The sequence below is a fragment of the Triticum urartu genome, chromosome 7 (genome assembly GCF_003073215.2).
Source record: "Triticum urartu cultivar G1812 chromosome 7, Tu2.1, whole genome shotgun sequence".
Taxonomy (NCBI): Eukaryota; Viridiplantae; Streptophyta; class Magnoliopsida; order Poales; family Poaceae; genus Triticum; species Triticum urartu.
In genome coordinates, this window is record NC_053028.1 from 301,978,908 (window position 1) to 302,050,996 (window position 72,089).

The 72,089-nt window shown below is 48.1% G+C and overlaps 2 long non-coding RNA genes across 4 annotated transcripts; one reads left to right on the forward strand and one right to left on the reverse strand.

The window, feature by feature from the left end:
* Positions 1-18,431: 18,431 nt before the first annotated feature.
* Positions 18,432-27,798, forward strand: LOC125525720. 3 transcript variants are annotated; one of them, XR_007291408.1, is made up of 6 exons: positions 18,432-18,843; positions 18,938-19,370; positions 19,810-19,958; positions 20,037-20,110; positions 20,198-20,285; positions 27,730-27,798. It is a non-coding gene; the product is annotated as an uncharacterized LOC125525720 (long non-coding RNA). The 3 variants fall into 3 exon arrangements; XR_007291407.1 differs by lacking the exon at positions 27,730-27,798 and adding an exon at positions 26,420-26,488; XR_007291406.1 differs by lacking the exon at positions 27,730-27,798 and having other exon boundaries at positions 18,582-18,843; positions 20,198-20,338.
* LOC125525719 lies at positions 20,325-23,797 on the reverse strand. Its single transcript, XR_007291405.1, has 6 exons — positions 23,656-23,797; positions 23,513-23,563; positions 22,335-22,488; positions 21,994-22,095; positions 20,707-20,839; positions 20,325-20,620 (listed from the first exon to the last, which is right to left on the reverse strand). It is a non-coding gene; the product is annotated as an uncharacterized LOC125525719 (long non-coding RNA).
* Positions 27,799-72,089: the final 44,291 nt, after the last annotated feature.

The following is a 72,089-nucleotide window of genomic DNA, read 5'->3' on the forward strand; positions in this document are numbered from 1 at the left end:
AGATGTACTATGAGAGTGTCCTGAAGGGTTCCCGCCATGTGGCATATGAGTGTGCCAAGGATGTAATTTTTGAATGAACATGCTCATGTGATCCTATAATACGAAACGAGTTCATTTGCACCATGCGACGCTTTTTTAATTTAAAATATTACCTTCTGTGCGGCCGTTTATAAAATATGAGAGTTGGCCAGTCGTCGGCTTCTGCCCCCATGTATCTACTACTGGGGTGTTCGGGATAAACCTGAGCACTCTTTACCCCAATTTGGGTCCTTCAAGGGAGGTGTTCAGCGCAACGAACCAGGCAATCGGACTATAATGCTTTATCACTCTCACTTAGCCATAGAAGTCTACAATTTTAAATTTTGGCGAAGCCCCTGGTATTCGGAAGGCCGAATTTGGGGCGCTATACACGCCTAAGCCGGACAAGGCCGACTCCTCGCCCGAAGCGGAAAAAGTCTTTAGGGACTTGAGACCTCTCGAACAGTGACCAGTCTCTTGCCTTATCATGACAGTCAGTTTTCGGCTTTCTCTACTGAGGTGCTGGTCCGGAAGAACCAGGACACAATCGCAGTAGTTCTCCCACAGCTACCTTAGCCGATATAGCGGAACGTAAGGTACCAAAGCATGGGAGCCGGGCAAACCCAACTATTGACCCAAGACATGATTCGGAGCTGATGCATATAATGCTATAAGTTTGGGGTGTCGCACTGTCAAAAGTGTTCGGACTTCTCACGTCGTATTATGGGGTAAACGAAAGCCCCTAGCGTACTGACCGTACCCGAATTGCCGAGTGCGGATTGTCGTAAATGGACACAAAGGAAGAAAAAAGAATGAATAATGCAATAATAGACTTATGCTATGCATTGTTACTTAAATAATACGTCGAAGCGTACTGGTACAGGTAGTGCAATAAGCAGAAAGTAGGACTATTCGAAATGTCCTATCCAAGGGCAAGTTGTGTATAGAAAGCGGGTATTATTATTAGAGACCACCTGCGGGTTCCCGTGTACATCTTAGCTTCTTGCCGCCTTGGTTGTTCCTTCCCGTCATGTGTCCGGCAATCATACTGCCGGAAAGGGCTTCTAGAGAGTTAGGCCTTGAAAGAGAAAAGAAATGATAAAGATATACAGCCCCGAGGGCAGTTAAGCCGCATTGCGGGACGTGCCCTGATCGTGCCCCCGCCTATGTCCATGGTATTTTCAATGCGTAATTATGTACGCGCGGCACGGATTTCATCGCTTGACTGGGACTGGGACGGGGGCCGAATTGCTAGGCGAGCTCTGAACGTGCCAGGCAATCCTGTTGCACTTTACTCCGGACACGCTTGAAGGTGTTCGGGGGCTGTATCGCCGAATTAGTGGTTTGGCTTGAAAGGATGCTTTCTGCTTCTGCTGCGAGGGCCACAGTGTGCTCTTCCGTGCGGAGCGAGCGTTCTGTATTTCCATTCACTGTTATGACCCCCCGAGGTCCTGGCATCTTGAGCTTGAGGTATGCGTAATGCGGTACTGCATTGAATTTTGCAAATGCAGTTCGTCCGAGCAGTGCATGATAGCCACTGCGAAATGGGACGATGTCGAAGATTAACTCCTCGCTTCGGAAGTTGTCCTGTGATCAGAAGACTACTTCTAGTGTGATTGAGCCCGTGCAATTGGCCTCTACACCTGGGATGACGCCCTTAAAGGTGGTTTTGGTGGGTTTGATCCTCAAGGGATCGATACCCATTTTTTGCATTGTATCCTGATAGAGCAGGTTCAGGCTGCTGCCGCCGTCCATAAGGACTCGAGTGAGATGAAATCCGTCGATGATGGGGTCTAGGACCAGTGCGGCAGATCCGCCATGACGGATACTAGTGGGGTGATCCCTACGATCAAAGGTGATCGGGCAAGCAGACCATGGGTTGAACTTTGGGGCGACGGGCTCCATCGCATAGACGTCCCTTAGTGCACGCTTCCGCTCCCTCTTGGGAATGTGGGTTGCATATATCATGTTCACCGTCTTCACTTGTGGGGGGAACCCCTTTTGTCCTCCCATGTTCGGCGGCCGGGGCTCCTCCTCGTCATCACTATGCAGCCCCTTGTCCTTGTTTTCGGCATTTAACTTGTCGGCCTGCTTGAACACCCAGCATTCTCTGTTGGTGTGATTGGCTGGCTTGTCGGGGGTGCCGTGGATTTGACACGACTGATCCAGTATGCGATCCAAACTGGACGGAGCCGGAGTACTTCTTTTAAATGGCTTTTTGCGCTGACCGGATCTAGAGCCTCTGAATCCTGCATTGACTGTCGTATCCTCGGTGTTATCGCCGTTATTGCGGCGCTTTGGTCTATTACGACGTTGTTTGTCGTTGGCATCTTTGGTATCCGAAGCGCATGGATTCCTCGATGTGTTATTGCTGCGATCTAGCCAGCTATCCTCGCCCACGGAAAAACGGGTCATGAGTGTCGTGAGGGCTGCCATAGACTTCGGCTTCTCCTGGCCAAGGTGGCGGGCAAGCCACTCATCACGGATGTTGTGCTTGAATGCCGCGAGGGCCTCTGCGTCCGGACAGTCGACAATTTGGTTTTTCTTAGTCAGGAACCGAGTCCAGAATTGTCTGGCCGATTCCCCTGGCTGCTGAGTTATATGGCTCAAGTCATCGGCATCCGGTGGTCGCACATAAGTGCCCTGGAAGTTGTCAAGGAATTCATCTTCCAAATCCTCCCAACTGCCGACGGAGTCGGCTGGCAAGCTATTTAGCCAATGCCGAGGTGGTCCTTTGAGTTTTAGTGGGAGGTACTTGATGGCGTGTAGATCATCACCGCAAGCCATGTGGATGTGAAGGAGGAAATCCTCAATCCATATGGCGAGATCTGTTGTACCATCATATGATTCGATATTTACGGGTTTGAAACCCTCCGGGAATTCGTGATCCATAACTTCATTAGTGAAGCATAGGGGGTGAGCGGCGCCTCTGTGCCAGGCTATATCCCGACGCAGTTCATATGAGTCTTGTCTACTGTATTCGGCCCGGCCGGATTTTCTTTTGGTGTATCCGGCATGACGATCATCGTCCCGTGTTGGTGCGTGTGCCCGTGACCCGTATATTGACCTTGCAAGTTTTGCCTTACTGTCCAACACATCTCGCAGGTCCCGTGTGTTGCCCTGAGCCTTGGTATTTTGGATTGAGTGGCGGCGGGGTGCAGGCTGAACTTCAGGCTGAAACACCTCTTTGGCTCGGCCATGTAGTGGCCGGTCAGCCGCATCGTACACTGGTGCATGGGATTTCAATGCTTCCTCCTAAAGGTGAGGTAGCAACCTACGTTTTGGGTAACTCTTGGAGGGGTGCTCGAGTTCGTATTCCTCGGCCGCAAGGACTTCGGTCCATCTGTCTGCTAGCAAGTCTTGATCAGCTTGAAGCTGTTGTTGCTTTTTCTTCAGGCTATTTGCTGTGGCCATAAGTCGGCGCTTGAAGCGCTCCTGTTCGACGGGGTCCTCAGGCACGATAAATTCTTCGTCGCTGAGGCTCGCCTCGTCTTCGGAAAGAGGCATGTAATTGTCCTCCTCCGGTTCTCCATGTAACACCCCGGATATAATTTACCCAATATGTACTCCAACTCTTGCCGTTTCCGGCCTTAAGTTATTTTATTTTCTCGGGTTCGGGTTTTTGTCTCCGTGTGTTGTTTTCGTCGTCATGCATCTCATATCATGTCATCATGTGCATTGCATTTGCATACGTGTTCATCTCATGCATTCGAGCTTTTTCCCCGTTGTACGTTTTGCATTCCAGCGCTTCGTTCTCCTCCGGTGGTCAATTCTACCTTTCTTTCGTGTGTGGGGATTAAACATTTCCGGATTGGACCGAGACTTGCCAAGCGGCCTTGGTTTACTACCGGTAGACCGCCTGTCAAGTTTCGTACCATTTGGACTTCGTTTGATGCTCCAACGGTTAACCGAGGGACCGAAAAGGCCTCATGTGTGTTGCAGCCCAACACCTCTCCAATTTGGCCCAAAACCCACCAAAACCTTCTCCATCATCTAGAGCGTTCGATCACGATCACGTGGCCGAAAACCGCACCTCATTTGGACTCTCCTAGCTCCCTCTATGCCTATATATACCTCCCCCATTCCAAATCTTGGATCCCCTCCTCGAAACCCTAAAAAAATGCATCTCCGCCGCCGGACAACGTTCGTCCCCGGCCGGACAGCGTCCGCCGCCGCCTTCGACCAACCGGGGCGCGCCACGTGGGCATCCAGCCCCACTTTGCCGCTTCCTCCCGCCGCCGGCCCGCTCGGCCCACGAGGGGCCCTCCCGGGCCCGGGCGCCGCCTCCCCGCGCCTTCTCCACCCCGCCGCCCGACGCCGCTGCCCCGCCGCCTTCGCCTCGCCGGACGGCGCCGCCACGCCGCCGCGCCAGGGCGCCGCACTCGCCTCCTCCGGCGGATCTGGGCCGCCGCGTCCGCGCCGCCGCCGCCAACCGCCGCCGTCGCCGTCCGCCGCTTCGGATCCGGCCACCTCGCCGGCGAGCCCCCTCCTCCGCGCCAAGTCCAACGACTCCGGCGACCTCGAAGCTCCGGCCAGCAAACCTCGTTCCGCGTGCAAACCAGATCTGGATCTCGTCTGGGTTGACTTTTCTGCCCGAAACCCTAATTTTATTGCTATGTTCATCGTGCCATAACTTTGCATCCGTAGCTCTGTTTTGGGCATATAGCATATCAAAATGTTCGACTCAGAGAGCACATCATTTCATCTCATTGCATCATTTTCATTTGAGTTCATCTTGATGCCCGAAATGCTGTTAGAAGAATGCTATTTGAGTTAATTGTCAGATCTGCTCCTTCAATTAGATATTTGTCATTTTTGCCATGATTATTGTGTGCATGATATGCCCCTGAGCTCTTCATGAGTTTTGTTATATGTTTTGCCATCTATCCAGAGGTGCAACCCATGTATTTTTGTGATGTTTGTGGTGACTAGCACAAGCTTGCAAAGTGGAGCATTCGTTAATGCTGATTTCAGGGACTTGGCTTTTCCATTAAGTCCTTGATCTGTTTATCTCAATATGCCATATGTTCATGTTGTTTCCTAGTGATCCGTGCCTCTTTTGAGGATGATCAGTAAGGATGTTTTGTTAATCTTGTAGTGCTCTATCCATCTATGTCCTTGTTTGCAATTATGGAGCACCCTAGCTTGAGTCAATCGAGCTCTACTTTTGTCATTTCGTGAATCTGGGCAGATTGTCTACTTGTTAGCGATTTTGCCGATGTTGTTGTAGTTGATCCGTGCATGCTATATTATTGTTCTTGCCATGTCTAGTTAGTTTTTTGTGTATTCTTGATGGGTGTATGCTTAGGTTGTCATGACTTGCTCTGTAGTGAGTGCATCGAGCTCGTAAACATGCCTACTTGATATCTATTTCAGCATGCTCCAGTTTTCACTAAGTCTAAGAACTGATTATGTTTTTGCCATGTTCACATACTTGCAAATGTATTTTCTGATCTCTTTTGGCTCAAGGTCACTAAGGGACTTTTGTTAAGCTCTTTGAGTAGCTCCATGCCATGCTTTACTTTGCCATGTTCAGGTCCTGTAGCATATAGTTTTGATGCTCCGAAGTGTGCTATCTGATCTGAAATTCCAAACAAGTGTTAATTTCACTAAGTCTGAGATCTGTTTGTCTAATGCATTTTTGCCATGCTTGTTTGAACCCGTTAATGGATGATTTGGCCGTAGCTCAGTGCTAGACTTTTGTTAAGCATCATGAATGGATTCCTGCCATGTATTTTGATGCCATGTTTGAGTGTTGTAGCATGTTCATCATGTTGCATTTAGATGGCTACTTGCTGTAAATCGCAGAACGTGGTCATATTTGAATTGCTTGCCATTTCCAAACCGTAGCTCCGATTCCGGTGTTCTTTATATTGTTTTCAAGCGATTTCATCTCATATTTCCAGTGGCATACTTGGATTTCCAAGTTGAGGCCAGGTTCATTCATTCCTTGTCAAATCTTGCATATGCATCCCGCATCGCAACCCGCATAGCATAGCATCTTTGCATCATATTGTTTGAGTTTGCGCGTGATTGATTATGTCCTTGTTGCTTGTTTGTCTTGTTTGGGTAGAGCTGGGAGACGAGTTCGCTAACGAGGAGCCCGTTGAGTTTGCTTTCTAGGATTCAGTCAACTCTGACAACTTTGCAGGCAAGATGATCATACCCTCGAAATCACTACTATCTTTGCTTGCTAGATGCTCGCTCTTTTGCTATGCCTATGTTACGATGCCTACCACTTGCTTATCATGCCTCCCAAATTTCCATGTTCAGCCTCTAACCCACCATGTCCTAGCAAACCGTTGATTGGCTATGTTACCGCTTTGCTCAGCCCCTCTTATAGCGTTGCTAGTTGCAGGTGAAGATTGGAGACCGTTCCTTGTTGGAACATTATTTACTTGTTGGGATATCATTATATTGCCATGTTATCTTAATGCATCTATATACTTGGTAAAGGGTGGAAGGCTCGGCCTCTCGCCTGGTGTTTTGTTCCACTCTTGCCGCCCTAGTTTCCGTCATATCGGTGTTATGTTCCCGGATTTTGCGTTCCTTGCGCGGTTGGGTTATAATGGGAATCCTTGAACAAAACTCCTCCAGCAATACCCAACCTTGGTTTTACCATTTTCCACCTAGCCTTTTCCCTCGGGTTTCGCGGTCTCAAGGGTCATCTTATTTTAAACCCCCGAGCCAGTGCTCCTCTGAGCGTTGGTCCAACCTAGAGCACCGTGCGGGGCCGTCCCTTGGCAACTTGGGTTACATTGGCTCCCGTACGCTTAGCTTATCCGGTGTGCCCTGAGAACGAGATATGTGCAGCTCCTATCGGGATTTGTCGGCACATCGGGTGGTGTTGCTGTTCTTGTTTTACCATTGTCAGAGTTGTCTTGTAGAACCGGGATGCCGAGTCTAATCAGAATGTCTCAGGAGAAGGTCTATTCCTTCGTTGACCGTGAGAGCTTGTCATGGGCTAAGTTGGGACTCCCCTACAGGGATTTGAACTTTCGAAAGCCGTGTCCGCGGTTATGGGCAGATGGGAATTTGTTAATGTCTGGTTGTAGATAACTTGAACCTTAACTTAATTAAAATGAATCAACCGTGTGAGTTGCCGTGATGGTCTCTTCTCGGCGGAGTCCAGGAAGTGAACACGGTGTTGGAGTAATGCTTGCCGCAGGATGTCCTCTAGTTACTCGATCGCTCTTTGCCTTCTCTTCTCGCTCTCTTTTGCGAACAGGATAGCCACCATACATGCTAGTCGCTTGCTGCAGCTCCACATATTTACCCTGCCTTACCTATAAGCTTAAATAGTCTTGATCGCGAGGGTACGAGATTGTTGAGTCCCCGTGGCTCACAGATTACTTCCAAACCAGATGCAGGGCCTGATGATTCCGCTCCAGATGATGCGCTTGAGCTCAAGTGGGAGTTCGACGAGGACTCACGCCGATACTACGTGTCTTTCCCTGATGATCAGTAGTGATGCCCAGTTGGGGTGATCGGGACCGTGTCGCTTGTTGGGTTATCTTTTATTTTGGCGCCGTAGTCGGGCCATGAGTGTTTGAATGTTGTAATGCTATTTATGTACTTTGTGTGACATGGCGGGTGTAAGCCAACTATGTATCTCCCCTTTTTTATCTATATTACATAGGATGTTGTGATGATTGCCTAACTTGCGACATTGCTTTCAATGCGGTTATGCCTCTAAGTCGTGCCTCGACACGTGGGAGATATAGCCGCATCGAGGGCGTTACAAGTTGGTAATCAGAGCCTTCCCCGACCTTAGGAGCCCCATTGCTTGATCGTTTTTAGCGGCCGAGTTGTGTCTAGAAAAATGTTTTGAGTCATTTAGGAATTATATATCGGAGAGTTTAGGAATTCTTTTTACTTCCCAGTCTCCTCATCATTCTGGTAAGGCATCCTGACGTAGAGTTTTGACTCTTCTCTTCTCAAATTTCACTAAAAAAATTTTTAGGATCATGCGGGTATCTTGGAATCGTTCCGATGGTTTTGTGACGAGAACATTGTCTTGGTGCCTCCTGTCTAGGGGTTGTGGCAGTGTCCCGGGGAGTTGAGCTCCGAGGTGTTGTCGTCACAATTTTATCGTTGCAGTTCTGGAATACCTGAGTTTAGTACGCCGACATCGAAAATCTCTTTTATGCAGTTCGTTGGTGAGATAAACTCGACGCCACCCAGTACTGGGGCGGGAGTTCGGGAGTATCGTCATAACTTGTATAACGGATGCTTTTCGAAGGTTGAGGTAGATGGTTTCCAAAGTTTTTCTCGGTTATGTGTTGAAGGATGGATAGATCTGGATGTAGGATTTGCTAGATTTGGGTGAGATATTATGCTTCCCCTGTATCCCCAACACCTGATTGCATAACCGGAAAGGTTCGGGAGTTTCATAGGTGGGAATTCTTGTAGCTCTAGTTCTTCCATGGATATTTGGTTTGAGATTGGGTTTTCTTACCGAGTATTCTTTCTTGATCTGTATCTTGCTGATTTATTCCTCTACCTAAATTCTAAGTGGCTTCTCAATTTATGGATATGTGATCATTTCAAGTGGAATGCATTCGTTCATTTTGTTCGGATGTGAAGACTTTATGTTGCAATTTCAACCCGTTTGATTCAGCTTCATTTTATCTATCAATGTGCTAACGGTGGTCAACCTCTTCAGGATGGCTCCCGTTAAGAGCACCAATCAGAATCAGAATCAAGATCTGCCACCACCTCCACCTCCTCCGGAGGCATGGCAAGCTGTGATGGCCGCAACCAATGCAAACACACAGTTGATCATGCAAATTCTTTAAGAGCGCAATCAAGCGAACCAAGGCAACCAAGGCAACAATCAGAATCACTTTGCTACACTCAACCAGTTCCTTGCTAACGGACCAAAGACTTTCAGCAATTGTGTTGAGGCAACTGATGCTGACGATTGGCTCGTGGATCTGTGCAAGCATTTCGAGTGCAGTAACGTCAGACCTGAGGACTTCGTCAAGTTCGCTTCCTTTCAACTCAAAGACCAATCTGCAGAATGGTTCCAGCAGTACAAGGATTCCAGAGGTGGACGTGTGATTACCTAGGATGAATTCCGTCAAGATTTCAAAGCTCATCATATTCCTCAGAGCGTGGTTGAAAGCAAGCGTGAGGAATTCCGCAACCTGAAGCAAGGCTCTTTGTCTGTCTATGACTACAACAAATTGTTTCAGAAGCTCGCCCGCTTTGCTAAGCAGGACGTCCCTGATGAGAAGAGCATGATATACCAGTTATACCAGTTCAGGGGTGGTCTCAGAGAAGAAATTCAGCTAGCTCTTGTTCTCTTTGAGCCCTTGAGGTACGATGAGTTCTACAACATGGCATTGAAGCAAGAGGCCGCTCAACTGAGGTGTGATGCTTCCAAGAAGCGAGTCAGAGATGTTACTCCTTCTTCCTCTACTCAAGTGGCCAAGCAACAAAAGTATTGGCTTCCTCCTCCTCTATTCCGTCAGCCGTATCAGCAGAAGAGCAAAGGTGGCAGTGGATCTTCCCACCCACCCAACCCTGGCTTTCAGAACAAGACTTCGTCTCAAGCTCCAAGATCGAGTGCTCCGTATCATCGTCCGCTTTCAGAGGTCACGTGCAACAAGTGCCAACAGAAGGGTTACTATGCCAACAAGTGCTTCAACCAGAGGCGCCTCCCTCCTCCTCCTCCTGTGAGATCGGCAAGTACAGCTATGGTCAAGCATAACCCCAAGCACGCCAAGGTCAACTTGCTGAATGCAGCTCAGGCAGAGGACTCATCAGATGTCATCATGGGTAACTTTCCAGTTAACTCTTGTCCCGCAAAAATTCTTTTTGACACTGGTGCATCGCATTGTTTCATGTCAAGATCATTTGTTTCCAAGCATGACTTCGTTTCGCAAATGTTGGGTAAACCTATGGGAGTGGTTTCTCCGACTAAGTCTATGAGGGCTATTTCAATAGTCCCGGATGTTTCTATCATGATGGGTGATTTCAAGTTTCTGGCTTCTCCAATGGTTCTTGGTAACTCGGATATTGATCTTATTCTCGGGATGGATTGGCTTTCTAAGAACAAGGCTCAGCTTGATTGTGCAGTCAGGCAGATTCAATTGACTCATTCGTCTGAGGATGTAATTGTCTTTGCCGCTAATGACGATACCATCTATCTATTCTCTCTCAGTGAGAAGGGTGAACTGGATGCTATCTCGCAAATTCCAGTCGTTTGTGAATACCAAGACGTCTTTCCAGAAGAGCTTCCAGGAATGCCTCCGCACCGGCCAGTTGAATTCGTCATCGATCTTGAGCCTGGCACGGAACCTGTATGCAAGCGTCCTTACAAGCTCGAACCTGAAGAGTTGAAGGAGCTGAAGAAGCAACTCATGCTCAAGAGAGAATGGGTCTCATCCGGCCTAGTTCTTCTCCATGGGGCTGTGGTGTTCTTTTCGGGGAGAAGAAGGATGGAACAGACCGACTTTGTGTTGATTACCGTCCATTGAACAAGAAGACTACAAAGAACAAATACCCACTTCCCAACATCAACGAGCTGTTCGAACAACTCAAAGGTGCCCAAGTATTCTCCAAGCTTGATCTCCGTATGGGTTATCATCAGATCGAATCCGTGAGCAAGATATTCCCAAGACGGCTTTCAGGACAAGCTATGGTTCATATGAATACACTGTCATGTCTTTTGGCCTCGTCAACGCTCCTCCGACTTTCTCTCGCATGATGAACTTCATCTTCAACGCCTACACCAATGACTTTGTTTTGGTCTATCTCGACGACATTCTGGTTTTCTCGAAGAACAAGGAAGATCATGCCAAGCACTTGCGTTTGGTGCTTGATAAGCTCAGGGAACACCAGTTCTACGCCAAGTTCTCCAAGTGCGAATTTTGGCTTGATGAGGTTCTTTATCTTGGTCATTTTATCTCTGCCAAGGGCATTGCGGTGAATCCTGAGAAGGTGTCTGCAATTGTGAATTGGGAACCTCCTCAGAATGTGAAGCAACTCTGTAGCTTCCTCGGTCTCGCAAGCTACTGTCCAAGATTCGTTGAAAACTTTTCTAAGATCGCGAAGCCTCTCTCTAATCTTCTCCAGAAGCACGTCAAGTACGTTTGGTCTCCGGAGTGTGACATTGCTTTCAACACTTTGAAAGAGAAATTGATCACTGCTCCAGTTCTGACTTCGCCTGATGAATCCAAGCCGTACGAGGTCTTTTGTGATGCCTCTCTCCAAGGTCTTGGCGCAGTGTTGATGCAAGAGAAGAAAGTTGTGGCTTATACCTCTCGCCAGTTGAAGCCCAACGAGAAGAACTACCCCACTCATGATCTTGAGTTGGCGGCAGTTGTGCATGCTCTTTTGACTTGGAGACATCTCTTATTGGGAAGAAAAGTGGACATTTTCACTGATCACAAGAGTCTCAAGTACATCTTCACTCAACCTCAGGCAAACTCGATGGGTCGAAATGATTCAAGAGTATAATCCAAGTATCGAGTATACTCCAGGCAAGGCTAATGTGATTGCTGACGCATTGAGCAGGAAGGCTTACTGCAACAGTCTGATTCTCAAGTCTTATCAACCCGAGCTTTGTGAAGCTTTCCGCAAACTTAATCTGCAAGTTGTTCCTCAAGGTTTCCTCGCCAACCTTCAAGTCTCTCCTACCTTGGAAGACCAGATTCGCCAAGCTCAACTTCTTGATGCTATGGTGAAGAAGGTGAAGATTGGGATTGCCAAGAGTCAACCCAAGTACAAGTGCTACCGCCTTGATGACAAGGATACTCTCTTCTTCGAGGATCGTCTTGTTGTGCCCAAGGGTGACCTTTGTAAAGTGATCATGAACGAGGCTCACAATTCTCTCCTCTCCATCCACCCTGGGAGCACGAAGATGTATCAGGACCTCAAGCAGGCCTATTGGTGGACTCAAATGAAGCGCGAGATCACTCAGTTCGTGAATGAGTGTGATGTCTGCAGAAGAGTGAAGGCAGAACACCAAAGTCCAGCTGGTCTCCTCCAACCTCTTGCCATTCCAGAATGGAAGTTTGACCACATTGAGATGGACTTCGTGACTAGGTTTCCAAAGTCCAAACGTGGCAATGATGCTATATTCGTTGTTATTGACAAACTCACTAAAGTGGCTCATTTTCTGCCTATCAAAGAGTCGATCACTGCAGCTCAATTGGCGGAACTCTATACCTCTCGAATTGTCTCTCTGCACGGTATTCCACAAGTGATCTCTTCAGACCGTGGCAGCATCTTTACCTCAAAGTTTTGGGATTCTTTTCAGAAGACCATGGGCACCAACATCCGCTTCAGCACAGCTTTCCATCCTCAAACTAGCGGTCAAGTCGAGCGTGTCAACCAGATTATTGAAGATATGCTCAGGGCTTGTGTGATATCCTTCAGCATGAAGTGGGAGGATTGTCTTCCTTATGCGGAATTCTCCTACAACAACAGTTTTCAAGCAAGTTCGGGCAAGGCCCTATTTGAAATTCTGTATGGCAGGAAGTGTCGTACCCCTCTCAACTGGCCCAAAACCGGTGAACGTCAGCTTCTCGGAAATGACTTAATCACAGAGGCAGAGGAAATGTGCAAAGTCATTCGAGATAACCTCAAAGCAGCCCAATCCCGCCAGAGGAGCTACTATGATAGTAAGCATCGTGATTTGGCTTTCGAGATCGGAGATCATGTTTACCTCTGCGTCTCTCCTATGAAAGGTACTCGTCACTTCGGTATCAAAGGGAAGCTTGCCCCTAGATACGTGGGACCTTTCAAGATTGTCAGCAAGAGAGGCGATCTCGCCTATCAACTCGAGCTCCCTTCAAACTTTGCAAATGTTCATGACGTGTTCCATGTCTCTCAGCTCCGAAAGTGCTTCAAGACTCCTGACCGCACCGTCAACTTCGAGGACATTGAGCTCCAAGAAGATCTCTCTTAGCGTGAGCACCCCATGGCTATTCTTGAAGAGACTGAACGCAAGACTCGCAACAAGTCAATCAAATTCCTCAAAGTCAAGTGGTCACACCATTCCGACCGTGAAGCTACCTGGGAATGCGAGGATCACCTCCGTTCTGAATACCCAGCATTCTTTCAGTCCTAGATCTCGGGACGAGATCCTTTCGTAGTGGTGGAGTGTTGTAACACCCCGGATATAATTTACCCAATATGTACTCCAACTCTTGCCGTTTCCGGCCTTAAGTTATTTTATTTTCTCGGGTTCGGGTTTTTGTCTCCGTGTGTTGTTGTTGTTGTCATGCATCTCATATCATGTCATCATGTGCATTGCATTTGCATACGTGTTCATCTCATGCATTCGAGCTTTTTCCCCGTTGTCCGTTTTGCATTCCGGCGCTTCGTTCTTCTCCGGTGGTCAATTCTACCTTTCTTTCGTGTGTGGGGATTAAACATTTCCGGATTGGACCGAGACTTGCCAAGCGGCCTTGGTTTACTACCGGTAGACCGCCTGTCAAGTTTCGTACCATTTGGACTTCGTTTGATGCTCCAACGGTTAACCGAGGGACCGAAAAGGCCTCATGTGTGTTGCAGCCCAACACCTCTCCAATTTGGCCCAAAACCCACCAAAACCTTCTCCATCATCTAGAGCGTTCGATCATGATCGCGTGGCCGAAAACCGCACCTCATTTGGACTCTCCTAGCTCCCTCTATGCCTATATATACCTCCCCCATTCCAAATCTCGGATCCCCTCCTCGAAACCCTAAAAAAAATCCATCTCCGCCGCCGGACAGCGTCCGCCGCCGCCTTCGACCAACCGGGGCGCGCCACGTGGGCATCCAGCCCCACTTCGCCGCCTCCTCCCGCCGCCGGCCCGCTCGGCCCGCGAGGGGCCCTCCCGGGCCCGGGCGCCGCCTCCTCGTGCCTTCTCCACCCCGCCGCCCGACGCCGCTGCCCCGCCGCCTTCGCCTCGCCGGCCGGCGCCGCCACGCCACCGCGGCAGGGCGCCGCACTCGCCTCCTCCGGCGGATCCGGGCCGCCGCGTCCGCGCCGCCGCCGCCAACCGCCGCCGCCGCCGTTCGCCGCTTCGGATCCGGCCACCTCGCCGGCGAGCCCCCTCCTCCGCGCCAAGTCCGACGACTCCGACGACCTCGAAGCTCCGGCCGGCGAACCTTGTTCCGCGTGCAAACCGGATCTGGATCTGGATCTCGTCTGGGTTGACTTTTCTGCCCGAAACCCTAATTTTATTGTTATATTCATCGTGTCGTAACTTTGCATCCGTAGCTCTGTTTTGGGCATATAGCATATCAAAATGTTCGACTCAGAGAGCACATCATTTCATCTCATTGCATCATTTTCATTTGTGTTCATCTTGATGCCCGAAATGCTGTTAGAAGAATGCTATTTGAGTTAATTGTGAGATCTGCTGCTTCAATTAGATATTTGTCATTTTTGCCATGATTATTGTGTGCATAATATGCCCCTGAGCTCTTCATGAGTTTTGTTATATGTTTTTCCATCTATCCAGAGGTGCAACCCATGTATTTTTATGATGTGTGTGGTGACTAGCACAAGCTTGCAAAGTGGAGCATTCCTTAATGCTGACTAGATGACCCGTTGCGCCAATGGCGCAAAGGCCGAGTGCAAGCCAAGTATTGAAAGAGTGTGCATTAACATATTGCTGCTCCAAAAGCACAGCTCATGATATTGTATGCAACAAGCAAGCGACAGGCACACTATATGCAGCAAGCAAGCGACAGGCATACGCACAGGATTATCATAGTTTGTTTTACCTAAGATTCAAAATGATGCACTAAGTTATGTAGCAAAGAACTCTTGTGATCTGCTTAGATTGGATAGACAATCATGCAGAGGCCTTTGGACATGCACTTGAAGGCAAAAGCATATATTTCTTTCATCATGGCTGTTTCAAAAACATACCACACAGTAGTCTAAGCAGCAAAGAACCGACAATTAAATGCACAGGATGGCCTTAGGGGATTACGTAAGATCCAAAAGGATGATAAACGCAGAAGTCTTGGTTGGCATCTATAGTAATGCTAAATTATATAACAAGGGGCTTTTGCAACTTGCTTATATTGAGTAGACGATCAGGTGCAGTCCCTTGGAAGTGCATCTGAAGGCGAAAGCATATGCTTGCCCTTTGTTCATGCTAGATGACCCGTTGCGCCCATGGCTCAAAGGGCGAGAGCAAACCAAGCTTTCAGACCATGCAAATTGGAATATTTTAGAGACCGGTCTTAAAATCCCTGAAGCATAAGGAAATAGATATTTAGGTATGATGTTCATAGATAGCATTATATATTACATTGGTGGTATATCGGTTCATGGTAAGCAAAGCTACATAGACAGAGATGTGGCATATAAATAGCTTCCCAGCTTATGGTAATTGACATATGCAATCATTTAGATCAGGTGGTCGTCGCTTCTTGCGCCATTGGCATACAAAATGACCTCATCATCTAAGCAACTCTTTATGGTGGCCATGTTTGGTGGTTGTCATTGGGCAAAGCAGAAATGTCTTCCATATCATCGTCAAATCCCCAATAATACTTGTTTGTTTTTTGTAGAATGTCCTTTGATTGTAAAGTTCTATCATTAAGGCGATCCACAACATACATTATCTGTGAGAGAATATGGTTGAGATTGTTGTCTTGAAGCATTGATGATGTTATGGAGTTGGTATTTATGATGCAATAAAGTTCCTTTACTTCCGTGTGATTTCTCTTTAGACCATTGCACCTGTTATTGCTCAGATAGTCTATTATTCCTTCTTTTTCTTTTAGCTCGTGTTACAGAACTTCTTTTTTAACCAATTGTAGTTTATCATAGTTGAACTCTTGTATCACTTTGTTGTAAGAGGTTTCCGTGTATTTAAGAGGTTTGTTTGTCAGGCGATCTTTACCCTCTTCCAGTTTTTCCTAGACATAAATGAATTATTGATTTCTTTGCAAGTCCATTGTATACCTAGTACCTCAGATGGATAAAACTGAACAGTTGCCTCGAGACTAATGGTCCTTGCCTTGTGTGTTGAGTAAATTGCGTTTTGGAAGGCCAAGCTATAGTATCATAGCATCCAGAAGCACTTTTGATGGAATCTAATTTTTTTCCATCACAAGTTCACAACGGACTAATGATAGAGAGGAAGATATTATGAGCAAGTGTTTGAAGCTTTACAACGCATGATTTTATATGTGCCTATATATCTATTATTTTTTTGTGACAAGAACATTGTTGATAAACAGTTGTAATGGTAACTGAATGTGGTGTTCACACGTACAATCTCAAACTATTGTGGTTTACCGTTGAGTCCCATGTAAAAAACATGTGCGCGTTGAAAATATTTGCATTTTTCAGTAAGTTTGTGTCCGAGCGACCATCTCAAACCTGAAGCGTTATGAGAATATTTGACTTTGTTAGTAGAAAAGTAGATTTTATCAACCACTTAGGCTACTAATTCAAACCCTTCAAGATGAAAAATGATGTATAATTCAAACTTGCTGCGCTAAATGGCACAGAGTCCCATATAAAACTATTAATGCTTTGAAATTATTTGCATTTGCTAGTAAATTTAGATTTTAGCAAACACTTAGTGTATCAATTGAAACCCTTGTACATGAGAAGTTAAGAGGATTTCTCTTAAAAAAATGTATACTTGAGCGTGCACAATTTGGATCGATCACATTTGCAAACATGGGATTGAAACAATGGTTTACATAACTAATACCTTGCATTTAGGATAACATATAATAAGATAGAATCAAAGATATTGTTCTTCAAAATGGATTCTATAACCTTCATTACATGGAAACATAGAGCCTGTTATTGAGCAAGTTGATGATTTAGTTAATAAATGAATGCAAATCACAAAAGTTATTAAACTTTAGCGACTGCATAACCTTATCGATGATGGGATAAGGATATGACGATAATGAAAGTACTCCTAGAGCAAGTATTGTAATAACCCATTTTATCATGTCAAATAAATGCAAATGCCTCTCATGGTATCACTTAATCACATAGTTGCCTGGTTATAATGGAATGAGCAGAGTGAATAGCAAAAAAACTACCACATTACGGATCATCGTTCCAAAAGACTACCGCTTTTTTAATCTTTTCAAAAAGCTACCACAAAATTGTTCTGTTGTTACAAAAAACTATCATGTCGCACTGATGACTACTTTGATTAACTTCAAACATTATTATGATAGCTCGGGTCCACTCGTCAGGTTGACCGTTAGTTTGACCATCGACAGGTTATGACAGGTGGGGCCTAAGTATTTTTTTTAGCAAACAGGTCCCTGAAACAAAATATAAAAGCAATCGTGTCCTTGGATTTTTTTTTAGAAAGCAATCCCGTCCTCCCAGGGAGCTCGCGCCGGAGCCAGCCAGCACCACGCCGGCGAGCTCGTCAAGGCCGTCCAGCTCTGGCCGTGGCCGGCGGGCAGCAACAGCCGCGGCGGGCTGGAACCGCCCGAGCTCCCTGGCTGCTCCCCGCCCGTGCTTGAGCTCGCGGCCAGCGGTGGGGCGGACCTAAGCAGGCGGCGGCGCGTCCATGGCGTGGTGGTGGTCGGCCCTGGCGGTAGAGGTCGTGGCTGCGCCGGTCGTGGTGGCGGCTAGCCCGGAGGTGCTCCCCATGGCATGGTGGTGGTTGGCCCTGGCGGCGGCGGCCGTGGCTGCGTCGGCCGTGGTGGTGGCCGGCCCGGAGGCGCTCCCCATGGCGTGGTGGTGGCCGGACCAGGCGGCGACGGCGGCCGTGGCGCTCGGGATTTTGAGAGATAAGGGTGAGAGAGAGGGGGAGAAGAGAGATAAGGGAGAGAGAGAGCACTTACATGTGGGACCCAGCTGTAAGTTAACGGTCAAACAAACAGTCAACAAATGGTCTGTTTAGTAGCGGGCCCGACCTATCATAAACAGGATTAATTCTAAGTCAGATGGTCATTTTGGTTTTTTGGAACAACAGAACAATTTTGTGATAGCTTTTTGAAAAGATTAAAAAAACGATAGTTTTTTGGAACGATGACCCGTAATGTGGTAGTTTTTTGCTATTCACTCTAAATGAGCGCATGCCTAGTCATCAAAATTTTGTTCTATGCTCAAATCTTATCCTAATTGAATGAGCGCATGCCTAGTCATAAAAATTCTTATCATGACTGTATGATTAGCTCATGCTTTTCATACCTCCCCCACAGCTTCAATCCCAAAAATTCTGAAAATAATTTTGTTACCTTAAATCAAGTGCATTTCTTTAAATTTGAGAGAATGACAAAATTGTGATATATGTGTTTGGTGATGATTCAACTACTGGAATTTCATGAATATTTATATATGGCAGTTACATGTTATCTACAAACTCCAGTAAAAATTTCATGCATTTCAGAATTTATCACTTACCTACAGTTCAACCCAAAGTTGGGGCAGATTTTATTTCGAATTTGAACAGTAGCATATGTGAAATTTTCCAAGATATTTTTGTAAAATTCTGAGCACGGAAACATTTAGATCATGCTAATCTTGAGAAGCTTATGAAGGAATAGAGGAGGAAGAGATGTTCCAGTCAATCTCATTTGCATTTATTTTCATTCAGCCCCTGCCTTTGACACTGGCCAGTGGGTGAGTCCAGCAGCGCCATCTAGCAGGGACAACGGACACGCGGCCGCAAACCAGCTACCCCTTCCCTCCTCACTTCATATCCTCTTCTCTTGGATCCCCTCTCTCGTCTAGCTCGCCGGGGGCACCGCCGCTCGCCGTTGCAACGCCGGTCACAGGAACCAGCGGGATTCGCCAGCCCTCAGTCCGGATCGACGTCCATGCCTCCAGCTCCGACATGCACGCCAGCTGGACGGCGCCGTGAATCGCCTCGTTTTCTGGTGTGTTCTTGCTCCTATGTAGTTCCCCACTTCCCCTAGCTCCATTTTTGTTCCTGCTGTCCCTTTAATGGTCATTCCGTGCCCCGGCGTGCAGGAACCTCTTGGACCGAGGCCGCCTTCCTCGGTTTCGTCGGCCGTCGCGGTCGTCATCCTCACCGAACAGCTACAGGGACTGTGACGGGCTCCGCTTTGTCCACATCTTCTCTGGACCACTGATTCGAAGCCGTGGATCCCTCCTACTTCTTCCTGACGCTGACCGCCATTACCGCTGTCCAGAACTCGTTGCTCTGCTCTGTCCGACCTCGCCACTAACAGCAGGGTGAGAAATCGCCGCCGCTGTTGGTGTTGTTTGCTACTTGCCGCTGTCGCTGCATGCTGCTGGCCACTTGTTGCTTGCCGTTGATGCTCGATGATGTTAGCCGTGACTTGCCTGTAGATGAGAGAAAGAGAGATTGATTTGCTAGTGCAAGTATCTAATGAGCCAGATGCCAGCTGGTTTGATCTTTTCAGCAAACGCTATTGGGAAGGTAAAATGTTCTCTGATTATTTTTTCTATACCCTATCAAGCCAATGACGTGGTACAAAGGAATTAGTGAGAAAAAGTTTTGTGTGTTACCTTATCATATAGATGCAAATAGTTTGGGCAAAGCAACTTCCGCCTATCATCTATGACAAAGAAAATGCATAGGAATAATAAAAAGAATTACTATGGCTTTTATGCTATCACATTTGCTTGATCGAAACTATCATCTTGGGGTTAGCCTAGAACTCCTCCTCGCAAACTGCTGCTACCAAGCCATGTTCTTTACAGTCCGCAATGCTACGACTAATAATTTACTCAGGCTACATAACTCGGGTTGCAATTTCTAAGTATTCTTTTCATACTCATTTGTGTCTATGTCATAATTGATTATTATGATGAAATTTCTTCTACATGTGTCCTGATATGTTTCTCATATACTGCAGTTGTGAGTGTGGGGAGCGACACTGTTTTTGTTTCAGTAACTTGCTGGCATAAATGCTGTCGTGTACTACTCTACGTCCATGTTCCACAGTACAGGCATTGCATCTAATGTTGCAGCGAGTGCTCTTGTTCGGTGATGCCAATGTTTTTGGTTAGTAAAGTGTTTGAAAAGCGTATTTTGGCAGTAATTTCCAATGCCTTTTTTGAGATGTATATATACTTCTCATAGGCACCATGATTGCATCTCCACTGATGGTCAAGCAAGGAAGGAAGAGCCTTCTCATAACAAGATTATCTGGAATGGTACTGCCTTTTCTACAGTAAACTGTGTGCTTGTGTTTCTTGATGTGGCATGACTTAGGAATTAATGTTCTTTTTTCTGTTTTGAAGGTGCGTCGATGTTACTCTTGTCATTGTCCTTCACCTGGAAGGCTTTAGCACCTTATTATGGCACTCTTGTTGTTGTTGGCACTGTCCTGTAAGTGGTTTAAATTCACCTAATATGGTGTTCTCCTGGTTTTTCATTATTACTAATTTTAGCTCATAACTAACTTCAAATCTTGATAGTAATTTTATGAGTGCGGTGTGAGCACACAACACCCACAAACCAATTTCAGTAATCTCCGTAAGCCACCTAAGTGTTGTGTGAGCACCCCACTTTAATATCTGACCCGCCTAAAATATATAACCAATGTTTACTCCATCACACAATCCTTGTGCTCCAGCTTCTAATCTTCAAATCATACATCAGATGTAGCATCATCTATGACTTGGGTGTTCCTTTAGTAGTTGTAAACATCTAGATGCCAATACCTACAGGAAGTTAAGCTAGGGATTAGAAATCTAAGTTCAGTCGCAGCCCACAGGGCCTGGGGGACGGGGAAAGTTTTCGACTGTACCTGATGTGTTGGCGATATTTAAAGGCTCACACAATCATCATTCTGTTTAAATGGGTTCCCTGGTTCTTATCAAGGGCAAGTCCCAGCGCAGTAATCAACTGTGGCATGGTCATTCCTCCAGAAACAATTATTTCTGTAGAGAGATAATAGTAGAAACTTAAGATTAGAAATTCAGGTGATATAGTAAGAGTGCTATTAAGAAGACCATCAAACTTAGCAACCGCAAAAAGGAGGCATTACCAAAATAAGCTTATGCTATATTCAGATGTTACAAAAAAACAGCGAACAAGAGAATAAGATGATATCTGAGTGATTTCTGGTAGAGAACCTAACAACAACAACATATAGTATTCGCAAGTGTTCATAGGATTTAGCAGTTAAAGGAACCACTCAAAAAGACATCAAATTACCAGACAAATGTGTAAAGGCCCCATAACCTTGAAGTATCTCTAGCTGGCCTTTTCAGGGCTTGCACAACAAATTTATGTACGAGAGACTGTATATAGACTATAGGTTAATCCTGATAAGCTAACTATTAAGATAAGCCCAGCCAGGCTACATTAGACTTAATTCTTTGGGCGAACCTTTACACTCTTGAGATTTAAGTGTTTAGTTGTCACAAATTACAACTAAAGGATAACACTTTCCTCAAAGTGAACTATTTCAAGAATGAGGTAACACAAAAAAAGAGCACACACAAGTATGGTATGAATCTTTGTGTAGCTAATAATGAAAATTATAAACCAAAATTCTTGAAAGCATATAAATGAGTAAATTATCCAGAATGAAGCATGCTAATGTTGTTGATGCCATGAATCCATTTGTAGAAAGTGTTGTGCATAAACAAGTACCTGAAGAATCATGCTCGATGTTATAAATCCAAATGCGTATTCACCAGCATGAGGATGGCTAATTATTGCCACTTCTTTAAATGCTGATGTATTTTGATATGTCAAATGAATAAAACACATTATAAGAATTTTTTTCTGGTTGGACAGAAGAATATTCCATCATTTTATTCTCTCTAGGTAAGCAGTCGTGCATGATACATCATGTGTCATAATGAATCGGTCCCGGCTGTAAATTATTCTCTTATGAGCAGAATATGGCTTAAAAATTAGACAAGTGCAAAAAGCTACAAACAGCAGTACATCACACATGCAACCTTTTTATGTATAAGCAACAAAATTGGTTATATCATATATCTCTAGTGGCGAAATATTACGCAACGGTTAACACAAAATTAGCATGGTAAAGTATATACATTTACGGAGAAGAGACCAATACCTGAGATGCATTAGGAATCATCAATCAAGCTGTTGGCATGGAAAATAAAACCATAGATGTATTAATCTTCTGACTGGAGGCGGAATCAGCCAAGCTTCCCACCTTGGCATAAGAGGTGAGTTTCACTATCAAAATATATCAATGCACAACCATAAACCAATGCACTAAAAGCTCATAACATCATATTTTTGTTCAAGCAATCACAATTCGATCATATGAACCATGCACTTGTAATCATCATTCAGGAGGTAGAATATCAAATCGAAAGAAAAACGGAAGAAGGATTCCAGGAATCACGATGCCTCAGAAGGAAGGCAGTAGTATGAGGAAGAGGACCTCACCTTAATGTCAAAGGCAGCAAGGCATCAAAACCAGAATGTAGAACAGAGGATTGAAGAAAACTTGGTTAGACCATTTGACTGCGTCCCTCTCAGATCTAAGTCATGTAAACCATCTCGCTATCCGCACCCACGGCGTCCCTCTTAGATCCGAGTCCTGTAAAAACACTAAACTCCAACTAAGAGGGAGAACATGAGCTAAGCGCAAACACGACAAAAAACAGAAGAAGATAATGTTTGAGAAGATTGGAAAAGATAGATAATGTTTTCTCTCGGATGCCAACCACAAGGGTAAGCATGTATTATGTAGACATATCAACATGGCATCAGTTCCGATCACCTGTCTGCTTGTATGATTTTCATGGAGAAATATTTTAAAGCAAAAATCATCAACAAAGAACAAATCAAGTCAAAAAATTATCAACTCATCGAGATGCCAAGACAGAGACCAGGTAGCAAAAACAATATAGCTGAAAAAACAAAAACGAATAACAAAATCATAAGTTGTTGCGACAGATCCCTCAGAGTGATAACATAGATCTCATCAATGTATGAATCAGGCCACTCCTTTTTAACATCACAAATATTCAGCGGGATCCGCGAACGACAATCTCCAATCCATAGGAAAGAAAAATCAAACAGAAACCATATGCAGCACCCTCAGCTCAGGTCCGCAGTTATTTGACGTTGAGAATTTCACAAAAAATGGCCGAGCTGTCAGACAATGGTTTCTAGGCAAATGCATCTCCATCAGACCACAACGATGTTTGCTGCTCATATTTTCATCCAGGACACCAGAAGAGACACACAACCAAATAATAGTAGAACAAAAGTGAAGGAAGAGGATCAAGCAACAAATAGAATACCAAATCGGTACACCAGGAACAACAAAAGATCAAATCGGTAGCCCTCGGGGATTATGAGAAAAATGGCATGGAGAACACCAAAACCTATAATCTGGAGTTCTAGACATGAGGATACATGCAAATTGGCATTAGGTGCATGTTACACGGTCAACTCGATTACTTGTAGAGTCAAATCTTAGCATTTAGCATCGTTTTGCAAATTAGCATTGTCATACTGACTTTCGTAGCCCGCCTTCAAATTCTTACTAATATAGCCACTTTAAAATTCTTCAAAGCAATTATTGTCTCAGTCTGGTTATAAAGCCTGATATTGACCTTGTCTACACTGCGGCAGCCCTTGTCGCTTCCATAGCACGATCTCTTAGCCTGAAGAAAACATCAAGAATCAAAGTACAGTGAGTGAAAAAACAAAGCACAACGACAACACTAATAATTTTAGCATGAAAAGAAGCATCAACCAGATGAACTGCAGCTCCCATGCAAAGCAAGGCTTCTTTAGGATTTTCCCTGAGAGCATAAGAGGTTGACACCACCGCACAAGTTCTTAAGCTGTTGGAAATCAATCAGAAGGAAGAAGACAACACCATCATCTTCAACCTGTGAATGTAGTCATAAGTGAATTTCCTAGAACAGAATATCCCTCCATGTCTAATGACAAAAGCGCACTATGAAGTGATGTGTTTAAATCAATTCTATATTATTAGAAATCTATTGTGCAACTATATGATGCTATGATTTCATTTTTCAATTCGAACATTGCATCGTCCTTCGGGTAGCTACAGCAGCAGCATATTGGAGTATAACTGTATAACTAATCTTATGATACTAACAAAGCGGACTGCAAAAGTATTAGACTTATTCACAAAACTACAAGCTCCTTTTCATTCATTTTTCAGCTAACAAATCATCAATACAGTAGATGGCTTTAATTATTCAGGCAAAAATGCTATAGATATCTTAAGAACAAATAATAATAATTTCCAAAAATGCATATTTTGTGCATAACGATTATGTGTTGCTTATTCACCTTGGCTGCCATGGCTTCCTGCTCTAAGCCCGTGCAGACCCATATCCTCCATGGTTTGTTGTTCCAAAACTGAGCAGCCCCTTCTTCATGAGAGAAGAAAGGAGAAACGACGAACACACACACATACACAGAGACGGGAGAAGAGAAAGGACAGAGACGTGCTTACCCTAACGAAGTTGGAGGAGGCGAGGATCATACTACACACCGGCTGCCTTCCCAGTTCATGCCAATCTTGCTAAGGGTCACCGGCCTGCTGCAGGGGCCTCCGGCCGCCAGCCAACACCCATGATCGGCCACCACGGACGGCGCGCACTTGAAGATGACCAAGGGTCGTCGCTCGCGGCGCCGCTCCTGTCTTGACGGCCACTACCACCTGTCTAGGGCACCGCACTGCACGCGCGCGCTCGCCTGCACTGGCCTTCAACCCGCATCGCTGGAGCCGACGCCAGCACTGGGTCTCCTCTTCTTACAGATCCCGGCCGGCAACTGAGACGGGTAGAGCTCTTCCCCACGTCTTCCTCACGGGATGGGCTCTCCTCCTCCCGTAGCTTCCTCTCTCGCTGGCATAGTGGGCTGGAGTATATGAGGATGCGGTGGTGGTACAGCTAGCCGATGACGCGCGATGCGGGAGGCCGTGGGAAGGAGGGAGGAGGCGCTGCATGCGGTGGTGGTGCAGCTAGCCGGTGGCGCGCGGTGCGGGAGGCCATGGGAAGGAGGGAGGAGGCGCCGCCAGATGGGGAGGAAGGCGGGTGAGGAGAAAGGAGGGGGCGCCGCCGGGTGAAGAGGAGGTGGTGTCGAGGGAGTGGAAGGAATCAATGAGGGCGTGATCTGTTTTGACCGCTCGATCTAGGGCTTCTTCACCGGGAGCGTCAATGGTCACGAACCCAGTCGACGATCCCTTCGCTGCAGTGTGGACCAATGATTATATGGGTCCACTGGCAGCCACCCAGCGAAGCAACGTGAGGTGTAACAAAATCTAGCAGTGAATAGTAAAAATCAATGGTGAAAAACGAGCCAGCGAGCTGATCGAGTGGCCAGTGATCACGCGCGCGCGAAGGCCTCCAGAACGGTGGGTACTCTAGGAGGCTTTATATGTTAGATTTCAGGGACTTGGCTTTTTCATTAAGTCCTTGATCTGTTTATCTCAATATGCCATATGTTCATGTTGTTTCCTAGTGATCCGTGCCTCTTTTGAGGATGATCAGTAAGGATGTTTTGTTAATCTTGTAGTGCTCTATCCATTTATGTCCTTGTTTGTAATTATGGAGCACCCTAGCTTGAGTCAATCGAGCTCTACTTTTGTCATTTCGTGAATCTGGGCAGATTGTCTACTTGTTAGCGATTTTGCTGATATTGTTGTAGTTGATTCGTGCATGTTATATTATTGTTCTTGCCATGTCTAGTTAGTTTTTTGTGTATTCTTGATGGGTGTATGCTTAGATTGTCATGACTTGTTCTGTAGTGAGTGTATCGAGCTCGTAAACATGTCTACTTGATATCTGTTTCAGCATGCTCCAGTTTTTACTAAGTCTAAAAACTGATTATGTTTTTGCCATGTTCACATGCTTGCAAATATATTTTCTGATCCCTTTTGGCTCAAGGTCACTAAGGGACTTTTGTTAAGCTCTTTGAGTAGCTCCATGCAATGCTTTACTTTGCCATGTTCAGTCCTGTAGCATATAGTTTTCATGCTCTGAAGTGTGCTATCTGATCTGAAATTTCAGACAAGTGTTAATTTCATTAAGTCTGAGATCTGTTTGTCTAATGCATTTTTGCCATGCTTGTTGGAACCCGTTAATGGATGATTTGGCCGTAGCTCAGTGCTATACTTTTGTTAAGCATCATGAATGGATTCCTGTCATGTATTTTGATGCCATGTTTGAGTGCTGTAGCATGTTCATCTTGTTGCATTTAGATGGCTATTTGTTGTAAATCGCAGAACGTGGTCATATTTGAATTGCTTGCCATTTTCAAACCGTAGCTCCGATTCTGGTGTTCTTTATATCGTTTTCAAGCGATTTCATCTCATCTTTCCATTGGCACACTTGGATTTCCAAGTTGAGGTCAGGTTCATTCATTCCTTGTCAAATCTTGCATATGCATCCCGCATCGTAACCCGCATCACATATCATCTTTGCATCATATTGTTTGAGTTTGCACGTGGTTGATTGTGTCCTTGTTGCTTGTTTGGGTAGAGCCGGGAGACGAGTTCGCTAACAAGGAGCCCGTTGAGTTTGCTTTCGAGGATCCAGTTAACTCTGACAACTTTGCAGGCAAGATGATCATACCCTCGAAATCACTACTATCTTTGCTTGCTAGATGCTCGCTCTTTTGCTATGTCTATGTTACGATGCCTACCACTTGCTTATCATGTCTCCCAAATTGCCATGTTCAGCCTCTAACCCATCATGTCCTAGCAAACCATTGATTGGCTATGTTACCGCTTTGCTCAGCTCCTTTTATAGCGCTGCTAGTTGCAGGTGAAGATTGGAGACCGTTCCTTGTTGGAACATTATTTACTTGTTGGGATATCATTATATTGCCATGTTATCTTAATGCATCTATATACTTGGTAAAGGGTGGAAGGCTCGGCCTCTCGCCTGGTGTTTTGTTCCACTCTTGCCGCCCTAGTTTCCGTCATATTGGTGTTATGTTCCCGGATTTTGCGTTCCTTACGCGGTTGGGTTATAATGAGAACCCCTTGACAGTCCGTCTTGAATAAAACTCCTCCGGCAATGCCCAACCTTGGTTTTACCATTTGCCACCTAGTCTTTTCCCTTGGGTTTCGCGGACTCAAGGGTCATCTTATTTTAAACCACCGGTCCAGTGCTCCTCTGAGCGTTGGTCCAACCTAGAGCACCGTGCGGGGCCGTCCCTTGACAACTTGGGTTACGTTGGCTCCCGTACGCTTAGCTTTCCGGTGTGCCCTGAGAACGAGATATGTGTAGCTCTTATCGGGATTTGTCGGCACAGCGGGTGGTGTTGCTGGTCTTGTTTTACCATTGTCGGAGTTGTCTTGTAGAACCGGGATGTCGAGTCTGATCGGAATGTCTCGGGAGAAGGTCTATTTCTTCGTTGACCGTGAGAGCTTGTCATGGGCTAAGTTGGGACTCCCCTGCAGGGATTTGAATTTTCGAAAGCCGTGCCTGCGGTTATGGGCAGATGGGAATTTGTTAATGTTCGATTGTAGATAACTTGAACCTTAACTTAATTAAAATGAATCAACCGTGTGAGTTGCCGTGATGGTCTCTTCTCGGCGGAGTCTGGGAAGTGAACACGGTGTTGGAGTAATGCTTGCCGCAGGATGTCCTCTAGTTACTCGATCGTGCTTTGCCTTCTCTTCTCGCTCTCTGTTGCGAACAGAATAGCCACCATACATGCTAGTCGCTTGCTGCAGCTCCACATATTTACCCCGCCTTACCTATAAGCTTAAATAGTCTTGATTGCGAGGGTGCGAGATTGCTGAGTCCCCGTGGTTCACAGATTATTTCCAAACCATATGCAGGGCCTGATGATTCCGCTCCAGATGACGCGCTTGAGCTCAAGTGGGAGTTCGACGAGGACTCACGCCGATACTACGTGTCTTTTCCTGATGATCAGTAGTGATGCCCAGTTGGGGAGATCGGGACCGTGTCGCTTGTTGGGTTATCTTTTATTTTGGCGCTGTAGTCGGGCCATGAGTGTTTGAATGTTGTAATGTTATTTATGTACTTTGTGTGACGTGACGAGTGTAAGCCAACTATGTATCTCCCCTTTTTTATCTATAGTATATGGGATGTTGTGATGATTGCCTAACTTGCGACATTGCTTTCAATGCGGTTATGCCTCTAAGTCGTGCCTCGACACGTGGGAGATATACCCGCATCGAGGGCGTTACACTCCATCTGTTGCCTGCTCTGGAGGACTGGCTTATTCATCCTCCGGCTCTACATCAAGCTGGAGGGGATTGTGATTGTCTTCGGCACTATCTGGAGTGTTATTATCTCCTATGTTGGTATCACTACTTTTGCTGTGGCGGGACTTAGAGATGCGCCGCTGACATCGGCGCTTGGGTTGCTTCTTGGAGGGGTCATCCTCTGCCGTCTCGTCGCCATTGCCTTCTTTAGGGGTGTCCACCATATATATGTCGTATGATGATGTAGAGGTCCAGCGCCTTGTGGGCGGTGGTTCCTGCTCGTCTCCTGCATCGTCGTCCATACCGTCGATGTCTTCGGAGTCGAAGTCAAGCATGTCAACTAAATCATCGACAGTAGCTACTAAGTGGGTGGTGGGTGGGCAGCGATTTCTTCATCGTCCGCATCCCATTCTAGCCGGACATAGTTCGGCCAAGGTTCTCCTGACAGGGAGAGGGACCTCAATAAATTTAGCACATCGCCGAAGGACAAGTGCTGAAAGATATCCATGGAGGTGAACTCCATGATCGGCGCCTAGTCAGATTCGACAGGCACGGATGTAGGCGGATTGGAGTCCGTGGCCGGAGGTGAATCCAGTGGTTCGGCGACACGGCTCTCGTAAGAGGTGAACTCATTTTCCGGCTCTACCGCCACTGAGAGTGAGGCCTCCATGGTGGGGTCTATCCCTCTGCTCTCGGATGGCGCGATTTGCTCTGGATTGACGGCCGGAGTAGTTGCAGATGCGATCTTCCAAACACTATCCGACGGCAGAGTTACGTCGTGCTCGTCGTGACTGTGCGGCGCATCTGACACGGGCTCGAATCCGTCGAAGATCAAGTCTCCGCGGATGTCGGCAGTGTAGTTTAAGTTTCCGAATCTGACCTGATGGCCAGGGGCGTAGCTCTTGATCTGCTCCAGATGGCCAAGCGAATTGGCCTGCACTGCGAAGCTGCCGAATACAAAGATTTGTCCGGGGAGAAAAACCTCACCCTGGACCGCATCGCTATCGATGATCGAAGGAGCCATCAAGTCTTATGGTGACGACACAGTGGAACTCTCAATGAAAGCACCAATGTCGGTGTCAAAACCGGCGAATCCCGGGTAGAGGGTCCCGAACTGTGCGTCTAAGACGGATGGTAACAGGAGGCAGGGGACACGATGTTTACCCAGATTCGGGCCCTCTTGATGGAGGTAATACCCTACATCCTGCTTGATTGTTCTTGATGATATTAGTATTACAAGAGTTGATCTACCACGAGATGGTAGAGGCTAAACCCTAGAAGCTAGCCTATCGTATGATTGTATATGTTGTCCTATGGACTAAACCCTCCGGTTTATATAGACACGGAGGGGGCTAGGGTCACACAGAATCGGTTACAAGGGAGGAGATCTACATATCTTTATTACCTAGCTTGCCTTCCATGCCAAGGAGAGTCCCGTCCGGACACGGGACGAAGTCTTCAATCTTGTATCTTTCGCTCATCTCGGTTTGACCAAAACGTTACGAAGGGAAACAGAGACATAATCCCATCTTGGTGAGACCGAGATCCCTATTGGTGAGACCGAAAAGACTAGGGTTTCTAGAAGTGGCTATGTCAACAGAACTCGGTGGCGCCAGATAGAAAGTGCTGGTGGGGCCGAGTTTGACTTTTTGTTTGGGACATATGTGGATGTGAGAAAGTAGTTGCGGGCTTTTGGAGCATATCACTAAGAACTTTGAGCAAGTAAGCCATTAGGCAACACCTCATCCCCTCTTAATAGTATTGATTTTTCCTATGGACTCAATGTGATCTTGGATCACTTAAAATGAAAAGATGTAGAGTTGTGAGCTTTGAGCTTGAGCCAATTCTTTGTCCTTAGAATTTTGAGGGATCCACTTTTCTCATCCATGCCATGCCAATCACTGAGCTTTCCTGGAATGATTATCTTTAAGTAGCATTAGTTCAATGAGTTATATGTTGTTAGGAATTACCAAAACCACTTAGGGATAGTTGCACTTTTAGAAGCAGCTCGATGAACAAGAGCGTCTGGGTCTAATCAGACCAATTTCATGTCCTTGGGGATGTGGTGCTTTTTTGTCAATAAGAAAGATGGCACAGAACGATTTTGCGTCGATTACCGCCCATTAAACAAGAAGACAATCAAGAATAAATATCCACTTCCCAATATCAATGAATTATTTGAGCAACTCAAAGGTGCCAAGGTGTTTTCCAAGCTCGATCTCCGTATGGGCTACCATCAAATCCGAATCCGCGAAGAAGACATTCCAAAAACTGCTTTCATGACAAGTTTTGGCTCTTATGAGTACACCGTGATGTCCTTTGGTGTTGCAAAAGCCCCTCCAAACTTCTCGAGAATGATGAACTATGTATTTAGTCCATACACAAATAATTTTGTTCTCGTCTACCTTGATGATATCCTAATTTTCTCCGAGACTGAAGAAGAACATGCAGAGAATCTCCGCTTGGTTCTTAACAAGCTCAGGGAGCACTGGTATTATGAAAAGTTCTCCAAATGTGAATTTTGGCTCAAGGAGGTACTCAACTTCGGGCACATCATCCCTTTCGACGGCATCTCAGTAAGCCTAAAAAGGTTGAAGCGATTGTCAAATGGTAGCCTGATACGTCCATTTTGCATCATGTTTTCCTGCTGTTATTTATATTGTATTTATGTATAATAATGCTTTTTGGAGTAATTCTAATGTCTTTTCTCTCATAATATGCAAGGTTTACACAAGGAGGGAGAATACATGCAGCTGGAATTCTGGACCTGAAAAAGGTACGTCAGGCCACCTACTCTACACAACTCCAAATGAGCTGAAACTTCACAGATTTTTTATGGAATATATAAGAATTATTGGAGCAAATAACTACCAGAGGGGGTCCACCAGGTGGGCACAACCCACCTGGCCGCGCCAAGGAGCCCAGGCGTGCCCTGGTGGGTTGTGCCCTCCTCGGCCCACCTCTGATGCCCCTCTTCTGGTATATAAGTCATTTTGACCTAGAAGAAAATAAAGGAGGACTTTCGGGATGAAGCGCCGCCATCTTGAGGCAGAACTTGGGCAGGAGCACTTTCGGCCCCCGGCAGAGCGATTCCCTCCCGGAGGGGGAAATCATCGTCATCATCATGACCTAAAACTCTCCCGTCTTGGGGAGGGAAATATCCATCAACATCTTCAACAAAACCATCTCCTCTCAACCCCTAGTTCATCTCCTGTTAAATCTTTGTACCGGAACCTTAGATTGGTGCTTGTGGGTTACTAGTAGTGTTGATTACATCTTGTAGTTGATTACTATATGGTTTATTTGATGAAAGATTATATGTTCAGATCCATTATGCTATTTAATACCCCTTTGATTTTGAGCATGATTATCATTTGTGAGTAGTTACTTTTGTTCTTGAGGTCACGGGAGGAATCTTGTTGCAAGTAATCATGTGAACTTGATATGTGTTCGATAGTTTGATGGTATGTATGTTGTGATTCCCTTAGTGGTGTCATGTGAATGTCGACTACATGGCACTTCACCTTATTAGGGCCTATGGGAATACATTGTGGAGTAGTTATTAGATGATGGGTTGCTAGAGTGACAGAAGTTTAAACCCTAGTTTATGCACTACTTCGTAAGGGACTGGTTTGGATCCAAAAGTTTAATGTTATGGTTAGATTTATTCTTAATACTTTTCTCGTAGTTGCGGATGCTTGCGAGGGGGTTAATCATAAGTAGGAGGTTTGTTCAAGTAAGAACAACACCTAAGCACTGGTTCACTCACATATCAAATTATCATAGTAGCGAACACAAGTCAAACCAACATGATGGAAGTGACTAGATAAAATTCCCATGTACCCTCAAGGACGCTTTGCTTATAATAAGAGACCGTTTTAGCTTGTCTTTTGCCTCAAAAGGATTGGGCTACCTTGCTGCACTTTTGTTACCATTAGCGTTACTTACTCGTTACAAATTACCTTGCTATCAAACTACCTGTTACTTATAATTTCAGTGCTTGCAGAGAATACCTTGCTGACAACTACTTGTTATTTCCTTCTGCTCCTCATTGGGTTCGACACTCTTAGTTATCGAAAGGACTACGATTGATCCCCTATACTTGTGGGTCATCAAGGCTGTTTTCTGGTGCTGTTGCCGGGGAGTGAAGTGCTCTTGGTAAGTGGAAATCGGTAAGGAAAAATTATTACTACATGTTGAAATTTATTGTCACTTGTTACTATGGAGAACAATCCTTTGAGGGGTTTGTTTGGGTTATCTTCACCTCGAACGGAACCACAATTAGTTACCCCTCAACCTACTGTACCAACTGAAAATATTGGTTATGAAATTCCTTCGCGTATGATAGAACAACTGCTAGCTAATCCTTATGCAGGAGATGGAACCAAACATCCTGATATGCACTTGATATATGTGGAGTAACTTTTTGGATTACTTAAGCTTGCAGGTTTACCCGGAGATGAAGCTAAGAAGAAGGTTTTCCCTTTATCTTTGAAGTGAAAAGCATTGGCATGGTATAGGCTATACGATGATATTGGATCTTGGAATTGGAATTGATTAAATTGGAATTTCACCAAATTATCCTATGCATCTAGTTCATCGTGATCGGAATTATATATATATATATATATATATATTGGCCCCGTGAAGGAGAAAGTATTGCTCTAGCTTGGGGGAGGCTTAAGTCAATGTTATATTCATGCCCCAATCATGAGCTCTGAAGAGAAATTATCATTCAGAATTTTTATGCACGGTTTTCTCGTGATGATCAATCCATGCCTGATACTTCTTGCATTGGTTCCTTTATGAAGAAGACTATTAAATTCAGGTGGAATCTTTTAGAAAGGATTAAACGCAACTCTGAAGATTGGGAACTCGGTGAGGTAAAGAGTCAGGTATTAAACTTAAGTGTGATGGTGTTAAATATTTTATGAATATCGATGCTTTTCAAAAGTTTAGCACTAAATATGGACTCGACTCTGAGATAGTAGCCTCCTTTTGTGAATCATTTGCTACTCATCTTGATCTCCCTAAGGAGAAGTGGTTTAAATATACCCACCTATTAAAGAACAAATTAAAGAACTGGTAATAGCTAAAGATGAAACTATTATTTATAATGTTGATCCAGTTGTTCCTACTACTTATATTGAAAAACCACCTTTCCCTGTTATGATAAAGGAACATGCTAAAGTTTCAACTTTGGTAAATAAAAGTTATATAAGAGCACCTAAACCTGCTGAACAAATCAATGTAGAACCTAGTGTTGCTATGGTTAAAGATCTCTTGGTAGAAAATGTAGATGGGCATGTTATTTACTTCTGTGATGAAGCTGCTAGAATTGCCAAACCTAATGAAAAAGATAAACATAGACCTGTTGTTGGCATGCCTGTTGTCTCAGTCAAAATAGGAGATCACTATTATCATGGTTTATGTGATTTAAGTGCTAGCTCGAGTGCTATTCCTTTTACCTTATTTCAAGAAATTATGAATGATATAGCACCCGCTGAAATAGAAGACATAGATGTTACTATTAAACTTGCGAATAGAGACACCATCACACCACTTGGGATTGTTAGAGATGTTGAAGTCTTGTGTGGAAAAATAAAATATCCTACTGATTTTCTTGTTCTTGGTTCCCCACAAGATGATTTTGTATCATTATCTTTGATAGACTTTTCATGAACACCGTTAATGCTAAAATAGATTGTAAGAAACAAACTATCGGTGTTAGTTTTGGTGATGCGTCTCATGAGTTTAATTTTTCCAAGTTTAGTAGAAAACATCATAAGGAAGACTGGCCTAGTAAGCATGAAATAATTGGTATTGCTTCTATTGCCATGCCTCCTACGATCCACTAGAACAATATTTGCTAGACCATGAAAATTATATGCATATGTATGAAAGAAATGAGATAGATAAAATTTTCTTTGAACAATGACCTCTGCTTAAACACAATTTTCCTATTGAAACTCTAGGAGGTCCTCTCCCACCTAAGGCTGGCTCTATGTTTGAATTAAAACAATTGCCAGACACTTTGAAATATGCTTATCTTGATGAGAAAAAGATATATCCTGTTATTATTAGTGCTAACCTTTCAGAACATGAAGAAGAAAGATTATTGAAGGTTCTGACGAAGCACCGAGCTACTATTGGATATACTCTTGATGATCCTAAGGGCATTAGTCCCACTATCTGTGTCAAAACCAGCAGATCTCAGGTAGGGGGTCCCGAACTGTGCGTCTGAGGTTGATGGTAACAGGAGACAGGAATATTTGCTAGACCATGAAAATTATATGCATATGTATGAAAGAAATGAGATAGATAAAATTTTCTTTGAACAACGACCTCTGCTTAAACACAATTTTCCTATTGAAACTCTAGGAGGTCCTCTCCCACCTAAGGCTGGCTCTATGTTTGAATTAAAACAATTGCCAGACACTTTGAAATATGCTTATCTTGATGAGAAAAAGATATATCCTGTTATTATTAGTGCTAACCTTTCAGAACATGAAGAAGAAAGATTATTGAAGGTTCTGACGAAGCACCGAGCTACTATTGGATATACTCTTGATGATCCTAAGGGCATTAGTCCCACTATCTGTGTCAAAACCAGCAGATCTCAGGTAGGGGGTCCCGAACTGTGCGTCTGAGGTTGATGGTAACAGGAGACAGGAATATTTGCTAGACCATGAAAATTATATGCATATGTATGAAAGAAATGAGATAGATAAAATTTTCTTTGAACAACGACCTCTGCTTAAACACAATTTTCCTATTGAAACTCTAGGAGGTCCTCTCCCACCTAAGGCTGGCTCTATGTTTGAATTAAAACAATTGCCAGACACTTTGAAATATGCTTATCTTGATGAGAAAAAGATATATCCTGTTATTATTAGTGCTAACCTTTCAGAACATGAAGAAGAAAGATTATTGAAGGTTCTGACGAAGCACCGAGCTACTATTGGATATACTCTTGATGATCCTAAGGGCATTAGTCCCACTATCTGTGTCAAAACCAGCAGATCTCAGGTAGGGGGTCCCGAACTGTGCGTCTGAGGTTGATGGTAACAGGAGACAGGGAACACAATGTTTACCCAGGTTCGGGCCCTCTCGATGGAGGTAAAACCCAACATCCTGCTAGATTAATATTGATGAGTATGGGGGTTACAAGAGTTGATCTACCACGAGATCGTAGTGGCTAAAACCCTAGAAGTCTAGCATATCGGATTGTCCTTGTCCTTACGGACTAAGCCCTCCCGTTTATATAGACACCGGAGGGGACTAAGGTTATACAAGGTCGGTTACATAGAAAATAGTATATCCGGCCGCCTGGCTTGCCATCCACGCAAAGAAGAGTCCTATCCAGACACGGGAGAAAGTCTTCCATCTTATATCTTCATGGCCCAATAGTCTGGCCCATGTCCAACAGGCCGGCCGCCCGAGGACCCCTTAGTCCAGGACTCCCTCAGTAGCCCCTGAACCAGGCTTCAATGACGAGGTGTCCGGCGCATAAACGGTCTTCGGCATTGCAAGGCGGGTTCCTCCTCTGAATACTCTGACACAGTTTCTGAACATAAAGATCGTGTCCGGATCTGCAAAACAAGTTCCACACACCACTGCAGAAAATATAATATTTCACGAGTCCAATCCGCTAACAACTTTTTGCAACGTAACACTACATCACTTCCCGGTCATTATTTTGAACCGTTTTTTGGCCTGCCGCTCCATATTTCGAGACACGACTTTATTGGAATGTCTTGTCAAAGCAGAGATCGTGTCCCCCTATCACGGGATTCTCATCAATACGGGCATGGGTAATCCAACCGCGCTATTCGCATAGCCCTTGGGAACAGGCGAGTGGGGAGGCGCTTGATATTCACCGTCTTTATAAGGGGATAAGGATTCCTCTCTTTCACCCACACCATCTCTCTTCGCACCTACCCACTCTCGAGCTCCAGCGCCCAAGTCCTCATCCTTTCCGCCTCAAGAAAGAACTTCTGAGGGAGTCCTGGATTAGGGGGTGGCCGGATAGCCAGACTATAACCTTTGGCCGGACTCTCGGACTATGAAGATACAAGATTGAAGACTTCATCCTGTGTCCGGATGGGACTTTCCTTGGCGTGGAAGGCAAGCTTGTCAATACGGATATGTAGATCTCCTCCCACTGTAACCGACTCTGTGTAACCCTAGCCCTCTCCGGTGTCTATATAAACCGGTGGGTTTTAGTCCATAGGACGAACAACAATCATACCATAGGCTAGCTTCTAGGGTTTAGCCTCTTTGATCTCGTGGTAGATCTACTCTTGTACTACCCATATCAGCAATATTAATCAAGCAGGAGTAGGGTTTTACCTCCATCGAGAGGGCCCGAACCTGGGTAAAAACATTGTGTCCCTTGTCTCCTGTTACCATCCGCCTAGACGCACGGTTCGGGACCCCCTACCCGAGATCCGCCGGTTTTGACACCGACAACTTCCAACAATGTCCGGATCTGGAGCGCAAGGCAAATGGATGGCCTCCTCCGTCAAGGAGAAGGACATCACCAAGCTTCGGGAGGCCGGGTATCTGGCGAAGGAAATCGCTAATAGGCTTCCGGCCAAGGGGCAAATCATCCCCAACCCAAAGCCCAATGAGAGGGTGGTGTTTATCCCCCATTTCGTCCGTGGGTTAGGGTTTCCTCTCCACCCTTTCGTCTGCGAACTCATGTTTTATTACGGGCTAGATTTCCATGATCTAGCTCCCAACTCTTTCCTCAACATTTCGGTGTTCATTGTTGTGTGTGATGCTTTCCTCCGCATCCCACCCCACTTCAGACTGTGGCTCAAAATCTTCAATGTGAAGCCGAAGGTGGTGGATGGCCAACACGGGGAGTGCGGAGGCGCCATAGTGAGCAAACTGCCCAACGTCACATGGCCCAGGGGTACTTTTGTGGAGACCGTCAAAGAGTGGCAGACACTGTGGTTCTATATCACAGAGCCCCGCAACACCACCTGGGTCACAGCTCCCGAATTCAAATCCGGAGCTCCAATGCGGCTCACCTCCTGGATAGAGAAGGGCCCAAATTGGTCCTTGTCAGACGAGCTGATCGCGCTACAAACACGCATCCAAAGCGTGGTGGACAAAAACATCAAGCTCGTCAATGTGATCTAGGTGATGTTAATCCACTGGATCCTTCCATGCTAGAGCCGTACTTGCCCTTTGTGGGAATTCGTTCTGGAGAAGCACCGGACCTTGGAGAGACTCTTCGGAACCACACATAAAGGTATCTAGAAGTTTATTTTCAAGGTCAATGAGACACCACCAAAGACGGACGAGGACCGCGGGCACGATCTGGCCCATCCTGCCAGTGCGGTAAGTCTTTCGTGTTTCAAGGTGTATCCTCTGCTTGCTTATTCAAGGAAGATACCTAAGCTCCACTAGCAATTGTTTTAGTTATGGACAGAGAAAGCGGAGCGGATTAAGTGTCCATCTCCACTGCCCGAGGAACCAGCTATCCCTCTTCTGACGAAGATGTTGGTTCCGGTGCCTTACCAGGCCCGGAGAAGAAGGACAAGGAGGCCCAGGGTGGCCTCCGTCACAAAGGAGCTTTGGACGAGACTCCCTCCTCCGCCGCCGAAGATGACGATGAGGACGAGGAGGAAAGTAGTTCTCCCCCTGAGGGGGGAAAGAAGAAGAGGGCGGCTTCCCCAAATCTGGAGGCAGAGGTGTCCAAGAGGGGGAAGAGCTCCCTCGCGGATAACTCCGCATGGGACGTCGACAGCAGCCCAGAGCCGTGCCGCCGAAATAAGCCCCTGGCTGCATCATGAGTGCTCAAAAGACTCTGACATATTCATGTATTCGACCTCTTCAGTTCACAGTTTTAATGCTTTAAATCATGCGCTTGTAGTCCGGCCCATGACAGCTCCCTACGATCCTCATCAGGAGGTTCGCAGGATTCGAAGGCGATGGCCAGCGAGTCACCGCCGGCCGCTCAATCTCCCACAGCCAGGGGTGACGACGAGGTGCTATCCAAAAGGACCTTCCCGGGCCAGGGAGAGGTTCAGGAGGCTGTCCGGGTGGTGCCAGAGGGTGACCCTTCGGCCGCTGGACACCTGGGGAGATAACCCCCATGGAGACTGGCGATGGGGGCCATGTCCAGTCCGGGCCCAAGCCAAATACGGTTTCGGAGACCTATACGGCTCCGGAATCTGATAAGCAACCTCCTTCGAAAGAAGGAGGTGTGCCTATTCCGCCAGTGACCTCTGTCCAGTCAGAGGCACCAGATAATCTGTTGGAAGCATTGCGAGGCGCTTCCATTATGGAGGAACACCGTATCCTTATGGGTACGGTGGTTGAGAGGGTTCAGTCCGTCAAGAGCGGACTGACCGAAACCTGCAACAGCCTGCTGATAGGCTTTGAGGTAAGCGGTGCGAGAAAGAAGGTCATAGTATAGACAGTGTAGCCCCTGAGACACTGTCCGGTGTTTGGAAAGGAAAAGCTGGACATAGGATCAAGTAATTTTCGCAGGAAGCTAACTAAATATGTCTTATGAACACAGGCGTCGCTGCTGGCCGCCACCTCTCATGCCGCTGAGGTCTCCAGACTAAAGGGGAGTGTCGGTGTCAAAACCGGCGGATCTCGGGTAGGGGGTCCCGAACTGTGCGTCTAAGGCGGATGGTAACAGGAGGCAGGGAACACGATGTTTTACCCAGGTTCAGGCCCTCTTGATGGAGGTAAAAGCCTATGTCCTGCTTGATTAATATTGATGATATGGGTAGTACAAGAGTAGATCTACCACGAGATCAGAGAGGCTAAACCCTAGAAGCTAGCCTATGGTATGATTGTATGTTATTGTGTCCTACGGACTAAAACCCTCCGGTTTATATAGACACCGGAGAGGGCTAGGGTTACACAAGGTCGGTTATAAAGGAGGAGATATACATATCCGTATTGCCTAGCTTGCCTTCCACACCAAGTAGAGTCCCATCTGGACATGGGATGAAGTCTTCAATCTTGTATCTTCATAGTCCAACAGTCCAACGAAAGGATATAGTCCGGCTGTCCGGAGACCCCTAATCCTGGACTCCCTCAGTAGCCCCTGAACCAAGCTTCAATGACGATGAGTCCGGCGCGCAGTGTTGTCTTCGGCATTGCAAGGCAGGTTCCTCCTCAGAACATATCACAGAAGAGTTTGAATACCAGGATAATGTCCGACCTTGCAAAATAAATTCCACATACCACCATAGAGAGAATAATATTTCCATGAATCTTAATCTGCTGACATGTTTTGGCAACATGACATCATGCCATGGCTCGGTGATTATTCGAACCATTTTTCTTTAACCAGCTCCACACATAACGCGAGGCGGTTTCTTGACACGTCTTGTCAAAGCAGAGATCGTGTTCCCCTAATTAGAGGATTCTTATCAATACGGTTGTGGGTAACCCAACCGTGTCTAGGACTCCTAGATTATAGGCAAGTCCCAAACGGCTACGGAGAGGACGCTTGATATTCACCATCTTTATAAAGGGACAAGGCTTTTACTTTTTTCCCTCCCGTGCTCAATCGAATCCTTCCCCCGCCTCGAGTTCTAACACCCAAAGCCCAGGTTAGGTGATTCGGACCTTCAATCATGTCCGGATCTAGCCTTCAAGGCCGGTGGATGCCCTCCTCCGTTAAGGAAGAGGATATCAAAATGTTGAGGGAGGCCAGATACCTGACCGCCGAGGTTTCGCATCGGCTGCGTGCCCGAGGGCAGGTCGTCCCTACTCGCGAACCCAACGAGAACGTTGTGTTCATCTCCCACTTCCTCCGAGGCCTAGGCCTCACCCTGGATCCCTTTGTTAGGGGTTTGATGTTCTATTACGGGCTAGATTTCCACGATCTAGCCCCGGAATCCTTTCTCCACATCTCGACATTCATTGTCATGTGTGAGGCCTTCCTCCGCAATACCCCTGACTTCGGCCTGTGGCTCAAGACCTTTGACGTGAAGCCGAAGATGGTCGAGGGGCAGTATGCAGCATGTGGAGGCGCATTAATAAGCAAGATAGCAGGAGCTCTGTGGCCAAAAGGTTCCTTTCCAGAGGTGTCCGGATTATGGCAACAGGAGTGGTTTTACATCACAGCTCCCAGAAGTGCCAAGTGGGTGGCTGCCCCTGCTTTTCGCTCGGGCCCTCCACCACAACTGATGTCATGGATTAGCAGAGGACTGAGCTGGGGTCCAGCCAAGGATGTGCCTATACTGCAGCGCCGCATTCAAGATCTCTTCGAAGGAGATTTCAGTCTGGTTACAGTGGCGCCAGTCATGCTAGTTCATCGAGTCCAGCCTTGCAAACGCCGGCCCCTCCGTATGTGGGAGATCAACCCAGAAGGGACGCGCACTATTCAGAATTTCCTCTGCCTGACGCACGAGGAGATGTACAAATCATTCTTCGGACCGCAAATAGAGTGTCCGGATACTACCGAGGACGTGGGCCTGAGCAGCAACCGTACCGCTGACCAAGTAAGTAATCCTTTAGCCGAACACACCGTCTTTCATTTACCATGATGTCATTCTGAGAAATCGCTTTTTGACCAGGACTGGCTAACAAGGGCGAAGATGATTCGGTGTTCGCCCCCCCTTCTTGAGGGTTTGGAGAATCCGGTACTGGAAAAGATGCTCGAGCTAGCACCTTGCCGTGAGCCCTCAAAGGAAGATAAAGGGGGGGGGGATAATGAGGTCGAAAGCGAGCCCCCATCGCTACCAATTCCAACCGAGGGAATGAGCGCCTCCATGAAGGAGGATAACCAAGGGGAAGAATCTAACCTTCTCTCGCTTCGGAGAAGTAAGAGGACTGCCCCTGAAGATCCGGAAACTGAGGCTTCCAAACGGGAGAAGAAGTCTCCCCTAGAGGGTCCTGCCTTGGAGGGAGCTTTTGCCGTACAACGTCCGCGCGAGGATCAGCCCTCCAACGAGTTGTAAGTAATCAAAAAGTACTTTAATAGTGTAGATATACTACCTTACCTCTGAGAAAAATAACCGAAGTGTTTATCTTGCAATTCGGATCTTAGCCCTTCTCAGCAGAGCTCGTCTTCGGGCGATCTTCTTCCGGAGATGATGGAGAGCGAAACGCCTCCCCCGGACTCCCCCACTCAAGAAGCGGGCGACCTTGAAGTGTCGTCGCGGAGGGCCTCTCCGGATCTGGTGAGGCCAGAAGATAATCCTATAGTCACCCGAAGTCCCCAGCGTCCGGCTCTTGAAGAGAGCAAACAAAAGAGTCCGGCACCGTCTGGTATGCGGTCGGACGTACTGAGGGAGCTGTTGGAGCAAGCGGCCATCTCAGAAGAACACCGTACGTTGATGGGTATAGTGATGGAAAGAATTTCGTCCGCCGAAAGAGGATTGCATGGAGCCTTTATGAGTCTACTGACGGGCTTTGAGGTACGTGAAATGATATACTTTTTGATAGTACCGCACATTTTTAGGTGTGCCCTGTGTGGATAGTAGCCTCTGAGACTCTGGTCGTCGTCAAGAACGGCGGCGAACAGAGGATCATAGTCCCAGGTAATAACCATACCGCTTTATGTGCAGGTGATGGGAGCTCCGGTGGCTGGCCGGACTAATGAGTTTGCCGAACTAAAGCGGCAACTGGATGTGGCAGATGCCGACATCGAGCTTGTTAACAAGCGGCTTGACGAGGCACAGGGTAAGTAATGTTTTTCCGGTCAATGTCACATAGTAAGAGAAGCATGATGCCAGTATCTTTAATATGTTGTGACTGCAGATGGAGCTGCCGCCGTGGAGACCCTTCGGGCAGAACTTGCCCGAGCCAACGAACAAACAAGGATTAGTAATGCGGCCGCTTTAAAGGCGGCCAAAAGAGTTAAGAGCCAAGAAGGCCGCGCATTGCGAGAGCAAAGAAAAGATGGACAAGATGGCTGTAAAGTTAAAAGACACCGCCGACCGTTGCCGGTTCCTTGAAGAAGAAAACCAAGCGAAGGCGACAGACGTCGAAAAGGCCACGATGGCGGCCAAAGACACCCGCTCTGCCATGAGGGCAAAGAAGGAAGAGTTGCGTGAAGCTGGTGATATTGTGGCTGGGAAGCCCTTTTTGCTGCGGAGGAAGTTCGGAGATCCGTGGTATGCCCCTCTGGATCGGCTGTGGATTTCGGCAGACGCATATCTGGATTTGACGGCGAGTGCTGTCGATGCGACCGAATACTTCCGAGATCAGACAGATCATGAAGTGGACAAGCTATTCTGGTCGCAATTTAACGTTCCAGAGCGTCCGCTTCCCTTGACTGGTCGGCTAGCCGAATGGGCCGAACTCAATAGATTGTCCGGACTCGCCATGAGGTCCATCGTAGATCATCTGTGGCCGGAAAAACCGAAGCCGAACAGCTATTTCAGCTTAGTGCAATAGTTCCTTGGAGCGGTGCCGTGCATCAATGCGATGAAGAGGTCGGCGTGTATAGCAGGCTCGCAGATGGCCGTTGCCCGTGTCAAAGCATACTGGGCGGAGATGGATGCTACCACTGTTGCGGCGCAGGGTTCGGCTATAGGCCGAGTGGCTGCCGAGCACTATTTTGAAGAAGTTCTTGAGGGTGCTCGTTTGATAGAGACCCAGTGCTTGAAGAATATTATGTTTGAGTGACATGTATTCCCATTGTAAAAACAATGTTTTTATGAAATTTATCAACGCTGTATTTATACTTTTTCCCGAAAGTAATATGATGCCTCCTGTGCGGCCGTTTATGTATACATGCGTATAACCTGAAAGATTGTAGTCATTGGCTTCAGTCCCCACGCATATAATGCGGGTGTGTTCGCAGAAGACGCGTATTCACACTTAATCCAACGTCTTGGTCCTAATAAGGTGATGGCGCAGCGAACTAGGCACTATAATGCTTTAACACTTTCACTTAGCCATAGGAGTTTGACAGTGGGGCTACTATATAGCCCCTGGTGGCTCCGCACTCATCCGAATTTAGGGTGCGTACATGCCTAGCCGGGAAACGGCCCTTCGTTAAGGCGGAGGAATTCTAACATTCTGATAGGTCATCGAGTGGTTGACCAGTCTCACGCTATATCATGACAGTCAGTTTTCGGCTTTCTCTACTGAAGTGCTCGTCCGGATGAACCAGGGCACAATCGCAGCAGTTCTCCTGGTGTCGCCTTAGCCGATAGAGCGGAACGTAAGGCAGCAAAACACAGGAGCCGGGCAAACCCAACATTTGACCAAAGACATGATTCGGAGCTGATGCATATAAGGCCAAACTAGCGACGCCGAACACTCCCTAAGGTATTCGGTCTTTATGATGTAAACCGGGCCAAAACAGTGCCCTTTGTAAGAAGCCCCTGGTGTCCACGTACGTGCATTATTCTGACGTGGCCACATGCCAAGACGCCAGCATCCTTCTCAATTGTACTGAGAATCCGAGGGATGTGTATCAACAAGAGACAGTAAAAAAGGTTTACGCAGGGTCTTAATCTAAAAAGAATCCTTGGAACGGGTCCCTGCTGCACGTCTGCGCCTGTGTCTCCGTTGTGCCGTATCCTGGACGGGTGTAGCACGATGGTCATCTGTAAAAGAGAGAAACTTAGGTGAAAAGTTGTCGTGCAAAAAGGTAGGTTTAAAGAAACCATGTACAATTCAAGATGAGTAAAAATTGCCACTTGTCTGCGCGCGTTGAGCCCCTTGTATTTGTAATAGGGGTGTGGCTTATCAAACCTGTGTGAGTTACATATAGCTGCGCCAGACTCGTCTAACTGTGTCTGTGGTCTTGATGACCTATCAAATGCTTTAGTTGTTGAGGCCGTTTTTAGTGTGCGGCTGCCAAGGCAGTCGCACTCTCTTCGGCGCGCAAGGATCGCTCAATATTTCCATTCACTGTAATGATGCCACATGGACCGGGCATCTTAAGCGTGAGGGAAGCGTAATGCGGTATTGCATTAAAGCGAGCGAAAGCTTCGCGTCCAAGTAGTGCTTGATAGCCACTTTGGAACGGAGCAATGTGGAATGTTAAATTTTCGCTATGGAAGTTATCGGCGAAGCCGAATATAACCTCTAGTAGCAGGGAGCCCATGCAATGAGCCCCTGGGCCCGGCATTACTCCTTTAAAGGTAGTATTGCTGTGGCAAATTTTCGTTGGGTCTATCCCCATTTTGCGGATTGTGTCCTGATATATCAGGTTTAGACTGCTGCCACCGTCCATCAGGACTCGTGTGAAGTGGTATCCGTCAATTATTGGGTCTAATACCAGGGCAGCCCATCCTGCACGCCGGATACTTGCTGGGTAATCCCGATGGTCAAAAGTGATCGGTTGAGACGACCAGTGGCAGGACTCCACGGTGATAGGCCCTTGGGCATATTTCTCTGGGAGTGCCGCTTTTTTTCTCCCTTTGATCACGTGTAACACGTTCACTGTTTTGACTTCTGGTGGAAATTTCTTTTGTTCCCCAGTGTCTTGCTTGAGAGGCTCATCCTCGTCTTCGCTTGGTGTATCCTCCCCCTTGTGTACGGCGTTGAGCTTGCCGGACTGCTTGAAGACCCAACATTCTCTGTGGGTATGATTAGCGGGTTTACTAGGGGTGCTATAGATCTGACATATTTGGTCCAGAATTTTGTTTAAGCTGGACAGTTCGTCTCTGCTGCCTTTAGAGGGCGGCTTTTGCTGACCTAGCCGAGAGCTTCTGAATCCGGCGTTTACTGCCGTGCTCTTCGGGTTGTCTTCTTTATTCCGGCGCCTATTATTTTTGCTGCGTCGTGATTTCCCATTTCCATCTCTACCTTCGGATGTACTTGGTCGCTGGTGCTGCATCTGGCTAGCCAGCTGTCCTCACCCGCGCAAAAGCGGGTCATGAGGCTTGTTAATGCTGCCATTGTTCTCGGCTTTTCTTGGCCGAGGTGTCTGGCAAGCCATTCGTCGCGGACGCTATGCTTAAAAGCTGCCAAGGCTTCGGCGTTCGGACAGTCGACTATTTGGTTCTTTTTAGTAAGAAACCTGTTCCAAAGCTTTCGGGATGACTCTCCGGGCTGTTGAGTTATATGACTCAAATCGTCCGCGTCCGGAGGTCGGACATAAGTCCCTTGAAAATTTGCCCGAAAAGCATCTTTGAGCTCTTCCCAGCTTCCAATGGAGCTTTCAGGGAGGCTTTTAAGCCAGTGCCGAGCTAGCCCTTTGAGTTTGAGGGGTAAATACTTAATGGCGTGGAGATCATCTCCTCGAGCCATATGAATATGGAGGATATAGTCCTCAATCCAGACCCCTGGGTCTGTTGTTCCATCGTATGCCTCTATGTTTGCGGGTTTGAATCCCTCTGGAATTCATGGTCCACCACCTCGTCGGTGAAACATAGAGGGTGTGCGGCACCCCTGTATCTGGGTGTACCGCGTTGTTCGGATGTTTGTTGTGTTGCATTGTATGCTGGAGCGCGCTTGCGTGGTCCGTAGATGGATCCGGTTGCGCCGTCCTTTTGATGCGAGCCCTCGCGTGGATCGCGTATTGGCTTACGTGCGACGTTGTTTGCCACTCTATGTTGGCCGTGAGGTCGTCTATCCGGCCAGATAGCCGTTTTAATTTTTGCTTGCGGGGGATCTAAGGCCTCCTCATCGAATTCGGGTAGCAACTTCAGCTTCGGGTAGCTCTTGGTGGGGTGATTACCTCCGTACTTCGCTGCTGTGTTGAGGACTTTACTCCATCTAATTTTGAGTGTGTCTTGCGCAGCCTTGAGCCTTTGCTTCTGCTTTTTTAGACTCCTCGCGGTGGCAACGAGCCTTTGATGGGCATTCTGTTGCACCGGGTGTCTCTCCGGTGTGATGTCGTCCGGACTATTATCTTTGATAGAGTCGGGTTGTTCAGTTTGATTCTCCGTGTTGCCGTGGTCTGGCGATGGTTCACCCTGCTCTAACGCTGGGTGTATATGATCGTTGTTTCTGCCGAGGCGGGATTTGGAGCGGCGCTTACGTCACCGCTTTGACTGCTTCTAGAGGGGACAACCCTTCGTTGCGTCCTTCTGTTCCTTGTCGTCGTCTTCTTTTGGTGTGTCCACCATGTATACGTCATGTGATGAAGTGGGCGTCCAATGCCCTGTGGGCAGTGGTTCATGTTCGTCTCCCGCATCGTCATCCATACCGTGGATGTCTTCGGAGTCGGAGTCGAGCATGTCGGTTAAGTCATCGACAATGGCTACTAAGTGGGTGGTGGGTGGGCAGCGAATTTCTTCATCATTCGCATCCTAATCCTGCCGGACATAGTTCGGCCAAGATCCTCCTGACAAGGAGAGAGACCTTAATGAGTTCAGTATGTTGCCAAAGGGCGAGTGCTGAAAAATATCTGTGGAGATAATCTCCATGATCGGCGCCCAATCGGATTCGCTAGGAACAGGCGCAGGCGGTTTGGAGTCCGTGGCCGGAGAAGGATCCAGTAGTTTAACAACACGGCTCTCATGAAGGGTAAGGTCGATGTTCGGCTCGATCGCCGCTGAGGGTAAGGCCTCCATGGTGGGGTCTATCCACCCATCCATGGATGGCGCAACTGGCTCCGAATTGAGGGTCGGAGCGGCTGCCGGTGCGATCTCCCGGACGTTGTCTGATGGTAGGGCTAAATCGTACTCACCGTGACCACGTGACGCACAAGGCAGAGGCTCGAATCCATCGAAGATCAAGTCTCCGCGGATATCGGCCGTGTAGTTTAAGCTTCCAAACCTGACCTGGTGGCCAGGGGCGTAGCTTTCGATCTGCTCCAGATGGCCAAGCGAGTTGGCCCGCAGTGCGAAGCTGCCGAACACAAAGATCTGTCCAGGGAGAAAAGTCTCACCCTGGACTGCATCGCTATCGATGATAGTAGGAGCCATCAAGCCTAACGGCGACGGCACGGAGGAACTCTCAATGAAAGCACCAATGTCGGTGTCAAAACCGGCGGATCTCGGGTAGGGGGTCCCGAACTGTGCGTCTAAGGCGGATGGTAACAGGAGGCAGGGAACACGATGTTTTACCCAGGTTCGGGCCCTCTTGATGGAGGTAAAACCCTACGTCCTGCTTGATTAATATTGATGATATGGGTAGTACAAGAGTAGATCTACCACGAGATCAGAGAGGCTAAACCCTAGAAGCTAGCCTATGGTATGATTGTATGTTATTGTGTCCTACGGACTAAAACCCTCCGGTTTATATAGACGCCGGAGAGGGCTAGGGTTACACAAGGTTGGTTACAAAGGAGGAGATATACATATCCGTATTTCCTAGCTTGCCTTCCACGCCAAGTAGAGTCCCATCCGGACACGGGACGAAGTCTTCAATCTTGTATCTTCATAGTCCAAAAGTCTAGCCAAAGGATATAGTCCAGCTGTCCGGAGACCCCTAATCCCGGAATCCCTCAGGGAGTCTGGAGCGGGCCGAAGAAGATCTCGGCCTTGTGAAAAGGCAGCTAGAGGACAAGCAAGGTATGTGGAGACTTGCCGTATATTCGGAAAGAATAAATGATGTATATTGATTGTAGTGCCATGATATTTGTAGGATTAGTGACTAAGGTTGAAATCCTCAAGGAAGCGTTGGCCGAGGCCGAGGAGAGCGCGGCGAAGGAACAAGCTATCCAGAAAAAGCATGAGGTCAGGGTTGGGGAGATCCAGCAGGAGCTTTAGGATGCTTTGAAGAAATACGAGTCCTTGGAGCGTCAGCATGCGGACCGAGAGTCCGAGCTTGAGAAGGCCCGCCAAAGCGCACAACAGGCCTGGACCGAAGCCCAAGACACCCTCCGAGAAATCCAGGAGACCAAAAAGATCGCAGTAGGTAAGGCTTTTATTATGCTAAGCAAGTATGCGAAGAAGAGATATCTCTTACTAACCCAGATTTGGAGTTCTCCAGGGGCGTTTGTGGATCTATCGCGCAGTGTATTTGACGCTACTAAATCCTTCCAAGCTGAAGAGGGGAGCTCAATGGAGAAGCTGTTCTAGTCGCAATACCTTGTGCCAGAACGCCCGGTGCCCTTGAGCGACCAGCTAAAACAGCTGGTCGAATTGCATAGGGTGGCCGAACTAGACATGAAGGACTTGATAGTCCGCCTGTGGCCAGCCGAAACTATACCTAGCAGCTACTTCGGTCTCGTGAAGCGGCTAGTCGACGCCTGCCCTCGGCTTGATGCCATCAAGTGGTCGGTTTGTATCGAAGGTGCGCGGATGGCCTTCGCCCGTGTCAAGATGTAGTGGGCGAAGATGAATGCCGCCACGGTCGCGACCGAAGAACCGCCCGTGGGCAAGGAGTACCGCATGCCCGAGCAATATTTTAGCGAAGTCCTTGAGGGATCCTGCATTGTAGCAGAGCAGTGTACGAAGGATGTAATCTTTGAATGAATACTGTTATATCGTCTCGCCCTGTATTATAAAAACAAGTTCGGCTATGTAATATAATGTTTTTTAATATTGTACCTCCTGTGCGGCCGTGTTTATGAAATTTTGAGAGTTGGCTAGTCGTCGGCTTCAGCCCCCATGTAGGTAGTATGGGAGTTGTCGGCGTTCTGGGAACGGGGGTCCCCAGACTTGCCTGCCTGCGGCCTGCGGCGTGGCTCGAGTGGGGGCCCAGTGTGGCCCATCTTCATCAGCCCAAGCTCAAGACCCTCGCGAGGGGCCAAGCCTCGCAGTGCGGACGATAGGAAGCTTCCTCAAGAGCAGCCTCATCAGACAGGCTTGCGAGGAGGCGGAGAGATCAATGCAAGGGTACCTCACGAGGATCCCATGACGCAAGCCATGACGATCAAGGCCAGGTGGGCGCCGGCCTGCGCAGGGTCCTTGTTTCCCCTTTGGTGCAAAGGGGGCAAGCACAGGCCAAGGTATCAGGCAAAGGTTACCATTCCGGTGCAACGAGACCAAAACCAGCCGGACGGCCGGACGGAGGTCACCATGGAGCCCAAGACGACGTCATCACCAGTGCTTTTGGCAGCTGAAGGCCACCTTTGGTCAGGATAACTTGTACTAGATGTTCCCCTTCAAAATGGCCAATTGTTGGCGCCCTTCCCGCTCAATTATTCGGGGAGAGGCCCAGGGCCTCTATAAATAGATCTAGCCTGCACAAAGAAGGGGGACGAGGAGGGAAAAACCCAGTAGAGACTAAGTAGAACACACCGCACCAGCTCAAGAACACCCCTCGCGAGGCTGTTCTTCCCTTGTACTGTCCATCATCAGCCCTAGAGGCAATCCATCATACCACACACTGGAGTAGGGTATTACACCACAACGGTGGCCCGAACTAGTATAAACCTCGTGTCTCTTGTGTTGTTCATCATTCTCATCTTAGTTCGCACGAGAGGATCGGACATAGATCGGTAGGGGAGAGATCTCCGCGCGCACCCCAGTGTTCGAACCTAAAGGGTCTGCGGGAACCCGAAATCCGACATTTGGCGCGCCAGGTAGGGGGGCACTGGAATCTTTCTTCCGCTGTTCGCGTGTGATCTTCCATCGTGTCCATGGCTGACACTCGGCGGGCTCGCGCCGAGCGCCGGGCTGCTCACGCCACTCGCGTCGCCCAGATGGCGCCCGTCGGCGGCCCCCCTCGTCGTTCCGCGTCGCCCGCCGCCAACGCCGCCACCGGCCCGGCGGGGAACGAGCAGCAGGCCTTGTCCCAGCATCCTTCGGTGCGGCGGGATGGCCGCACTGCCACCCCGTTGCTGACTCCAGCTGGCTTGTCGTCCCACGCCCGTCGCGCACCCATGGATGCGCACGCCTCACTGCTCTTGGCGCGGGAGCTCCTGCACTATCGCCCCGTCGATGACCTCTACGAGGTCTGGCTTGCCCGCATCACCGAGCTCGTCAGTGCCGCAGGGGGCTCCCCCTTGTGGTCCCTCTCGCTGCCTCGCCCTCCGTCCCATGCAGGTGGTGAGGATCAGGAGGCGCCTCCGCCACCTCCTCCCCAAGAAGGTGCCTTGGCTCCAAGGCGCGCATCCCCCGGGCGGGACCCTCCATGTCCGGCGCCTACGCAGTAAGAAGGGAGCTGCCAAGAGATCCCACGTCCCCGAGAAGGTGCTCACGCGCTCCCAGCGCCGGTGCACCAAGGTCGCGCCCCAGCGCCTCCACGACAAGACCCCGCACTGCTCCCAGTGGCGGCGCATGGTGACCCGCAAGAACAAGTCCAGCACCAGCAAAGGGCGCCGGTGGCCACGGCGGGCTGCCTCGCCTTCACCCCCGAGCTATGTGGCGTCACATGGCCAGGCAAGTTCAAGCCTGACCTCCCTCCCCGCTACGATGGCACAGCGGAGCCCGCGGAGTTCGTGCAGCTCTACGAGCTGGGCATCGTAGCCGGCAACGGAGACGAAAAGGTCATGGCGAATTGGTTCCCCATGACGCTCAAGGACGGCGCCCGCACCTGGCTCCCGGCACGATCTCCTCCTAGAGCGAGATGCGCACCTGCTTCATCACCAACTTCCAGGGCACTCACGATCGGCCCCCGGCCGTGAGCGACCTGCGCCGCATCAAGCAACAGCCGGGAGAAACCCTGCAAAAGTACATCCAATGCTTCAACTACGTCGCCTCAAGATCCCCAAGGTGACTGAAGAAGCTATCATCTCAGCCTTCTCCGACGGCGTGCGCGACGTCAAGATGAAGGAAGAGCTAGCGATCCATGAAGACCTGTGCACATCCCTGGAGCTGTTCAACTTGGCGACCAAGTGCGCCAGGGCTGAGGAAGGGCGCCTCTCCCTCCTCGAGCTCCCGGCAGCCGACCCGGAAGAAAAGAAGCTCAAGGATAAAGATGTGAAGCGCAAGGGGGCTGCCGTGCTAGCAGCGGAACCAGACACCAAGCGAGGCAGGGATCAGCCCGAGTCATCCTAGGGCAGACGGTACTGCGTGTACCACGACCTCCACACCCACAACACCAAAGAATGTCAAGAGCTCAGAGCCGTGCGAGATGAGCGAATCGGCCGACGCCCAGAGCGCAATGACAGGGGCTATGGCCGAGGAGGAGGAAGAGGTGGCGGACGATGGGAAGACCGTGGCCTTCGCCAGGGATGGCGTCACCGCCCTCGTGAGGACCGCTCGCAGGACCAGCCTCGCGAGGGAGGCTGGAGGGACCAGCCTCGTGAGGGCCACCCACACGGCAACGTAGGCCTCCCTCCTCTGCCGCCTCCACCAAGGAGGAACGAAGACCAACACCAAGACGATGGGGCCGGGGGCTTCCAAGAGCCGCGTGAAATTGCTTGCATCTTGGGTGGCGCCCAGGACCTAGCCTCACAGCGCATCTTCAAGCAGTTTGCTCGCGAGGTGAATGCAGTCCTTCCCAAGCTTGAGGCCACGCGCCCTCTCAGGTGGTCTACGTGCGCGATCATGTTCAGTTCCGCAGACCAGCTCAAGTGTGCGGCAACGGCCGGAGTCCTCCCGATGCTTTGCTCCATAGTCATCAGCAACGTGCAGGTCACCAGGACCCTCATCGATGGTGGGGCAGGACTCAACGTCCTGTTCGTCGAGACGTTCGACAATCTCCAAGTGTCGTACGACCAGCTTCAGCCGACCAAGCCTTTCTCAGGAGTCACCGATGGTTCCACTGTTCCAATTGGGCAGGTTCGCCTTCCTGTCACCTTCGGGCAATGCAACAACTACCGCACCGAGCTCATCGAGTTCGACGTCGCTCACATCCGCCTGCCGTACAATGCCATCCTCGGGTACCCAGCCCTAGCCAAGTTTATGGCAGTGACTCACCATGGTTACAATGTCCTCAAGATGCCAGGAAGCGGTGGAGTCATCACCGTACCCTGTGAAGAAAGGGACGCAGTGTGCTCGCTTGAGCGTGCGTTCCAAGCTGTAGCAATCGAAGACCTAGATCACAGGAGCGGGAGGCCTCCCGAGGCGACCCTCAAGAAGAAGAAGACCTCACTTGGCCTGAGCCACAAGGAGGCAGGCACCTCCGGAGGTATTGCGTCAGGATTCGTGCCCGATCAGGGAGCACCACCCTCTCACGCATAGGAAGGCGCGGCCGGCGCCCTCCTCAGGCAGGGCTCGGGGGCTCTCTTTGGGGAGCCGCCGACCTTGCCAAGGTCACGGGGGAGGCGCTCGGGCACCACTTGGAGGGGTGCTTTCAAGCACGCTTCCCTTAGGAAGGTACAAGTCAAAGGAGACCAAACCCTCAGGAGTTCATCACAAGGAACACCCATGAGCTACAAGAGTCCAGAGTCATGCGCTGCAGCTACCGCTTACCTGCCGTGGCCCCACATCCAGGCGAGGATGGAGGACTGCGCGTCTGCGTCAACGTACCAGGGCTCAACCGAGCTGCGTCCCAGGAGCGCCTATGGCCTTCGGCGGTAGGGCGCTGCGAGGGACCACCTCACAACTACATTCGCATGCCCTTCGGCCTGCCGAGCGCGGTCGCCGCACATCAGCGCCTGTTGAGGAGCATTCTGGAGGCTCAGGAGGTCAGGCATCGCGCGGTCCTGGCGGAGTAGGCAATGGTCCCCGAAAACCTGCACGCGCCACCGGACCCTCCCGAGGCCCCTGGGCCTGGGGGCTCATGAGGGCCAACGTCTTCACCGCACATCGCTCACTTCCTCAGCATCACTTCATCTTCAACAGCACCAGGTGACATCTTTCAGAGTTCTACTTTCAGCTGGGAGCGCCCACAGGGCTGCACCATTCCCAGGCCGCGTGGGTCCGTCCCCGTGGCATGTATCCATTTTGTTATGTTCTTTACTTACCTAGTTGGGGGCGCCCCTCGGGCTGCATCATCCCCACACCGCTCGAGTCCGACCCAGCGGCAGTTGCTTTTCCAGCATTTACCTTAGGATGAAGTTGTTCTTTCACGCTTAATCTGATTCCCATAATTATCACCTACTACTTGTCATCATGCAAAGCGCTTGCACGTTAAAAGGGGGGGCTGAGCATCGCGACTCATGGGCTCTCACTGGCTCTCTAGCCCTCACCCCCTGGCCTTGACCCACGCGTCGCGACCTGTCAACCAGCGGCGGCTGAGCTCGCTCGAGGGCCGGGACCTGAGGATGTAGAGCATTTGCATTCTAACAACCCTGCAGGAACACACCAATTGATAAAGGCCCAGAGCCAGGCGCAACCCGCCTCGAGGTAGGGCCTCGTGAGTCCCGCGCTAGCTCATGGGTGCCCAGATACACCTCTCCTAGCCCTACCGTGCCGGCCATGTGTCAGGGCGGGGCTGTACACGCCCCGGGGGCTCCTCCCGGAGAGGAGCCCCCTCCCACGCACCAGTGGAAGCACCATGCTCCGCGCTGGCTGACGACACTACTGAGGAGCGGCTATGCCCGTACACATACGGAAGCACTATGCTCCGCGCTGGTGATAAACAACTGAGGACGGCCCACGGCCTTACCAACCTCAGGGAGCCGAGAGCTCAGTGTCCGGCACCATCGCAACGCCTCCCCTCGGGAGTGCCGCACGAGGGGGATGGACACAGGGGCTACGCCCGGGCCTCGCCCGAGCGCACGCCACCCAGCCAGGTCCCTTGGACCTGGTCGTCGCGCGCCACTCCCCGAGCGGAGCCAAGGTACGAAACCCGTTTGAGCGTCAAGGGGGACTCCTGAGCATCGCGACTCAGGAGGCTAACTTGCCATGTAGCCCCTCACTCCTTAGTCCCGTCCATGGTTTCTGGTCGGGGCTAACGCTGGGTGAGGTACGCGCGGGGCCGGGCCCTGCCGACGTAGAACGATTAATCCACTTCTCGCTCCCCTTCCCTACTTGTTGCTCGCGCGTCAAGGGGGACTCCTGAGCATCGCGACTCAGGAGCCTAACTTGCCACGTAGCCCCTCACTCCTTAGTCCCGTCCATGGTTTCCGGTCGGGGCTAACGCTGGGTGAGGTACGTGCGGGGCAGGACCCTGTCGACGCAGAGCGTAAGCAAGTAGGAGAGGAAAATGCAAATTCCAGGAAATTCAAAGCAAATATTACAAGCCATAAGATTGTACCACAATGCCAAACACAAGTTTAAACGCCTCCGCGAGGCATGGTGCATGTGCAGGTAAAACAAGATGGAAGTCGCGAAGGGATCACTCCCCAGTAACTCGGTCACCGGTGGTGGAGTCACGCTGGACGGCTTTGCCTCTCGAGGTCGCGAGGCCGGCGGCACCGCGCCCGGGCAGGACGCTGGGGGAGCGGAACTTCCCCAGCAAAACCTCGGCTCGGCCTCTCACGGCCTCAGCGGCTGCAGCGGCACGGTCGCCGCTCACGGGCTCCAGCAGGCAGTCGAAGTCGACGTTGGGGTCGCGCAGGTAGACATGGATGAGGACATGCGTCAGCGCCGCAGAAGACAGGGCACGCGCCTCGGCCTCGACCGTGGGGCCAAGGCCGTCTGCTACGTCCTCAAGCGCATCAACCAGGAAGGGGAGCAGCTTGGCGCGGCCGTCCTCCGCACCAGCCAATGGCTCCTCCAGGCCGCTCTCATACAACATCTTCAGTATGCCACGAGCCTTCTTCTCCAGCTTCGCGAAGGCCACCCGGTCCTCCGTAAGGACCTTCGCCTTGGCGTCCAGCTCCGTCCTCTCCGCCTTCAGCGACCGCTCCAGCGTCTCCAGTCGGCTGTGGCGGTCATCAAGCTTGGCATCCCGGTCCTTGGCGGCAGCCTCCCTAGCCATCATCTCTTTCTCCTTCTCCTGGCGGCTGTGCACCTCCTTGGCGAGCTCGTCGCGCATGCATTGCATCTCGGCTTCAAGCGTCTTGCAGCGGCCCTAGGCAGTTGCAGTGTTGCCCAAGGCAGCGTCGCGAGCGGCCTTGGCTTGGTTAGCGGGCCGCATCTCCTCATCGGAGGACGACACGGCCTGGCTCAGCACCGCTCGGACGGAAGCAGCAGAACGGGCCTAGCTAGAGGCCAACTCCAGGCGCCCGGCCACCAGACGAGGGTCCGTGCTCAGGAGATCTTCCCGCAGTTGGCTCAGCTCATTGGCAACCTGGTCCAGGACAGTGGCGGAGGGAGTAGAAGAGATGAGAACCTGTGGAGCAGGCAGAGAAGATGGCAGCGTGAGCACGGCTTGGCAGGAGGGGACCTTCTGAGCCTTGGCCGCCACGGCCGCAGCGTTGGGCACAGTCGACTCCAGGTCCAGCGGGGCCACGGGGGCTGACTCCTCGCTGGGGTGCCCCAGTTGGCCTCGCGAGGGCGGTTGGGTCAGAGAGGCGCGGGCCTCGCCGTCCTCTCCCCCAACAGCCGAAGGCGTCGCCCCAGCAGACGGATTCGCCCAAAAGCGGGGCCGCAGAAGCCTCTTTCAACCTCTTGGCCGCAGGTGCCGGCCTGGTAAAAGAGCGCAAACGTCAAGCCTCAGCGGCAGAAACCAAGCAGAGCACAAATCAAGCACTTACTGGACGTCGTCCGTGGACTCAAGCAACCTTCGGCCAAACTTGAAGCCCGAGAGCCTGCAGCGGGGGTCAGCCTTGGGAGGCCCGGAAGCAGAAGGCGCGTCAGGAGGGATGGAGCTGGCCTTGGACCCCCCCAGGGACCAGAGCAGACCTTGGGGGAACCAGGCTCGACCTACCCTTCCTTGTGACCGAGGAAGAGCCCTCCCTTCCTTGCCTGGTGCTGGCCTCGTCGTCGTCCGACATGGAGCGGAGGGCCTGGGACCTGCGCCGAGGGAAGGACTCCCCCAATCCTCGCCAGTCTCCTCCGAGTCGGACGCTTCCTCCTCCGCCTCTTCTTCCCCCTTTCCCCCGCTGGAGCTGCCGGAGGACAAGTTCACCGTCGCCAGGACCGCCAGATCTTCGGGAGCTGCCGCGGCACCAGCCCCTCACCGTTGAAGGTGGGCATGGCGTTCACCAGCTGCTCCCAGTCGTCACGAAGGAACAGGGGGACGGGGGCGCCCACCGGGCTCGCCACGTCTTCCCCAACCAAGGAATGGAGGGCCGCAGTCAGATCCTCGTTAGTTGGGGCCTCCGAGCTCAGGCGCAGGGCGGCGTCTGCTCCTCCAAGCCTCCACAGTGGGAGCGAGTGCTCCTGGAGCGGAGCCACCCGGTGCTCCAAGAACTCCCTCAGGAGCATGGCCGCGGTCAGCTTCGCCGCCCCCAAGTTGCTTGGCCTCAGGTCCGCGTTCATCCTCCTCAACACCGCCTTCGCGCGAGGGTCGACGATCTCCGCGTGGGACCATGCGTCAACGGACTTAGGTTGCCCCGTGGGCAATACCAGACGAGGGTGGAGGCGCCCGACATCCATCATGACCCACTTGCTCCGGTAGCCTTCGATCCTCTTCCCAGGCTTCGAGATGGCGTTGGAGCTGGAATATGCAATGAAGCTCGCGCATGCAGAGACCTGAGCGCCAGAAACTCGGAGGGAGAAAAAGTGGCGTTGCAAGGGCACCGAGGGCTTCACACCGACATGAGCCTCGCAATAGTAGGCGAAAATTGCCAGGAGAAGGACATAGTTGGGGTGGAGATGCAGGGCCTGCAAGTTATATTGGCGGAGAACGGCATGGAAGAACTCAGAGAAAGGAGGCACCAGACCGGTGACAATGGCGCTCACGAAGAACGGGTAGAAGGTGCACCCCTTGCCCTCAGGCTGGTCAGAGCCGACCTTGAGCACAGCCGCCCCCTCGCTGCCCTGCGCCACCGTCATTAGGCGCGCGAGGGCGAGGTTCTTCTCCGACAAATCCGGGGAATCCAGGGCCGGCGAGTACCAAGCATCAGCCGGGGACTTACGAGTCGCCATGGCGTGCCGGATGCGAAGGATTAAGACGAATCTAGAGGATTTCGGGAGCAATAGGGAGGAAAGCGAGAAAGGGGATCTAGGGCAAGACGGACGAGAGCAGGGCAAGTAAGCCTGGCCCGGGCACCCCCTTTCTGTCAGTCGTGCAGTTGCCGAGGCATCGTGGGAAGTGCAGACGCCCATGTCCAATCAACCGCCATGTGGCGCCCAAGGCCCCAGGCTGTTAGGGGCCGCGGCGCTTCGTGCTTGCCCCTTTGCTTCTCTGCTATGCCAAGCCCGCGCGTGCCTTGGGCCCGGGGGCTACTGTCGGCGTTCTAGGAACGGGGGTCCCCAGACTTGCCTGCCTACGGCCTGCGGCGTGGCTCAGGTGGGGGCCCAGTGCGGCCCATCTTCATCAGACCAAGCTCAAGACCCTCGCGAGGGGCCAAGCCTCGTGGGGCGGACGACAGGAAGCTTCCTCAAGAGCAGCCTCATCAGGCAGGCTCGCGAGGAGGCGGAGAGATCAATGCAGGGGTACCTCGCCAGGATCCCATGATGCAAGCCATGACGATCAAGGCCAGGCGGGCGCCGGCCTACGCAGGGTCCTTGTTTCCCCTTTGGTGCAAAGGGGGCAAGCACAGGCCAAGGTATCAGGCAAAGGTTACCATTCCGGTGCAACGAGACCAAGACCAGCCGGACGGCCGGACGGAGGTCACCGTGGAGCCCAATACGGCGTCATCACCAGTGCTTTGGGCAGCCGAAGACCACCTTTGGTCAGTATAACGTGTACTAGATGTTCCCCTTCAAAATTGCCAATTGTTGGCACCCTTCCCGCTCAATTATTCTGGGAGAGGCCCAGGGCCTCTATAAATAGAGCTAGCCTCCACAAAGAAGGGGGACGAGGAGGGAAAAAACCCAGTAGAGACTAAGTAGAACACACCGCACCAGCTCAAGAACACCCCTCGCAAGGTTGTTCTTCCCTTGTACTGTCCATCATCAGCCCCAGAGGCTATCCATCACACCACACATTGGAGTAGGGTATTACACCACAACGGTGGCCCGAACCAGTATAAACCTCATGTCTCTTGTGTTGTTCATCATTTTCATCTTAGTTCGCACGAGAGGATCGGACGTAGATCGGTAGGGGAGAGATCTCCGCGCGCACCCCAGTGTTCGAACCTCAAGGGTCTGCCGAAACCCGAAATCCGACAGGAGTGTTCGGGATGGAATCTAAACACTCTTGATCCAATTTGTTTGGTCCTTGAAGGAGGTGTTTAGCGCAACAAACCAGGCAATCGGACTATGTGACTTTATCACCCTCACTTAGCCATAGGAGTTCTACAATTAAAATTTTAGACGCAGCCCCTAGTGTCCAAACTAGGGTACTATAATCACCTGATCGGGTAAAAAGCCGATTCATCGCATAATGTGGAAAAAATCGCTAAAGATTTGAACCCTCCGAAGAGCTGACCGGCTCTCGCCGCATCATGATAGTCAGTTTTCGGCTTTCTCTACTGAGGTGCTCATCCGGATGAACCAGGACACAATCGTAGTAGTTCTCCCTTTACTACCCTAGCCGATATAGCGGAACGTAAGGTAGTAAGCACAGGAGCCGGGAAACCCAACTATTGACCAAAGACATGATTTGGAGCCAATGCATATAATGCTAAATTCGGGGTGCCGAACTGTGGTGTAGAAAGTGTTCGGACTTTGTTGCCATATTATGGGTCGCGATCAAGCCCTTGGCAGATTAAAGCGTGCCAAAGTGTATGGTCGCAACATTGCAAAAATCATCAAAGAAAAAGGGAAATAGCGTAGTAAGCCAGTGCCTCAGAAGTTGGGCCGCAAACTGTTTCCATTATAGTTTGATTAATACGTCAAAGCGTATTTGTACAAGTGGTGCGATAAGCAACCAGGCTATTTAACATGCCCTAACCAAGGGACAACTGCGTGCGGGTCCTGAAGGCAGGTAGAGTGATCCTTAAAGAGACCATATAAGAATTCCCTTGTACGCCAGTGTTTCTTGCCATCTTGGTGTATCCATCCTGCCGAGAGGACCGATGATCAGGTCGTCAGAAGAAACCTGCAAAAAAAAGGACCTGGAAAGGATATAAAGGAAAAATGGAAAGTATGTGTGCCCATGAGCGGTTGAGCCGTATTATGGATCACAAGATAGTTATGCCTCCGTCTATGCCCATGATATTTTGAGTGCGTAGTTATGTATGCGCGGTACGAATGCCGCTTCTTGGTTGAGACGAGGACGGAGGCCGAGTTGCTAGTCTCTTGACGAGCTGGGCTGTCCTGCTGCAGAGTAGTCCGGACTTGTTTGACAGTGTCCGGGAGTTCGGCCAACGAATTAAGGTTCTTCTTGAAGAGGCCGCGTTGTACTTCTCCTGCTAACGCGGTGGTGTGCTCCTCGGTATGGAGGGAGCGTTCCGTGTTCCCATTGACTGTTATGACGCCGCGTGGACCGGGCATCTTGAGCTTAAGATAAGCGTAGTCTGGCACCGCGTTGAAGCTTGCAAATGCGGTTTGTCCGAGCAGTGCGTGATAGCCACTGCGAAAGGGGACGATATCGAAGATCAGCTCTTCGCTTCGGAAATTGTCCGGAAATCCAAAGACAACCTCTAGTGTGATTGAGCCCGTACAACGGGCCTCTACACCTGGTATGACTCCTTTAAAGGTAGTCTTTGTGGGCTTAATTCTTGATGGATTAATTCCCATTTTGCGTGTTGTATCCTGATAGAGCAGGTTCAGGCTCCTACCACCATCCATGAGGACTCACGTGAGGTGAAATCCATCAATGATTGGGTCGAGGACCAGTGCGGCTGAACCGCCATGACGGATACCGGTCGGATGGTCCCTGCGATCAAAAGTGATCGGACAGGAAGACCATGGGTTGAACTTTGGGGCGACAGGCTCCATCGCGTAGACGTCCCTGAGCGCGCGCTTGCGTTCCCTCTTGTGGATGTGGGTAGCGTATATCATGTTTACTGTTTTAACTTGGGGGGGGGGGACTTCTTCTGCCCCCCTATGTTTGGTGGCCGGGCCTCCTCATCATCGTCTTCACTTTGCGACCCCTTCTCCTTGTTCTCGGTATTTAACTTGCCGGCCTGTTTAAAAACCCAACAGTCTCTGTTGTTGTGATTGGCTGGTTTGTCAGGAGTGTCGTGTATCTGGCATGGGCGATCGAGTATGCGGTCCAAGCTGGATGGGCCCGAATTGTTCCTTTTGAATGGCTTCTTTCGCTGGCCGGACTTGCAGCCGCTGAATCCGGCGTTGACCGTTGAACCATTGTTTCGATGCTTGTGTCTGTTGCGTTGGGGCTTGCCGTTGCTGTTCTTGGCTTCCGCAGTGCCAGGTTCGCTTGCCCTATTATTGCTACAAGCCAGCCAACTTTCATCGGCCATGCAAAAGCGGGTCATAAGTGTCATAAGGGCTGCCATGGACTTCGGCTTCTCTTGGCCGACGTGTCGGGCGAGCCATTCATCCCGGATGCTGTGTTTGAAGGCCGCCAAGGCTTCGGCATCCAGACAGTCGATGATCTGGTTCTTTTTAGTTAAGAACCTAGTCTAGAGTTTCATGGCCGACTCTCCGGGTTGTTGAATTATGTGACTTAAGTCATCAGCATCCATCAAACATATGTACCTTGGAAGTTCAAGGAAGGCTTCTTCCAAGTCCTCCAGCTGCCAACGGAATTTTCGAGCAGACTGTTCAGCCAGTGCCAGGCTGGCCCTTTGAGTTGTAGGGGGAGGTATTTAATGGCATGAAGGTCATCGCCGCGGGCCATCTGAATATGGAGAATGAAGTCTTCAATCCATACCGCGGGGTCTGTGGTTCCATCGTATGATTCGATATTCACGGGTTTGAACCCTTCTGGGAATTCATGTTCCATGACTTCAACAGTGAAGCAAAGAGGGTGTGCAGCGCCTCTATATCGGGCCAGTTCATGACGTAGTTTGGATGGAGTCCATCTGCGGCTTTCGGCTTGGACGTAATTGTACTTGCCATGCATGTTCGGCTTGATAGCAGTCGTCGCGCGTCGAGGCACGCCCCCATGATCCGTAGATCGATCTAGACGGACCTGTTTTATTCTTCAGGTCCTGCCGGAGATCATGCATGTCTCCCTGAGCAGTTTTGTCTCTGCCTTTACGGCAAGGGTAAGGCGGGCTTGTGTTGCCGCTTTGTCCCGGCCACGTGGCGGTCGGTCAGCCGCATTGTGCGCTGATGGCACGGGCTCTAGCGCCTCGTCATCGAATTGAGGTAGTAATTTGCGCTTCAGGTAACTTTTGAGTGGTCTCTTGAGGCCGTATTCTTTGGCTTCGAGGACATTAGTCCATCTATCATTGAGCAAATCTTGATCAGCTTGAAGCTGTTGTTGCTTCTTTTTCAGGCTCCTTGCAATGGCTATCAGCCGGCGCTTCAAGCGCTCCTGCTCGAGAGGCTCCTCAGGCACGATGAAATCCTCGGTGCCGAGGCTTGCCTCGTCCTCGGCGAGTGGAAGGTAATTACTGTCCTTCGAGTCTTCGTGTAGGCCTGTTCGTTAGGGCTGACTCGCCCATCTTCCCATTCGTCCTGTTCGGAAGTTGGCTGAACGGGGTCTTCATTGTCTTCGGCACTGTCCAGAGTGTTATCTTCTCCTGTGCCAGTGTTGCTGTCTTTGCTGCGGCGTGACTTAGAGCGGCACCGCCGACGCCGACGCTTTGGTTGTATCTCGGGAGGTTTATCCTCAACCGGATCTTCCTCGTCATCGCCGCTATTCTCTTTTGGTGCATCCAGCATGTATACGTCATACGAGGAAGTGGCCGTCCAGCATCCTGTAAATGGCGGGTTTTGGGCCTCTTCTTCTCCGGCATCGTCGTCCATACCAACGATGTCATCGGAGCCGTAATCGAGCATGTCAGTTAGGTCTTCGACAGTGGCTATTAACTGGGCAGGGGGTGGGAAGCGAAATTCTCCATCATCGGCCTCCAGTTCAAACCGGATATAATTCGGTTGTGAGTCCCTCGCTAGCGAGAGTGTTTTTAATGAGTTTAGCACGTCGCCTAAAGGTGAGTACCGGAAGATGTCCGCGGAGCTGAATTCAACGATCGACGCCCGATCAAGCTCGTCATGCACGGACGCACATGCCTCGGAACCTGTAGCCGGAAATGTGTCAGAGGTTCTAGCAACACAGATCTCACTTGATGTTGGGTCGGTGTGCGGCTCCAACGCCGCTGAGTCTGCAGCCTCCATGGCAGCGTTGAGCCTCCCGTCCTCGTATGGCATTATCTGCTCCCGATCTAGAGCGGGAGCGGTTGTAGGTTCGATCTCCTGGGTGTGGTTCGATGACAGATTTAAGTCATGTTCATCGTGGTGACAGGGAGCGGCTACTGCCACGGTCTCGAATCCGTCGAAGATCAAGTCTCCACGGATCCAAATCTGACCTGATGGCCAGGGGCGTAGCTATCAATCTGCTCTAGATGGCCAAGCGAGTTGGCCCGCAGTGCGAAGCCACCGAACACGAAGATCTATCCAAGGAGGAAGGTTTCTCCCTGGACAATGTTGTTGTGGATGATTGACAGGGCCACCGAACCTCTTGGCGGCGACACAGCGGAACTCTCAATGAAAGCACCAATGTTGGTGTCAAAACCGGTAGATCTCGGGTAGGGGGTCCCAAACTGTGCATCTGAGGTTGATGGTAACAGGAGACAGGGAACACAATGTTTACCCAGGTTCGGGACCTCTCGATGGAGGTAAAACCCTATGTCCTCCTAGATTAATATTGATGAGTATGGGGGTTACAAGAGTTGATCTACCATGAGATCGTAATGGTTAAAATCATAGAAGTCTAGCCTATCGGATTGTCCTTGTCCTTACGGACTAAGCCCTCCCATTTATATAGACACCGGAGGGGACTAAGGTTATACAAGGTCAGTTACATAGAAAATAGTATATCCGGCCACTTGGCTTGCCATCCACACAAGGAAGAGTCCTATCCGGACACGGGAGAAAGTCTTCCATCTTGTATCTCCACGGCCCAATAGTCCGGCCCATGTCCAACAGGACGGACGCCCGAGGACCCTTAGTCCAGGACTCCCTCACTACTCTATGTCAGCACGAGATTAATATGGAACCTGATGCTAAACCTGTTGTTGATCACCAAAGACGTTTAAATCCTAAAATCAAAGAAGTGGTAAGAATTGAAGTATTGAAGCTTCTGGAAGCAGGTATAATCTATCTCATAGCTGATAGTAGATGGGTAAGTCATGTTCATTGTGTCCGTAAGAAGGGAGGTATTACTGTTGTTCCTAATGATAAAAATGAACTTATTCCACAAAGAATTGTCACAAGTAATAGAATGGTAATTGGTTTTAGAAAATTAAATAAAGATACTAGAAAAGATCATTACCCTCTATTGTTTATTGATCAAACGCTAGAAAGACTATATAAGCACACACACTTTTGTTTCCTAGACAGATATTCTGGTTTTTCTTAGATACCAGTTTCACAACCCGATCAAGAGAAAACCACCTTTGTCCTTTTTGAACTGATGTCTACTACGCAACTTTATCCTGGTAGACGTTGTTGGGCCTCCAATTGCAGAGTTTTGTAGGACAGTAGCAAATTTCCCTCAAGTGGATGACCTAAGGTTTATCAATCCGTGGGCGGCGTAGGATGAAGATGGTCTCTCCCAAACAACCCTGCAACCAAATAACAAAGAGTCGCTTGTGTCCCCAACACACCCAATACAATTGTAAATTCTATAGGTGCACTAGTTCGGCGAAGAGATGGTGATACAAGTGTAATATGGATAGTAGATATGGGTTTTTGTAATCTAAAAATATAAAAACAGCAATGTAGCAAGTAAAAAAAGTGAGCGCAAATGGTATTGCAATGCTTGGAAACAAGGCCTAGGGTTCATACTTTCACTAGTGCAAGTTCTCTGAACAATCATAACATAATTAAATCATATGGCAATCCCTCAACGTGCAACAAAGAGTCAATCCGAAGTTCCTATCATGGAGAACATAAGATGAAATTGCTTTTAGGGTATGAAACCACCTCAAAGTTATTATTTTCGATCAATCCATTGAGCTATTCCTATAAGTGTCACAAACAGCCCAAAAGTTCGTAGTAAAATAACACCATATGACACACATCAATCAACCCTAATGTCAACTAGATACTCCAATGTCACCACAAGTATCCGTGGTGCAATTATATGATGTGCATAAAAAAACTTCAGATTCATAATATTCAATACAACACAAATAACGTCAAAGAGTGCCCCAAGATTCCCACCGGAGAAACAAGGACAAAAACATGCATCAACCCCTATGCATAGATTACCTCATTGTCACCTCGGGAATCTGCGAGTTGAGTGCCAAAACATACATCAAGTGAGTCAATAGAACACCCCATTGTCACCACATGTATCCCATGCAAGACATACATCAAGTGTTCTCAAATCCATAATAGTATTCAGTCTGATAATAGTGAAACGTCAAAGGTAAAACTCAATGCATCACAAGGAGATAGAGGGGGAGAAACACCTTATGATCCAACTATAATAACAAAGCTCATGGTACATCAAGATAGTCCCATATCAAGAGCACGAAATAGAGAGATCAAACACATAGCTATTGGTACATACCCTCAGCCTTGAGGGTGAACTACAACCTCCTCGTCATGGAGACCACCGGGATGATGAAGATGGCCACCGGTGATGGTTTCCCCCTCTGGCAGGTTGCCGGAACGGGCTCCTGATTGGTTTTTCATGGCTACAGAGGCCGACGGCGGCAGAACTCATGATCTAGGTTTATTTCTGGGGGTTTCTATATTTATAGGAATTTTTGGCATTGGGAACAAGTCAGGGGGTGTCCACGAGGCGATGACAAGACAAGGGGCATGCCCTAGGGGGGTCGCGCCCTCCACCCTTGTGGATGCCTTGTGGCTCTTCTCGCCCAACTCTTTTGCTTCGGGGGCTTCTTCTGGTCCATAAAAAATCACGCAAATTTTCAGCTCATTTAGACTCCGTTCGATATTCCTTTTCTGCAAAACTCAAAATCAAGGAAAAAACAGAAACTGGCACTGGGCTCTAGATTAATAGGTTAGTCCAAAAAATAATATAAAATGGCATATAAATGCATATAAAACATCCAAGATGGATAATATAATAGCATGGAACAAAAAAATTATACATACGTTGGAGACGTATCAAGCATCCCCAAGCTTAATTTCCGCTCGTCCTCGAGTAGGTAAATGATAAAAACAGAACTTTTGATGCGGAATGCTACCTAACATATTTATCCATGTATTCTTGTTTATTGTGGCAAGAATATTCAGATACATAAGATTCAAAACAAAAGTTTAATATTGACATAAAAACAATAATACTTCAAGCATACTAATAAAGCAATCATGTCTTCTCAAGACAACATGGCCAAAGAAAGTTATCCCTACAAAATCATATAGTCTGGCTATGCTCCATCTTCATCACACAAAGTATTAAGTCATGCACAACCCCGATGACAAGCCAAGCAATTGTTTCATACTTTTGATGTTCTCAAACCTTTTCAACTTTAATGCAATACATGAGCGTGAGACATGGACATAGAAATATAGGTGGAATAGAATATGGTGGTTGTGGAGAAGACAAAAAGAAGGAGATAGTCTCACATCAACTAGGCGTATCAACGGGCTATGGAGATGCCCATCAATATATATCAATGTGAGTGAGTTGGGATTGCCATGCAACGGATGCACTAGAGCTATAAGTGTATGAAAGCTCAAAAAGAAACAAAGTGGGTATGCATCCTACTTGCTTGCTCATGAAGACCTAGGGAATTTTGAGGAAGCCCATCGTTGAAATATACAAGCCAAGTTCTATAATGAAAAATTGCCACTAGTATATGAAAGTGACAATATAGGAGACTCTCTATCATGAAGATCATGATTCTACTTTGAAGCAAGTGTGGTAAATGATAGTAGCATTGCCCCTTCTCTCTTTTTCTCTCATTTTTTGTTCTTTTTTGTTCTCTTTTTTTGGCCTCTTTTTTCTCTGTTTTTATTTTTTTGTCCGGAGTCTCATCCCGACTTGTGGGACAATGCTCTAATAATGATGATCATCACACTTTTTTTTAATTTACAACTCAAGAATTACAACTCGATACTAGAACAAAAGATATTACTCTATATGAATGCCTCCGGTGGTGTACCGAGATGTGCAATGACTCAAGAGTGACATGTATAAAAATATATGAATGATGGCTTTGTCACAAATACGATGTCAACTACATGATCATGCAAAGCAATATGACAATGATGAAGCATGTCATAATAAACGGAACGGTGGAAAGTTGCATGGCAATATATCTCAGAAAGGCTATGGAAATGCCATAATAACTAGGTATGGTGGCTATTTAGAGGAAGGGTATAAGGTGGTTGTAATGCACCGGCGAAAGTTGCGCGGTACTAGAGAGGCTAGCAATGGTGGAAGGGTGAGAGTGCGTATAATCCATGTACTCCACATTAGTCATAAAGAACTCACATACTTATTCCAAAAGTCTATTAGCTATCGATACAAAGTACTATGCGCATGCTCCTAGGGATATAGATTGGTAGGAAAAGACCATCGCTCATCCCCGACCGCCACTCATAAGGAAGACAATCAATAAATAAATTATGCTCCGACTTCATCACATAATGGTTCACCATACGTGCATGCTACGGGAATCACAAACTTTAACACAAGTATTTCTACAATCCACAATTACTCACTAGCATGACTCTAATATCACCATGTTTATATCACAAAACAATCATAAGGAATCACACTTCTCATAGTATTCAATGCACTTTATATGAAAGTTTTTATTATACCCATCATATTAGATTAAATTCATAACCTAAGCAAATTACCACGCTGTTTAGAGAGACCCTTCAAATAATATAAGTGAAGCATGAGAGTTCAATAATTTCTTCAAAATAAAACTACCACCTTGCTCTAAACAGATATAAGTGAAGCACTAGAGCAAATGACAAACTACTCCAAAAGATATAAGTGAAGCTCGATGAGTAGTCAAATAATTATGTAACTATGTGAAGACTCCTTATCATAAATAAAATTTCAGATTTGAAGTACTTTATTCAAACAGCAAGCAAAACAAAATAAAATGACATTGCAAGGATAGCACATATCATGTGAAGAAGCAAAAACTTAGGCTCAACCAAATCTTACCGATAGTTGTTGAAGAAGAAAGGTGTGATGCCAACTGGGCATTCCCAAGCTTAGATGCTTGAGACTTCTTGAAATATTGACTAGGGATGCCTTGGGAATCCCCAAGCTTGAGCTTTTGTGTCTCATTAATTCCTCTCATATCACGGTTTCCCTAATTGTTAAAAACTTCATCCACACAAAACTCAACAAGAACTCGTGAAATAAGTTAGTATAAATCCACGCTAAACGTTATCATTCTCTACTGTTGAAAATCACTAAAATTATAATTTGACATTGCATAATAAATGCCTCTGCATATTTAACACCCCTATCCTCAAATAGAATCATTAAACAAGCACACATATACAAACAATGCAATCATAACAGCAATCTATCAAAACAGGATAGTCTATAAGAATGCAAGAGGAATCATACTTATTTAACTCCAAAAATTCTGAAAATTTACCACACTGTAGAAAAATTGTTGTTGGTCATAATGTAAAAATTTCAGGGTTTTATCATGTTCAAACTATTCACCAATATTCAAAACATAACAGCAATCTTTCTGTTTTCAAACAGCAACATATAGACTTGCAAAATAAGCATGGTAAAGGCTATACTTGACCTTTTTATTGAGATAAAAGATGCAAAACATTACTCTAAATAACAGAAAGAAAATCCTAATAAAATGAAATGGTGCTCCAAGAAAAACTCATATTATGTGGTGAATAAAAATATAGCCTCAAGTAAATTTACCGATGAACGAAGACGAAAGAGGGGATGCCATCCGGGGTATCCCCAAGCTTAGGCTTTTGATTGTCCCTGAATATTACCTTGGGAGTGCCTTGGGCATCCCCAAGATTAGGCTCTTTCCACTCCTTATTCTGTAGTCCATCGAATCTTTACCCAAAATTCGAAAACTTCACAACCCAAAACTTGACAGAAAACTCGTAAGCTCCGTTAGTATAATAAAGCAAATAACCACTTTGGTACTGTTGTGAACTCATTCTAAATTTATATTAGTGTTATATATACTGTATTATAACTTCTCGATGGTTCATACCCTCGAATACTACAATTAGATTCATCAAAATAAGTAAACAACACAATGAAAACAGAATCTATCAAAAACAGAATAGTCTGTAGTAATACGGAAACTTCGTATACTTCTGTAACTCCAAAAATTCTAAAACATTAGGACAAACTGGGAAATTTGTATGTAAAATCTTGTGCAAAAAGAATCACTATTTTATAACTCTTCTGTAAAAAATGAAAATTATTTTACTGGGCGCAAAAGTTTCTGTTTTTCAGCAAGATCAAATCAATTATAACCGTAAGCTATCCCAAAGGTCTTACTTGGCACTTTATTGAAACAAAGGCTATAGATCATGATTAATACAGTAGCCTAGTCATGTTAACACACAAAAATAGTAAGGGTAAATGTTGGGTTGTCTCCCAACAAGCGCTTTTCTTTAATGCCTTTCTAGCTAGGCATGATAATTTCAATGATGCTCACATAGAAGATAGGAATTGAAACATAATGTGAGCATCATGAAGCATTTGACAAGCACATTTAAGTCTAACCCACTTCCTATGCATAGGGATTTTGTGATCAAACAAATTATGGTATCAAGAATCAACTAGCACAGGAAGGTAAAGCAAGCAAAACTTCAAGATTTTCAACACGTAGAGAGAAAACTTGATATTATTGCAATATGTAAGAGCACATGTTCCTCTCTCATAATAATTTTCAGTAGAATCATGAATGAATATAACCATCATGGGATACATAATCCAATTGAAAATAAAAATCATGATGACAAGTTTCATGGTTATCATTATTCTTTATAGCATACATGTCATCACAATAATCATCATACATAGCTACTATATTTTCATAATCAATTGGAACCTCTTCCAAAATAGTGGATTCATCACTAAATAAAGTCATGACCTCTCCAAATCCACTTTTATCAATATTGTGAAAAGATTCAACACCCTCCAAAATAGTGGGATCATTACCTAGAGTTGACACTCTTCCAAACCCACTTTCATCAACATAATCATCATAAATAGGAGGCATGCTATCATCACAATAAATTTTATCATCAAAACTTGGCGGACAAAAAATATCATCTTCATCAAACATAGAATCCCCAAGCTTGTGGCTTTGCATATCATCAGTATAATGGATATTCAAGGAATTCATACTAACAACATTGCAATCATGCTGATCATTCGAAAATTTAGTGCCAAACATTTTATAGACTTCTTCTAACACTTGAGCACAATTTTCCTTTCCATCATTTTCACGAAAGACATTAAAAAGATGAAGCATATGACGCAGCCTCAATTCCATTTTTATAGTTTTCTTTTATAGACTAAACTAGTGATAAAACAAGAAACTAAAAGATTCAATTGGAAGATCTAAAGATATACCTGCAAGCACTCACCTCCCCGGTAATGGCGCTAGAAAAGAGCTTGATGTCTACTATGCAACTTTATCCTAGTGGAACGTAGCAAATTTCCCTCAAGTGGATGACCTAAGGTTTATCAATCCATGGCAGGCATAGGATGAAGGTGGTCTCTCTTAAACAACCCTACAACCAAATAACAAAGAGTCTCTTGTGTCCCCAACACACCCAAATAATGGTAAATTCTATAGTTGCACTAGTTCGGCGAAGAGATGGTGATTGTAGCGACCCGACCCGAATGGATCGAAGTCTCTGTGCTTAAGAGTCATCCCTGGATCGGTATGATGACACATACAGTACTCAAGGATTTATAACAGAGGTAAATCACATGTATAGAGTAACATAAATACTATTACCTCAATCCATATAGCGGAAGAAATAACAAAGCTGTGGAGTCCCAACAACACCAATGGCAAAGTTCAGTGTAGACATCGTAATCCTATCGTATCACTTACTCATCGAATAATTCCTACAACATGAGACGTTCCAGCCATGTAGGTCGGTACATTGAATGTACTGGCAATTTCACACCATAGAATAATAATGAAAATGTCTATCTCTATATGCATATTTGGCTGGTGGAGGCTCTAAGTTTAATTTTGCATAAAGCCAATTTTTCCCTACAACAAAGGAATAAATCTTATTTACTACTAAGTTAAATTACCCATATTGAGAAGGTAACCCCAACTCAATCCCAAAATCACCAAATCATTAATAACCCAACAATTTCATTAAATAGAGTGATGAGATCAACCAATAATTTACTTCCAGATACTCAAAGTTGTCCATAACTGGGGACACGGCTAATCATGATTAGTTTGTACACTCTGTAGAGGTTTGCGCACTTCTCCCCACAAGACTCGACCGCATCCATGATCGGAAGATCGAGACATAGCCTTTCTGAAGAGGTCCCCTTAATCGATAGATAGGCCGGTACACCTAAAATTTCCCTACATCTGCTAGCCCATCATGGAAAGATTTCCCACAGCTTACTTAACTATGCCAGAGCCCATAATGTCTTGTGGCTGCCCACGGAAGTTTCTAGGTATGAATAATCATATGATCCCTTTGAGCCTGGGTGGCATTCCATAGGATGATCACATGGGTACCCCGGGATCTCCTTGGACAACACTGGATTCCCCAGGTGCCCACAACCAATCCATCCAGATGTGTATTAAAGTATCCACCTTAACTTTCCCTTAGTTACTAACTCTCACAACTTGCATGATTCTCACATACCAATCCTCGTCTACGAGCATGGCTAAGCAATATATGACATAACGAATAATCCCAGGTGCTTCAAGAAGGTAATAGGTTCCTATCTCATCAACTACATAGCAAACCCAATTCCCAATCCTACTCATGCAATCTTTGAGGGGTGTATCTAATGCAAGTAAAACTGGGTATGAAAAGTATGATCAAAGTGTGAACTTACCTTGTACTGTTAATGAAGATTCTTCGTACTCAAAATTCCTGATAGTTCTACTCGTCACACTCCAATCAATCTATCGTAAGCAAGCAATTGTAACCACACATAAGAAATCTCTCAAAAGATACAAAAGAACAAAGAAAATACTTTAGAAAACTTCAAAACCATCAAATAAAAATCATGGACATAAACATATTTTTAACAGCAGCAAAATAGTGTGATTTTCTCTTAACAGAAAGTACAAGTTAAGAGCTTCGATTTGCAAAAAGAATCAATTGAATCGGAGTTATAAAACTCAAGTTATAGCCAAAACAAGTTTGAATTCAATTCTAATCTAATTTAAATTTTAAAATTTCAAAAATTTGATTTTATATGTTCTCTGGATAGTTGATATCATCACGAAGAAATTGGCATTTGTTTCGTCAAATTTAGACAAACAAGTAAAAAGTTGTGACGATTTTAAAATCAAGGACTAATCTGTAAGAAAACTACTTACATCTGGGTCCCTGCCTACGTAACAGAAAAACTAATGGACGAACGTTCGCGACAGAACCTAAACGATGAAAATTATTCTCTACAGAGGCTTAAACAACGAACGCTCGCTAGTTAAAGGAAAACGTTTCAAAAAAAATCGATATGGTCCGTTTGATCCAGATCTGACGGCGAGGGGGGTTTGGAAGGTACGGCGATGGCGCAGCGTCGGCGACGGAGAAGACGGCGGTGGCGGCAGCGGTGGCTACGAGCGAGGGAGGTGGTTCCGGCAGCGGCGGACGGCGGCTCCGGCGGTGGCGCAGTCGACAGCGGTGACGGCTGCGGACGGCGATGGCTGCTCTGGGGTCGCCAGCGATGGGCAGAGAGACAGAGGGGCGCGGCTCGGCGAGGAGAAGTTGAAGGTGGCGGCGGCTTCGGTCGAGGGCGGCGGTGGAGCGCGGGACAAGGCGGTGGCGCTGCGGCGGCGACTCAAACTCCGGCGAGTGCGGGCGCGAGCTGCGGTGGCTGTTGCGGCTTGGAGGAGGAGGGAGAGAGGGGCCGGGGCCTCGGCTTAAAAAGGGGAAAGGAAAGGCGGTGGCTTGGGCGAGGGGCAGAGGCGAGGGGGCGATGTCCTGCTCGGACACGGCGGCGGCGCGGGGCTCTGGCTGGAGCTCTGGGACGGACCCGACATGTAGGTCCCACCTGTCGGTGGCTCACGAGGCGACGTGCGCGCAAATGAGGCAAGCGGGCGAGCGAGCGGTAGGCGGTGCGGGGCGCGGTGCTGGAAGGCCGCTGCTGGGCGGGCCGGGTGGCCTGGCCAGGCGCGGTCGGTG